The 50,561-nt window shown below is 44.9% G+C and overlaps 1 protein-coding gene across 1 annotated transcript; it reads right to left on the minus strand.

Moving 5' to 3' along the window:
• Positions 1-7,302: 7,302 nt before the first annotated feature.
• LOC143935863 (all-trans-retinol 13,14-reductase-like) lies at positions 7,303-33,719 on the minus strand. Its single transcript, XM_077460008.1, has 11 exons — positions 33,338-33,719; positions 31,500-31,682; positions 28,780-29,009; positions 26,630-26,825; positions 20,450-20,644; positions 18,088-18,207; positions 17,862-18,000; positions 15,627-15,736; positions 11,502-11,668; positions 9,306-9,465; positions 7,303-7,913 (listed from the first exon to the last, which is right to left on the minus strand). Exons 1-11 carry the CDS (start codon positions 33,501-33,503, stop codon positions 7,768-7,770), a joined length of 1,812 nt encoding a protein of 603 aa, XP_077316134.1. The 5' UTR covers positions 33,504-33,719; the 3' UTR covers positions 7,303-7,767.
• Positions 33,720-50,561: the final 16,842 nt, after the last annotated feature.

Below are 50,561 nucleotides of genomic sequence, written 5' to 3' on the forward strand. Positions count from 1 at the left end.
AATTCCCAAGCCAAACAAGGACCACGGTGATTGCACAAATTATCGGCCCATTTCTCTAATCAACGTGGACCTTAAATTAATGACCAAGATAATGGCTACACGTTTGAATGGGTTCCTAGCACACTATATTCACCCGGACCAGTCTGGGTTTGCCCCTACTAGACAAGCCCCAGATCAGACCAGACGCGTCATTGATCTTATCTCTGCATTGAACTCAGTTTGGGATGGAGTGGGACAGAGAGGAGCACTACTGGTCTCTCTTGACCTGCATAAAGCATTCGATTCTTTGTCCTGGAATTATTTATTCTTTATTTTGGGTAAATATGGATTCGGACCAAGTTTCTTGACCACGCTTAAAATGATTTATGACACCCCCACGGCGAATCTAATGATCAAAGGTTACCAGTCACCGAACATTCACATACGCAGGGGGACCCGCCAAGGGTGCCCCCTGTCCCCCCTATTGTTTATATTAGCTTTGGAGCCACTGGCTATTAAAATCCGTGAACATCCAGACATACTGGGTGTTACAAGCGGCGGACGGGAACATAAATGCGCTTTGTTCGCAGACGATATCTTACTGCTCCTCTCCTCCCCAGTCACCTCTTTACCTAATTTGCACGGGGTATTGCAACATTTTACAACATTCACAGGGTTAAAGGTAAACCACTCCAAATCTCAGGCACTTAATGTATCCCTACAACCACATATACAGTGGTGTGAAAAAAGATTTTTTTAAACAGTGGGGGAAAATTATGTTTATACAATGACGTAAGAGTAGGGGTCAGTGTGATACCTAAGTATGGTAAGGCCTTGTCTTGCCATTGGAAGGGAAAAGAGCTCCGTAATGCTCGGACTACAGTGGTGTGAAAAAGTGTTTCCTCATTTCCTGTTCCTTTGCATGTTTGTCACACTTAAGTGTTTCGGAACATCAAACCAATTTAAACAATAGTCAAGGACAACACAAGTAAACACAAAATGCAATTTGTAAATGAAGGTGTTTATTATTAAAGGTGAAAAAAAATCCAAACCATCATGGCCCTGTGTGAAAAAGTGATTGCCCCCCTTGTTAAAACATACTATAACTGTGGTTGTCCACACCTGAGTTCAATTTCTCTAGCCACACCCAGGCCTGATTATTGCCACACCTGTTCACAATCAAGGCATCACTTAAATAGGAGCTGCTTGACACAGTAAGGTCCACCAGAAGATCCTTAAAAGCTACACATCATGCCGAGACCCAAAGAAATTCAGGAACAATTGAGAAAGAAAGTAATTGAGATCTATCAGTCTGGAAAGGGTTATAAAGCCATTTCCAAAGCTTTGGGAATCCAGCGAACCACAGTGAGAGCCATTATCCACAAATGGCGAAGACATGGAACAGTGGTGAACCTTCCCAGGAGTGGCCGGCCGCCCAAAATTACCCCATTACCTCTGCAGATCTTAAACGATGGTCGAATAACCCTCCGTCATGGTTTGGCAGGTTGTGTTCAATCAAGATGACAGTTTTACCTAAAGTACTCTACCTATTTAGGACCCTACCGATCTCTATTGATAGGCGAGATCTCCAGAGGTTCCCCGCGGTGTTTTAGGGGCTGTAATGCGGATGGTACCATGTATCACATATGGTGGTCGTGCCCGAAGGTGCGACGGTTTTGGATACGCACGTACAATTTTATATATTCTTTGACCCGAGTGAACCTCCGCAAATCGCCCCTGCATGCGCTGCTGGGACGCCCCGTAGAAGGGGCTTCAAAGCCAATGAGCAAGCTTATAGCTTTCATCTTTGTGGCAGCGAGGATCTCCATAGCCAAATCGTGGAGATCACCAATTGTCCCGTTTTACTTACTTAAAACAAAATTGTCCTGGATAATGGTGAATGAACGTTTATCGGCAATACTTGCTGATAGAATGGCTTGGTTCAACAGAGTGTGGGAACCTTGGATTAGAGATCTCGTAACTGGGTAAAGGTTTTTTTTTTTTCTGGTGTAGGGCTGGGGGGCGGTCCCCGGGGACTGGAGTGCATCACCCTTCTTCTTCTTCTTCTCCTTCTTTTTCTATACCTTTTATTCCTTATTTCTTTACCCTTTCTTACTATAGTTACTTTGCTTCTTTTCCTTCTTTAATTGAGTACACCTGAAAACACATGTGCCAGCACCGTTTCAATTATCATTTATTTAGGTTTTACTATGGCACTGAAGTAAAAAAGGGAGGGTTGGATAATAAGGGCTCAGATGTTTGTCTCTTGACCCCTAAAAGAAGCAAGATACCGGACGACTACCTGGAGGGGGTGGGCCTGTAACTCTTTGAAGTACCCTCGCAACTTCACACATGTACAACCATTTTTTTCCTCCTTCTTCTCTCTACTTGAATTGTTTCATATTGTTTTCTTGTGCTTTTATGTATCGACATGGTCAGATACTGAAATTGTAACTTCTCTTGTTGAAAATTTGAATAAAAATATTGAAAAAAAAAAAAAAAAAAACGTTGCAACTTCCCAGTGATGGAGGGGGAGTTGCACTCCCACATCCATTTAACTATTTCCTAGCGGCCCAGATACAGCATCTGGTGGGAGAGGACCTAGAGGATGGAGGATGGAAAAAGAAAACCCCTCTTGAACAACGTCTAGGCAGACCATTGGTAGCGACACTAGAGTCAGGGATTCACCTGCGAGATATCCCTACTCTGGGTTTGATGATAAAGGTGTGGGAGGCAACCAAAAAAACGTTGGGATATAGGGGATTCACGGAGTACTCCCCCCTTTGGGATAATAACAATCTAGATGAGATACAGAAAATAGGACAAATAAGGGAATGGGAAAGGTGTGGTATAAAATTCATTCATCAGATTTACCAGAATGGTAATTTGAAACAATTTCAAGAGTTAAGGGATCAGTTTGCAATTCCGAGGAAGTCTTTTTTTAGATATTTACAGGTCAGGCATGCGCTGGGAAAACAGTTTGGGGAAGAGGCAATAAAATGGTGTGAGATGCCAGTAATTAAGGACATATTACGAGCAAAATCAGGATAAGGGCTAATATCTAAAGTCTATGTAAATTTGTGTAGGGAGACCCAGGTAGGAAGGCAGGAGCAAACGAATAGGAAAAAATGGGAAGCTGATGTGGGAAACATCTCGGAAGATCAGTGGGAGAGGATCCTCGAGTTGGTACCCTGGGTGTCTATCTCCCCCCCTCAAAAGCTTTCTCATTTGTTCCTGTTGTATAGAGCATACTACACCCCCAAGAAGCTCTTTTTGTTTGGTAGAAGATGTGATGCGGCTTGCCCTAGGTGCGGAAGGACAGAGGCAGATATGATACACATGTTTTGGAGATGCCCCAAGTTACACCGGTATTGGAGAGAGGTAGTGACGATAATTAACCGAGTGTTTGAGATAGTAGTAGAAATAGAACCAATGGGGTGTGTACTGGGGTGGACTGCGGGGGGTGGCGACCCCAAGGATAGTAAACTGGCGAAAATAAGGTCCCTCTTCCAAGCTAGGAAATTGATAGCTCAGAAATGGCAGTCTTCAATACCCCCTACCAGTGGAGAGTGGGTGCAGAATATGAATAGGGTTATCCTTAAGGAAAGGGTCGCTTATATAAGACAGGGTGGTATTAAAAAATTTGATAGGATTTGGAAGTTGTGGTATGAGAAAATGAATAAAGGGGTTTATATTTAAAAGGGGAAGAGTTGTTGGTCGAGAAATAACGGGAGAAGTGTGTTTGAGTGAGCGGGGGGGGGGCTGTCAGTAAAAAAATAGTATAAGGAGTGGGTTTGAGTGAGTGTGGGAATAAGATGAATGTGGGGAATGGTAGGGTGTAAAAGGGTTATATGCAATTCATATGATGTTTTGGTTTTATATGATAATGTGGTATGTCATGTTTATATATTGGGAAAGAAAAATTAATAAAGAGATAAAGTAAAAAAAAAAAAAAGTATAGTTCAGAGAGAGGTTTCCTAATTGAATCCTGAGCTAATAGGTCCTCGAGTGCGTCCAGTTCGAGAAATGGTGGTTCCCGAAACTGTGCTCTAAAGGCATGCCGCAGCTGCCAATACCGAAAGAGCATGCTACCAGGCACAGCATGCCTCCCAACCAACTCCTGGAAAGGGACAAGAGTCCCATTGGAAATGACATCCCCCAGGGTCCTAATACCATACGTGATCCACAGCTGCGGGTCCGGGATGGTTCTGAAGTAGGGAAGTAATGGGTTTCCCCACAAGGGGCAATGGGGGGACCACCTATTAGGGCCAGCGAAGCGCTTCACAGCGGCCTCCCAGATCTGTATCACGGATCTGGTGGTGCCCGCCAGAGTAGGGCGATGTGTGGATCCAGATTGTACCACACTGTTCAGCTCCACTAGGGGACCAACCATAGCTGCCTCCAGGCAAACTGCAGCATTCCCCCTGTGCCCAACAAGCCACCACCGTATCGTGACTAGCACCGCCGCCCAGTGGCGTAACTAGAACCATCAGGGCCCCGATGCAAGAAACCATGAAGGGCCCCCCTGAACCCCAGCCAGGGCCCTTCCCTCCGAGTCCGGTGGTGGAACTCCAGGGCGTGGTCACAGGTATGACCTTTGTGAGCCCTGTAGTTCCACCACTGGTATAAGTAGTTTTTATTTATTTATTTTTTACATTTTTAGGTGCCCCATTGGGGGACTGTCCCTAGGCAGGATGGGGTCCCCGTTCCCAGAAGAGATGAGGTCCTTTTCTCCAGGGCAGATGAAGTTACTGCCCCCAGGTGAGAAGGGGTCCCTGTCGCCAGGGGAGGTGGGGGTCCCTGTCCCCATGTGAGAAGGGGTCCCTGTCCCCAGGGGGATATGGAGGGGGTATGTAATAGTGTGTGCTTGCTGACTATGCTGCTGCCGGCCATATGTAGAGGGGGCTGCATGGGCCCCCTGCATCACAGGGCCCAGTTGCGGTCGCGACTGCTGCACCCCCTATAGTTACGCCCCTGCCGCCGCCCAGTAATACAGCAACAGGTTAGGCATTGCCAGCCCTCCCCCGCTGACCGGCAGCTGTAGAGTAGCCCTAGCCAATCTAGGGGGGGAGCCCTGCCATAGAAAACTTCCCAATGTAATGGAAATTTGTAGGTTCTGTATATAATTGTATTCTATTTTATGTGTATTGCACAATGCCCTCACTGTGCACACGGCACTAATAACATGTTTTGCATTCTTTCGAGTTCTGATTAGAATAAGCCTGCCTATGTAACGCCCCTTGTTACCATAAATGTACAATTGTAATATTAATGTGATACCTACGTAATCATGTGTATAAAAGCCTTCAAATGCGTCATAATAAAGGAGAACGGTTATTTGGAAAGATAAATATCCATTTCAGGTGGCGAAGCCAGCCCAGCAGGGGTTATCAGGTGACCCTGAGTGTGTTACTCACTTTCTTACATTTTGTCTCAGCAGCTGAAGTCCTCCATTCGGATCTCACAGAGAATGTTGCTGATCTTTTAAGTTTTTTGACAAACTCATTTATGTGTTTTCTCCCCAATTCCAGATCCTAAAAGTTTGGAAGGATCTAAAACTAAAGCCAGTTGACTAGTGGATTGTTAAGAGACATTTATATATAAGGAGATGTTTGGAGACTCAATACAGCATCTATTTCATGTACAGTTTTGCAAAACTTGAAGGAAAAGTGACCTGGATCTACACCAGACACTGCAAAAATGACTAAATGAAAGATATCTCTGTGTTTGATTTGTTTCCTTCTTGCGATCACAGTCTAGGGCAATTTTTGATTCAATTACTTTAATTGTAAGGGATATATATATTTGAAAAGTAGTTTAGCCATGTTGAAGTCATATTTGTCTTTTGTACCTCCATTTTATGTAGAATCATCTGTGTTTACATGTGCTGATAAGTCAGCATACCAGCAATTAAGCTTGAAGGCCATTCTGGCCACAGGAGTGTACAGCCAGTACTCTGTAAATATGTCTTATCAATCATTTGTTTTTCACAGTGAAAAGTCGTTTTGTAATGAAAAAAGCTGCTCAGCTATTATTTTCTCCACAATGGAGTTTTTGCCTCTTTGGCCAGGACTACCTCCACCTAAGTGTGTGGAGGTTCCAGGTTAAAGGTGATAGCAGGTATGGTTAGTGATCAAAATATTGATCAAAAGAGAGGAGACTGTAATGGAAATTTGTAGGTTCTGTATATAATTGTATTCTATTTTATGTGTATTGCACAATGCCCTCACTGTGCACACGGCACTAATAACATGTTTTGCATTCTTTCGAGTTCTGATTAGAATAAGCCTGCCTATGTAACGCCCCTTGTTACCATAAATGTACAATTGTAATATTAATGTGATACCTACGTAATCATGTGTATAAAAGCCTTCAAATGCGTCATAATAAAGGAGAACGGTTATTTGGAAAGATAAATATCCATTTCACCAAGTATCCCTCCAGTTCTCTGAAAAGAGTCTGGGGTAACCGCACTGGGCAGTTGCGAAAGAAATAAAGAAATTTAGGCAGATAGACCATTTTAATAATGCTAATACGTCCCAATAAATTCAAAGAGAGAGAGGTCCATTTGGCACAATGATCCTTCATTTGCTGTATAAGGGGGCGGACATTCAGATGTTGGTATGACTGGAGGTCCCTTGTTACTTTAATGCCCAGGTAAGTAAACTCCTCAACCCACCGCAACGACAGCCGAGGCGCCAGACCCGCCGCCCGTTCATCCAATGGGAAGAGCACCGACTTTGACCAGTTAATCCGTATACCCGAAAACCTCCGCATCCTGCAAATATAGTAGGGCATCGTCCGCGTATAGGGAGATTTTCTCCTCCAGAGGGCCCACCTTAAGTCCAACTATCCGTTCGGACTGCCTGACCAGAGCCGCCAGCGGCTCCAGAGCTAAGGCAAAAAGGCTAGGAGACAGTGGGCATCCCTGTCGGGTGCCCCTCTGAAGGAGAAAGGATCCCGTGAGGGAGTCATTCACTCTAATTCTCGCCCTCGGGGCTCTGTACAACAGCTGTAGCCACTGAAGGAACCTAGGACCTAGCCCAAACTTATGCAATACCTGCCAGAGGAACCTCCACTCTACTGAGTCGAAAGCCTTCTCTGCGTCCAGAGAGGCTATGACTCTCTTACCCCCATTCATGTGACGGGCAGACAGATTCAAAAAAAGCCGGCGGATGTTAACATCGGTGCCCTTACCCGGCATAAACCCGATTTGGTCCGTATGTATCAAATCCTCAATGACCCCCCGCAAGCGAAGGGCCAGAATTTTGGCCAGCAGTTTAGCGTCTGCGTTGATCAAGGAGATAGGCCAATACGACGCACGGGATTCAAATATTTTTATTGCAAATTTTTAACACCATGCAGGACACGATTTAGAAGTTTATTAATTCTGGACTGATATTGCATATTTGACCTGGACATCAGTAGCTAAAATCACGGGCTGGCCTCTTACATATCTTGACAATGTGGGATTTCCATTAATACTTTGTGTCTCGCCTCCTTCCACAGGGCTATAGAAATGTGCCACTCTTGCAGCTGGCTTACCTTACTATTTGTTTATCGCTCATTACAGAAAATCATTTTGGGGAACATTCTAAATTGACTTTGTCAGTAGCAAAGCAGGGAAACTGGGAATTCTGGTGAAGATCCTGAACGTAACGAAAGCCAGAATGTGACGCCACTTGTCAAGAACCATACAAAACTGGTAAAATATGAGTTCTGGGTGGAGCTGTCTGTGAACACGTACTAAGAAAAGTTGTAATCTTTCTGGCAATGTTTCTGTCTCTATTAGCAGCACCTCAGTTGCTTGCGACGTTTAATGCGCTTTTTCAGCATCATTAAGTCGATGTACAAGATACGGTTCAGAACGGCACAGGCGCAGATCAATCCTCCATGTACAGCACCCGCCACTCCACTGCTAAACACGTCTTGCCCTGAAAAAAAATAGTGACGTGTTAAAACATTCCAGAGAGCTTTGGAATTTCTAATTTCCAGTCATACAGCAGTCAAGAAATAGTCCTTGTACTTGGATGGGGTAGGGGACATATGGGATGCCCAGTGTATCAATAGGAATTCATTAGGGACACAACTACATACATCCTGCATATGTACACCTTTTCCTCTTCTCTCTCCGGCACAGACTTGCTTGTAGAATTACAACTCCCAGGACCAGCTAGCACTGAATTGCAGGCCTAACACTGGTTCAGCCAGGCCCAAAGCAAAAATGCCCTTTGCAAGCAAGGACCACGGGCCCCTATGGTGTAGCAAAATGTGGTAGTCCTAGTACTAGCTGTCCCATGTGGCTACTGATCCCAGTACCACCTCTTCAGGCCCTGCCAGCCCTCCTGGCTCCAGCTGCCTCTTTTCACTGCCTGTGCCACCACAGTCCTCCTTACTGACTCTGCACTAATCCCTGACTGCTTGCACCCAGTCCTCTCAGGCTTGCCTCCCAGTCCTCACCAGCCCTCTTGGCTGCAACTTGTTCTTCCTCCTGGAGACTTGCCTGGCAGTGTTCTCCTGCTGTCCTCTCCTTGCTCCCGTGTTTTCTGTCCAGTACACCTTTGTTGGTTGTAAGAAGGTCCCGTCCACACCAGCCCTCTCCATTCCCGTCCACACCCGAGCCCACACCCAATGTCACATCCCCCCCTCCCCCCAGACTGGGGAGCTCCATCAAAGGCCACGACAGCCCAACACTCCATCTCCAGCTTCCACCTGAACAACTCCTCCCCAGCTGGGCTGATCCAGAGTATTTGCCAACCCAAGTTGGGGATTGGTCAGGGCCCTCAGCATATGCCAGGCAGCTCCACCTTACCCCTCCTCCCCCTTTCCAGAAAGTTCTAGTGCATTCTGGAAAGAGATGGGAGGTCTCAGTGATGCTGCCTGTGAGTCATCCAACTCTCCCTGGATTTCTGACCAACCCAGGAAACAAAAACCAACAGGCTTGGCTACCAGCCAAGCCTGCATAAATTTACCTGTGTTAAAAAAACAAACAAATAAAAAACAATTTCTACTTTTAGCACTAGAGGGTACTTCAAGTTAAAGACAAACGATTTTTTCCTAATTTGATGCAATTCTCTGTCCATGCAGCAGGTGCTGCACTAGGCTTATTTTAAGGTGTAAAGCATTGTATCACTCTCAGCTGTGAGTCATTACAGCAGTGACTTACCCCTTATTATCGGATGGCTGAGACTGAAGTTTCAATCAGATAAAGGGAGCTGCAAAAGCAAGCAGCTTCTGCTGTGCTGTCTACTTAGTTAGGCAGTCCCTCTCAGCACAATGACCTGATTATGGATACAGTGTGATGAACACATGTGTGTCTAGCTTACCTGTTAAGTACAGTCCTGGTACTGAGGTCTGTGCCCTCGTCCGGCTGATAATGTCACATTGGTACCGGCTACAATTCTGTTCAGCTCCATACATTGACCCTAGAGGTGCCCGTAGGTAATACTCATTACTTACTGGGGTTGCAGCTTCCATGTATTCAATCTGTGTATGGAAAAATTGCAGTCACCAGTCACAATCCATTTCTGCCATGACAGTACTTACATTTGGTATTCACGTCAACACAATAAAAAGGTACAATACCTGCCTATTCTTATTGTGAATGCCTGAGGCTTGAGTGACACCACAACTTAGGAAAGAACCTATTAGCACAGGATCATAGGCCATTGATGACTTGTTTTTAAAGGTACAGGCTCCGAGGCTGTCATCTTTGTTCTTGCTTTACTACTTAGTGGGTCACTGGCCTGGAACTAATGCATCGGTTGCCTCAACCCCTGAAAAAGACATTGTTCCCGGCTTTTGATCCACTAACTAGAGAAGATAAGGGTGACAGTCAGTACCAGGACAAGGTCATCTGGAGCCCAGGGCAAAAGATGCCAAACTACGCCCCCCCCCCCCCCAAGATGTATGAACATTATGTGTCAGCATGCTTACCCCTAAGCATAAATCGCCCCCTCCTCCCAGAACAAATCCACCCCCCTGCTGAAATCCCCCCTCCCAGCACAAATATTTGTCTGCCCTATCCCCTCCTCTCAGCTCAACTCCTCTCTATCTTAAAATCTCTCCCAGCACAAATCCACCCCCCCCCCCCCCAAAAGAAAATCACTCCTGCCAGCACAATTCCTCTACCCCTCAAGTTTCCCCTCTGAGTACACATCCTCTCCTCCCACTCCAAATCCCCCCTCTAAACACAAATCCCCCCACCCCCCTTTTTCCCCTCCCAACACTAATACGTCGTGATCATCCCTACTAGCATAAGTCCCCCCCAAAAAAAAAATCACTCCTGCCAGCACAATTCCTCTACCCCTCAAGTTTCCCCTCTGAGTAACCATCCTCTCCTCCCACTCCAAATCCCCCCTCTCAGCACAAATTCCATCCCCCCCTACGTTTCCCCTCCAAACACAAATACGTTCTGATCATCCGTAGTCCCTACTAGCATAAGTCCTCTCCCCCCCAAAAAAAACTTTCCCTCCTAGCACTATTTCCCTCCCATCTCTACCATATCCCCTCTTCTAGCACAAACACCCCACATACCCACTCCTAGCACAAATCGTCATCCCCCCTCCCAACACAAATCCCTCCAAATCACCTTTCCTAACAGCCAACCCCCCCCCCCCCCCCATGTCCCTTCCTAAAACAATTCTTACCCTCTAAATTACTCCACCCAACACATATCCCACCCCCCCCCCCTAAACTTCTCATGGTCCACCTTCATCTCATATGATACCACAGTGCCCAGGGCAGCCACCTCTCCTTCCCAACCCTTGTCCCAGCCCTGGTGACAGTCCCTAAACTTAAAAAACGCTTTCAGAAGTTCTAACCGTTTCTCACGCTACTAAACATGTGTTTTTGTGTTTTCCTATTGAGGGAATTTCTCTTGCACTTCCTGTCCATTGGATCTCAGGTGAAAACAATAAATCTAACAGAAGCTCTAACCCTTTTCCACTCCATTCCAAACTAGATATTTGGCTGGAGTTTGCCTTCAACCCATGTTGGATGTGAGAAAACGAGTCGAGAAATGTCAGGTCACCAGACTAGCAGTGCTGAGTGGCAGAGCTGTGCAAATTTTAAGACTGGATGGACTGAATTACAAATCTTTTGCCAGGTAAAGAGCTATTATTTATGTCATCTGTTTATGTTGTATTTAGTTGTTTGAGCGGATTTCAACTTTAGGGCTCATGTTGACGGACTTTCATTTCAAATGCTGCATTTGCTATTCAAATGCAAATGCATGTGTTTGAATGGCGAATGCAGCATTTGACAAGGAAAGGCTGCGCTTAATTTGCATTGCTTGCAGTAAAAACGCACATCAAAAAGATATCCAAAGGAACACAGCGCAATGCAGTTCAAACAGGACTTCTGAACTGTCATGTGTACAACTCAGTTAAAGTCAATGGGAGTTTGTTGACCTGCGATTAACAGGTGGCAAACACAAGTCAAATGTATGAAAACAATTCCCATCATCGTGAGATTTTTTAGCATGCTGAAACAGATATCCAACCCCTGCTTGTGCTCTGTACCTTGCCCTCAAGCTGCGGGAATTCTTGTATGGCTCTCTCAACCATGTGTTGTGCCAGCTTCATCTTCCTGCTGTGATACTCATCCCCGCGGTGCCGTGGTGTCTGTCCACTCCACTCGGAAAACCACTTATAAGGAGCCATGGTCAGTAGAGTCATACAGGAGCGGCCTGTGATAAAAAAAGGTACATTGTTACAATACAAACAATGTTGCATAACAGAGTTAAATTGAACCAATCCCAGCCTAGAAAATAACAGTGGTTGAAAAGTTTTGAACTTGGGTGGGTAGGGCCTGATGTGGATTCAGAGATACGAGTTCCCCACCAGGTCTGCTCCCCTTGCGACTGACAGCTGGCAGTGGGCAGTTTCCTTAGCCAATAGACAGCCTGCTATCTATAAAAATAAATCTGATGGGGAATTAGTCCTTCAACTTCCCAATCAGGCTCCTCCTACTCTCAGCGTCACTGGTTGCTAGGGCCCTGTCGGTTGTGAAGCTGTTCTTGACAACCAGTGACAGGTGGGGAAGGCAGAGGAGGAAGTTAACAGCAGTAAACGTGCCACTCTGCTGCTAAGTGTACAGAGATAGGCACTCTGCTGGTCTCTGTATGCCAAGTTTGAGTTGGCCCTAATTACTTCTGGGTTCCTTATCTACGAACTAAATTTAGCAGCCATTGTGCCACTTTGTAAATTTGAGTAAATTAAGACCTACCTAAATCCACTGCAGGTGTTGGTAAAGTTACCAAAACTGGCAGCAGATACTTTTTAATCTGGCACAGGCCATTTTCAAGGGTCCATACAGCCAAATAAGTTTCATGAGTTTCATGAGTTCTACTGGATTATTGTTCCTGTCTTCTTTCAAAGTCGAGATTACACCCCACCCTTCATGGTGCTAAGCCCAACCTTCTGACTTTCAACTGTCAAATGCCAGACTCTAAGCAGGCAGTAGGAGCTATGGCACTGGGCAGCTGAATGACATGTGTGGGGTATATTAACAGGAGAGGGTTGTGCTTGTGCTTAAAGTGAAACTAAACCTTCCTATCCTTTACTGCCAAGGAATCTGCCATCTTAGTCTCTGCATGATTTGCAGTTGTTATGGTGCTGCATATATGATCAGTTATGACACCAGCCATCTGATGGCTTGACAGCGTGGAGCTCCCCATAAATCAGGGGTGTCCAAACTTTTTTCAAAGAGGGCCAGATTTGATGAAGTGAACATGCTTGAGGGCCGACCATTTTGTCTGACATTCTTCAAACCATTAAAATTCGGTCTAAGTGTGTTCATCCGAGCACTAATACACGGCCCAACAAGAATTCTCTTGCCTTTGTGCTGTGTGTGGTGAATAGATGAGCTCGGGTGTGTTATTTGGATATACCGTATTTAATCTGATTATACCACGCACCTTAACTTTAAAAAGGAAGTCTCAGGGAAAAAAAATTAAAATAAATCTTACATTTTAAATAAAGACCTGTGAGGCAAAATAAGGGTCAGTACCCATCTGCAGCCTTCAGCGTATTGCCATGAATGCAGCCCCCAGCGTATTGCCATGAATGCAGCCCCCACCGTATTGCCATGAATGCAGCCCACACCGTATTGCCATGAATGCAGCCCACACCGTATTGCCATGAATGCAGCCCACACCGTATTGCCATGAATGCAGCCCACACCGTATTGCCATGAATGCAGCCTCCACCGTATTGCCATGAATGCAGCCTCCACCATATTGCCATGAATGCAGCCCCCACCACATTGCCATGAATGCAGCCCACAACACATTGCCATGAATGCAGCCCACAACACATTGCCATGAATGCAGCCCACAACACATTGCCATGAATGCAGACTCACCATTGCCACCAGTGCAGCCTGATTCATGTCCTTTGCAGCCTTGGAGGAGACAGGGAGGGGGGCGGGATGAGCGCTGACAGACATACAGGAGAAACTCCTGTTTCTATCGACGGCCTCTTTACTTGAAAGTCCCGCCTCCTGTGATGGACAAAACAGTTGTCCAATGGCAGCGCAGGAGACGGGACTTCCTTTTACACAGGACGCTGTGTAAACAGGAAATACTCCGTCCTGTATCCACAGCACTCATCCCGCCTCCTCCATGGCAGCCAGCATATCTATCTTTTGTGGCCCCCAGCGATCGGGGATTCGTTGGGGGCCACAAAAGATATATATGTCAACATTACCAGACGGCCATCCGAAACCGGAACGCGGGCCGGACTTTGGACATGCCTGCCATAAATGTTTACTGTACAAAATAAGGTCCATTGGCATGGACCATAGGGTGAGTACATGGATTAAAAATTGGCTACAAGGTCGAGTTCAGAGGATGTTGATAAATGGGGAATACTCAGAATGGTCAGGAGTGGATAGTGGGGTCCCCCAGGGTTCTGTGCTGGGACCAATTCTATTTAATTTGTTCATAATTGACCTGGAGAATGGGGTAAAATGGTTCAATCTCTGTATTTGCAGACAATACTAAGCAATGCAGGGCAATAACTTCTCCGTAGGATGTGGAAACCTTGCAAAATGATCTGAACAAATTAATGGGGTGGGAAACTACATGGATAATGAGGTTCAATGTAGAAAAATGTAAAATAATGCATTTGGGTGACAAAAATATGAATGCAATCTATACACTGGGGGGAGAACCTCTGGGGGAATTTGGGATGGAATAGGACCTGGGGATCCTAGTAGATGATAGGCTCAGCAATGCCAAGCTGCTGCTAACAAAGCAAACAGAATATCGGCATGCATTAAAAAGGGGATCAACTCCAGAGATAAAATGATAATTCTCCCGCTCTACAAGACTCTGGTCCAGCCGCACCTGGAGTATGCTGTCCAATTCTGGGCACCGGTCCTCAGGAAAGATGTACTGGAAATTGAGCGAGTACAAAGAAGGGCAACAAAGAGTTTGGAGGATATTAGTTATGAAGAAAGGTTGCGAGCACTGAACTTATTCTCTCTGGAGAAGACACACTTGAGAGGGGATATGATTTCAACTGATAGGCGACACTGATGGGCACTGATGTTCCTGCACTGATAATCAGTGTAAACAATGTACTGACAGTCTTGTCGGTTAACGGCTCTCTTTTCCTCACACAGACACATCATGCGGTGCGCACACAGCCAGGGACACAGCATCACCATCCTTCTCACTGGCTCGAAGGCTTGAATAAACAGTCTAGTACTTTTATTGCTGGATTAAATTTGGATGTGTGTAGGGGAGACATGGGATACCCCAAAATAACTGAATTTACTAAGGATACTTCTCTTCTCACTGTTCTGGCATAAACCTTCTGTAAAGTTCACTATTGGCTGGGAAAATACCCAGGCTTTTGTAGAACTGAGAACCACACACAGTCACTAGGGAACAGAATGTAGGTCAGTACTCCCAATGCTAAAGGATCATCAGTTGCCTCCTTCTGATATCCATTGGGCGCTTTTCTTTTTTTTTTTACAATTTATACTGGTCACTCTTCAGTGAGAGAGACACAGACTCAGTTTAGACTATAGCTGGAACCTCAATGAACTTCATGCAGCCATTCCAGCAGACTGCCCTAAGGGGCAGAGTAGACAGAGGACTCCTCTGAACTGGACTCAAGATCCACACACTCTGTTCCAGGCCCTCAGATTATTTTTGGGTTCTCCAGCCACCTACTGGACACACCTATCCAGGGATTGGCTATTTCTCCATAAATATTCAGCCTACTTTTCCATTCTTCTTCCCACTGTGATTCCAGAATCCTCTAGAAGCCAGGGGGAAGTAATCAGACCAGCAGCCTGTGAAACATTGAGCAGACAGAAACAATCCACCCCAGCTCCACTGATTACAGAGGAGTTAAACTAAATTTGCCTAACATCCTACACTAACTGGGAGGGTTCTACATAACCATTCCCCATATTCTCCAATACTTAAAAAAAATAGGTTGGCTGAAGTTTCATGTTTACAAGTCATTGTAATGCAGAAGATATCTTCATTGAATCTTATAGCTGAAAATGTACATGTGTGTATATATATATAGCCTGGGACAGTGTATCTACAAATATCTACAAGTATATCCCAGTAACAAAGTTAAAAGGGTAAAGCATACTTGTTTCGGCATTTAAAACATGCTCCCTACCTGGGTGTCTCTGCTGGTAAGTCGGATCTTTGCCAGATGGGAATGTGATAAACATCAGAGGTAAATCCTCGCAGATCTCCTCCCACTCCAAGGATAAGAACTTCTCCATCCTAAAAAAAACTCATATTCAAAAATAATAAAAAGGACACATTTCAAAACAAGACTTTTTTCCCTCTTTTTATAAAGTTTTGATAGTTTAACATCTGGTAGATGCTGAAGATTAGGGATGATCTGAGGTGTGCTTGAATCCTAATCTGAAACCACCTAAGCGAGCTCCCCAGGAAGCTGTTGTTGGACTGGGCCAATCATAAGTGGCCAGGGTATTCCCTGCAGCCGCATGTATGCGACCCCTCTTATACGCATGGCTGCAGGGCAGGGAATGCCCGGGCTGCAAATAATGGGCCCAGTACGGGTGACAGCTTCCTGGTGGATTCAGACTAGGATCCCAACACACCTGAGCTCATCCCTATTGAAGAATTAGCCCTGGTTCACACTGATGTGATTTTGAATGCATTCCAGAATGCATGGAATCCCATGACAAGTGAAATAACATGATGGAGGCTGTGCACATATATGCAGTCTGAATGTGATGCTATTTTGAAACAGGGTCCTGTGCAGGTTTGGTGCGGTGTGATGCAATCTAGTACTCCATATAGTGAAATTGAATTGCATGCAAAAATGCATAGCAATTCAAAGATAATGTGATTCCAGTGTGATTTGTACAAGTTTGTGGTGTTTTCTGGAGAGAGACAGAAAGAGAGAATTAATGCAATTTGGAGCTGCATCCAAATCCGATGCAAAACGCATTGGAATTGCATCTGAACCTGCATCAACTCACACTGGACGTGATCCTTGAAATCACACTAAAAAACTCACTATAAGGTTCCATGCACACTAGCATTTTTTTATAAGCTCAAAAGCAGCTTCTAGGAGCTTAAAAAAATGCTAGTCTGCATGAAGCCTTAAATCTGTAAGTGTGAACCTCTTACCTTGTCTTAGCCCTTGTACACACGGTCGGAGAATCCATCGGAATGTGTCCTATCGGACCGTGTTGTCGGATAATCTGACTGTGTGTGGTATGCATCGGACTGTTTCCGTCAGAATATCCGTCGGACCCAATTTTCCAACTTGTTAGAAATATTTTCCGACAAACTGGTCCGATAGGACATACTCCGATCATGTGTAGAGAATTTTGATCGGACAAAGTGCCACGCATGCTCAGATCAAATTCCTACACCAAAGCTATTGGCTACTAGCCTGAACGTAGTCCCGTCGTAACGAAATAACCTCATCACGTTCCGAACGATCGGATTTTCCGACAACTTGGTCCGACCGTGTGTATGCAACAGTTTCGGACACAATCCGTCGGACAAAATCCGTCGGACAAAATCCAACGAATTTGGTTGGCAGAATGTCCGACCGTGTGTACAAGGGCTTAAACCATCTGTTTCTCTTAAGGACCATGCTTGTGAGATCTGTGCACACCTGCTGTGCTCACTATGAAGGGCTTACACCATCCTTGTTTGATATTTTAATAATATAGCGGGATGTCCTTTATGTTGGGTTCTCAGCATGGGTTAACTGGCAACCTTCTCCTGCCTTTTATCCAGGGTATGTAAGCAGTGTGGAGTAGAGTGACTGGGCGTTTTGTTAGGCAGCAGAGGGACCACCTGGGTGGCACTGGCATCCATGGTTTTCTCAACAGATACAGTGGAGAAGTGAGTGTGCCTGCTAAGAGACAGGAAGTCTCAAAAAAGAAATGAGTGCAGCCATCTCATCTAAGGACTGATAAGCTGCATTATATTATATTTTCGTTCTTGAGTTTAGATCAGCCTTTCTCAACCTTTTCAACACAGAGGAACCCTTCAAATAGATCTCCGGTCTCGGGGAACCCCTGCTAAAAATTAGAAGTCTACAACTCATGATACATTAGTGTGATGGTCAATGGGAAGAATGGGCCTTACACTTGTGGTCATTGGGAAGAATTACCTCCTTACAGATAGCTAAAAAGATCAATGGGGTCAGTGGGAACTTATCTGAGAGGCAGAAATTGCCCAATGCTGAAGGAACCCCTAGCAACCTTTGAAGGAACCCTAGGGTTCCACGGAACACTGGTTGAGAATCACTGGTTTAGATATTCATTAAAAAAAATCCATGAAATGAAGTTGTTTCTGAATTCTCTGGATGACATTTGCATGCTTAGCTAAAAGGGGACACCTTTTGTGTAAGACTCACAAGCCATTGAGATCGTTCTCGGGGTAGATCCAGAGATTGGTGGATTTCAACCCAAGTTCTTCACTTGTCCCGCGAAGACCAACGAATGCTAAAAAGCAGCCCATTCCATGCTGGAGCCTGGAGAGGAGTGAGGCCACTTCTAGTGCAGGAAGACAGAGGAGACCACGGTTATGGAAAGAAGAGAGGAACATGGAATGGTTTTAGAAATGTTTTTGGCCTCCATTACCCGGTACTGCTTTTATCTCTGGTGGCAGGAGTTGATTGTAAGTGTTGAAGATGCCAGCATCTGATATGATGATTGGTGCATTAATGCATACCTCTCCCTCTTTTCTCTGTATAGCCACACCTAATGAGGAAACAAGAAAGTTGGATAATTGCTACAGCTAAAATTTCCAGCTATTATTATTTACCCTTCACAGAAACCACAGTACAAAAACTTCATCTGCTTTTCTTTCAGAAGGATGGATCCACCTTTGGCACCATCAAGGGTCACCATCTAATTCCTGGACTGAGATGGTGACTCAGGGATGATGAGGCCATGTAAAAACCTTATGCCTGTGTAGTTCTTGTCTGTGCTTACAAATGTATGACACAGATCACCCCCTCTTACATTTCAACTTGCAATAGGGTTACAATGCACAGTCTGATTGATCACTGGTATGCAGCAAACTGATAGCATCATCTCAGCCTGGGCTAAGTAACTAGACTAGCCACTTGAAGACCAGGCCTTTTCTGGCACTTTGTTTCCAAAACAGTATTTTTTACTACAAAATTAGTTAGAACCCCCAAACGTTATATATTTTTTTAAAGCAAAGGCCTTAGAGAATAAAATTTGCAATTCTTTATGTGACACTGTATTTGCGCAGCGGTTTTTCAAACTCAACTTTTTTTTGGAAAACCATATACGGTACTTTTTTGCATTTTAATGCACAAAAAACAATAGATAACCCAATTTTTTGGTAAAATATAAAAGATGACGTTTTGCCGAGTAAATAGACACCAAACATGTCACACTTTAAAAATTGTGCACGCCAGTGAAACAGCGACAAACAACATCAATTGATTTATAAGCCTTTACAAGTTACCACTTTAGATTTACACAGCAGGTCTGGTGTTAGAATTACTGCCCATGATCTGAAGTTCATGACGATACCTCACATGTGTGTAATGATCGCTGTTTGCATGCGTGCGGGACCAATGCATGTGTCCGCCTTTGCGCTTGAGCACAGGGGGCCATTTTTTTTAAAATGATTTATTTATTTACTTTTATTTTTACACTGTCACTTAAATTTTTTTTATCACTTTTATTGCTGTCACAAGGGATGTAAACATCCTTTGTGACAGCAATAGGCATGTGACAGGTACGCTTTATGGAGAGATCTGGGGTCTATAAGACCCCAAATCCCTCCTCTGCCCTAAAAGCATTAGATCTGTGTGTTTGAATCCTTTCGATTTTTGAAAATGGCGCCGTTGACATGCGGGTAAAACTGAAATGATGTCAGGTCATTGATTTGGGGTTACCATAGCCAAGAGTCAAACAAAACTGACCTGGTGTTTGGTTGGTTCTCTGATCAGCTGGCAAAAGCGCCTGCTAGTTGATCGGGACTCCCTGTGGGATGGAATATCCCAGTAAAGTCATGGAAGACAGTGGGAGGGGGACGTCCCCTCCCACTGCTTGTAAAAAGCAATCCAGCATCTAGTTAGCCAGTAGGATTGCTTTTAAAAAAGAGCTGACTGCTGGCTCGGCTCTAAAAAACAGTGCCAGGATGATGCCATCACAGGAGGCAGTTGAAGGAACCCTAACTGGAGAGGCAGCAGAGAGAGCAAGGAGAGACAGTGAGTAGATCAGCACGGTGCAGGGACAGACAAAGGGAGAGACTGCCAGCTGTAGTAGTGCTCTCTTGAAGACAGCGGTGTTCCAAGTCTTCATCTAAGCTTGCCCTGGGGAGCCTCCATGTGTCTTTCAGTCAGGACTGGGAAGAGGAAGGAGCCAGGTGGGCTGATATTTTCTGCAGGCAGTGTCTACAGAGAGGCAGAAGGTGGTGCAAGATGCTGTTCACTCCATTTGTGCTACATCACAAAGGGACTGAGAGTTCCTGCCTGTAATGGGCTGTTGCTGAGTGAGCCAGCAGTTCTGTACAAAGGGATCCAAGTTTGTGCATACAAAGGGAACCAAGTTTGTGCAGGAGAAAGTAAGAAGAGGAATCTGTAAACAGAGAGAAAGTTGTCCCTGGTTCTGTTATATGGACATTTTTAAGTTGGGCATCCCTAACCTCTTAGCCCATCCAAGTTATCATCCCCTAATAAAATAAAAACAAGCCAAATGACTGATTTATGTGTCTGGATGAAAGAAGAAAATGCTGTGTGACTGGCATCAGTGGGGAACCCTGACTTCAGTTACTCGTACAGGGGTAGTGCTACAAAAATATATACTGCAGCTGTATATTGTGACATGTTAGGAATGTTTTAATGCACAATTGTTAAGGTGCTGAAAGGTCCACTTTAATAATGTGACATTGGCAACTGTTACAAAAATGGATTCCCACCACCTGCCATTCTTTTTTATTTGGCTTTCCCATTCCATTCACCTGTAGCTCTGCCATTGGTCAGCAGGATCCGTGAGACTGAGGCCCGTACAAGCACTCTTCCTCCGGCACGCTCAATAACGGGAATCATATGAAAGGCGATTTCGCTGCTCCCTCCCCGCGGGTACCAAGCGCCTCTTTTGTAATGATGGATCAGGAGGGCATTAATCATGAAACTGGAGTCATTTGGAGGCACACCTGTAACAAAAAATGTTTTATATATGGACTGAAAGGAGAACCAGAGAATTTCTCTAGTGGTGGCACAGGCAGAAATAAAAACTTAATTCCAACCCTTCCCCACTTGATCCACTTGACTTGAAGCTAAAGCATTGACATTCAATACAAAGTGCATTGCAATATGTGTTGACATAGTCACATAGGTGAGGTTGAAAAAAGACACAAGTCCATCAAGTCCAACCTATGTGTGTGATTATATGTCAGTATTACATTGTATATCCCTGTATTTTGCAGTTGTTCAGGTGCTTATCTAATAGTTTTTGAAACTATCGATGCTCCCCACTGAGACCACCACCTTTTACAGTAAAGAACCCTCTATGTAGTTTAAGGTTAAACCTCTTTTCTTCTAATTTTAGTGAGTGGCCACGAGTCTTATTAAACTCCCTTCCGCAAAAAAGTTTTATCCCTATTGTGGGGTCACCAGTATGGTATTTGTACATTGAAATCGTATCCCCTCTCAAGCGTCTCTTCTCCAGAGAGAATAAGTTTAGTGCTCGCAACCTTTCTTTATAACTACTGTCCTCCAGACCCTTTATTGTCTTTGTTGCCCTTCTTTGTACTCGCTCCATTTCCAGTACATCCTTCCTGAGGACTGGTGCCCAGAACTGGACAGAGTTGATCCCCTTTTTAATGCATGCCAATATTCTATATTCTGTTTGCTTTGTTAGCAACAGCTTGGCATTGCATGCCATTGCTGAGCCCATCATCTACTAGGACCCCCAGGTCATTTTCCATCCTAGATTCCCCCAGAGGTTAACCCCCCCCCAGTGTATAGATTGCATTCATATTTTTGCCACCCAAATGCATTATTTTAATTTTTTTCACATCAAACCTCATTTGCCATGTAGTTACCCACCACATTAATTTGTTCAGATCTTCTTGCAAGGTTTCCACATCCTGCTTAGCTTAGAATCGTCCGCAAATACGGAACCAGGTTTGTGGGGAGAAGGCCTTGTCTTCATCAACATGCAGCAAGATCCTTTGGTGTGCACACCCTAATGCAATAGACTATTGCATTAAGGTGTGCACCCCAGAGCACAAACACACATGCGTGTATATCAACAGAGTAATGGAAGGTGTCAGTAGAGCAGAGATTGGTATCAGTAGGGCAGTGGACGATGTCAGTCATTTTTTATTTACAGTTTTGTTTTTTTAAATACATTTTTATATTTTTTTATTATTATTTGTTTAATTTTTTTTAGGAGTCCCATTGGGGGGCTTTGGTGAAATATCAAGACAGAGCTTCTCAAGTCACTTTCTCTGTAGCCTCAGCTGCACTGGACAGTGAAGGAATGGGAAGTGTTCTGTGCTGAGCAGAAGAGTTTACTATGCTTCAATTAAGAATGAACACAGGTGCAGTACATATTACTCATTGTGTTCATTCAGAAAAGGAAGGCGCTGGTACATGAAATATTTACTGGCCCCCATCACCTGCTCTCAATCCTAAAAACAACCCCTGCGGCAGCCGGAGGGAAAGGAGGGAAGCTGGTAGCACTGCAGGGAGGAGACAAGGGCACCAGGAATCAGGGGAATTGGTTCCACACAGGGTGATTAGGCACACCCGGCACACCCTGTGTGCATGCCTATGCCCTGTAGTTTGCATACTCCTGAGCTATGGGGTGGATTTACTAAAGGCAAGGAGCCTGTGCACTTTGCAAGTGCAGGTGCACTTCTTTTCCCCAAAGCTTAGTGAATGTGGAAAAGCTTCACTTTTTTGGGTACAAGAAAAATAAAAAACAGCATTTTTGCTTGCACATGATTGCATGATGGAAAATAGCAAAGTTTCACCACAATCGTCAAAATCTGGGGAAAATAAGTGCAACTGCAGAGTGCACAGCCTATTTACCTTTAGTAAATCAAACCCTATGTGTTTCATACCCCTGACACCTGCATGGTGCGTATTGCATAGTCTTAACCACAACATCCTCTATATATAACATTCTTGAGCGCTGCACTCTTTAACCTTACATACTCCTTACCCCTGCACTTTGTACATTACATATTACTGACCTCTGCACTCTGTATGTTGCATACGCTAAGCCCTTTGTCCACACGGTCGGACATTCCGACGGAAAATGTCCGATTGGACCGTGTTGTCGGATAATCCGACCATGTGTGGGCTCCATCGGACTGTTTTCGTTGGAATATCCGACGGACCAAGTTTTCCAGCTTGGCTATAAAACTTTCCGACAACATGATCCGATCGGACCTTGTCCGATCATGTGTAGAGAATTCTGATCGGACAAAGTGCCACGCATGCTCAGATCAAATTCCTAGACCAAAGCTATTGGCTACTAGCCTGAATGTAGTCCCGTCATAACGAAATAACGTCATCACGTTCTGAACGATCGGATTTTCCAAGAACTTTGTCCGACCGTGTGTATGCAACAGTTTTGGACAAAATCCGTCTGACAAAATCCGTCGGATGTTGTCCGACGGCTTTGGTTGTCGGAATGTCCGACCGTGTGTACAAGGGCTAAGACCTGAAATCTGTATGTAAAATACTGCTGACCCTTGCACTTTGTATGCTGGGCTGTATGTTAATCATTTCAAGTCTTCTGCTTGGCCCAAGGGGACTATCCTTCTGTGTTATTGTTCCAAAGGCTACAGTGCATTGTATTTGAGAAAGTACTCTTGTAAAGCGCATTTGTTCCAGACTGAATTTACTTTGGGTTTTTGTGTATCTTCAAGTAAATATCAATTTTTATTTTAGTATGGTGACATTTTGTAACATTGACTTTAGCATGCTTCCTGCATAAGTTGTTACATTGTAGATAGCACCACACCCCAAACCCCTGTACTTTGGCATGAAGGTGATGTATCTCTTTCCAGTGTGAGCATTAATTGGTTTATCAGGCAAGTAATCAGAATATCAGTAAACTGTCCCTTGGATTGAAGGAACAAAGTGTCATTTCTTATCTTCACTAATTGGTTTATCAGTCTTGTAATCTGAACATCAGTAAACTCATTATGATAAGGTAATCAACACGTAGGGCTAAAATAGCTACTCAGTTTAGGGTAAGATGGACTAGAAGGAACTGACTGGCCCTTCTTCTAAAGCACAAAGCACTGTGAATTAAGGAATATTTTCTAAAAGTGAAATTAAATTCTGCTAATTCTTTTTCATGGACCCCCAGGAGGTTTACGCCATAATGTGCTAGTAATCACCACATATTAACACAATGTGGCAGACTTACCTGTCCGATGAAGCCCTCCAGAATTGCAGTATCAGTGCTCCAGCTGGTCCCATGCACTTCCATCTTCGCCCGGTCTTCCTGCTGGGTTTGCCATGTTCAATTGGTTGAATGGCCAGGCATGCACATGGGAATACCTTACAGAGCAGTGCTGTAAATGTATTCTGAGCTGCATTGACAGGCAGGGAGAAACATTTAAGACAACAGAGACCCCTACTAGAGAATCTTCCCTCTGGCCATCCACTAGGAGGGATATTATCAATGATGCATTCAGGGGTGTAGTATAAATATTTTGTGCAAACTTTTTGAGACTCTCTTCCCCCCAGGCTTTGGCCTGGGGAGGTGTACAGACTGTAGTCTGCCCTGTTTGATCTGTAGCCTTTATGGGGCCTAGCATGTGCTTTGTACTAAGAGCTTCATTGGGGCCAGAAGTGATCTTTTAAAACTGTCCTGCCTGGTCAAAGGGGAGTCTGAACCAGGACTGAGAACCAGGAGGAGGTCCCTGGTGGAGCCAGGAGTGAGGAAGAGGCTGGTTTGTAGGGCAGGCGGGTGGTACTTACTCCATGTTCCACATTAACTCGTTGGGTGCCAAATGTGGGTCACATAGGAAGCCTACCCGAGGTGGGTTCTCTGGGCTACACCAGGCGATGAACGGGCTAATTCATCCTAGAACAGGGGTAACACCTTGCCCGAAAGCATGCTCAGCAATGCTCGGACCAAGTGAGGGCCAAATATTAAGGCAGTTCCTTTAACTCAAAGATGAGCCACTTGTGTGTGGTATTATATGTGGAGATCCTCCAAAGATGTTTTGCCTTCTCCTACACACACAGGTATACATGTTTCATTAGGAGGGACATGCAGAGTCTATGCCCACTCCACCAGTCAGCGTATGTATCTCTGTTACCTCACTCCCAGTAACAGAATGGGGTCCTGCTGAACACATAGTGCAGACTTTATGCTTTATCCACTAAACCTTTCTTGCTCCGTACCCAGTGACCAGGAAAACCCGTGAACACCAAGGAAAGGCGGCACAAGCATTAACTCCTTCCCTCCAAACCTGGGCAGCTGGGTGCTAACTATACATACAGTAGGCTACCTGCCTACAGATTTCTCACAGGAACCAAGTGACTCACTTGGCAGGATGCACAGAGGCCTAGCAGGCTGCATGGAGAAGTCTGCAAGCCAGCTGGAGTGTGGTGTTCCATGTGAAGGCCCTTTGCAAGTGTTGCATCTGTAAGTGTGGGTATTTGCAGCCCCAAACTTCTCATGTGTTCGGAGCAAACAAATATTTAAAAGGATAGTAATGTGACTGGTACCTAATGCATTTTGATCCTCTATTACTATCCATGTACTCAGGCCTGGGGTTAATGGTAGTTCACCCTGCCACTGGGGGTCACTCACATGCCCTTGGAGGGTCAATAGGTGGTACAATGGAATGAAGAATAAATCCTTTTTGTGGATTTACAGGATAGACATAGGAGCCAAAGGATGTTACCACAGCTCATGGCAGGGGTCACAGACACCGACACTCCCAGAATTATTGAATGTTGGAAAGTCTAACAGGAGGCTGCATCAATGGAGCAGAAGTATGGAACAGGGGCTGTCAAAGACATGAATATACCGTAATACCTTTAATGTAGAGAACATTCATCTGGATTTTTTAAATATTCTTTAATACCTTCAAGGCTGAATAATTGCTTCACGATTGCAATAAATGTAAAGATTGTTTGCATTGTTTGGTTTTCTTGATCATTAGGGCTGTGGAAATTAAAGATGAATTCCTCGATTAATCGATTCATTTTTTTGATCGATCAAAATTCTTTTGATCAGTACTCACCTCTCCGCCGGCTTCCGGGTCTTCAGGGAGTTCTGTCAGAGATGTCCGTGACGTCACTGGACTTCTCCCCCCTTCCCCAAGTGCCTCCGTCTGCTAACGAAGGGAAGGGGGGAGGAGTCCGGTGATGTCAAAGTTCTGATTGAACGTAACGCGTACAGGGGAGGAGCTACGCATGACGCCACCCGCTGCTCCCCTACAGAACTAACACGATTGTCGGCTTTACATGCTGTGTTTTTCTCATCTTTATGTGAGTAGTTTGTGTTTGAACACAAAAATGTAATCTTATACTTAAGCGGTGAGCACTTAGATCTTTTCTTTCTACCCATGACCTGGCGTCCTTGCTGAGATCTAAGAAGACGTGAGAGAAGTTTATGGTCCCTGTTAACCCTTTTGATACCCGCTTGCATGACCACCTGTTTGCACAGGGGTCCATGCCATAAGGTGAGAGCGATTAGTTAAACCGGAGGTGGAGGGATTGTCGCGCTACTGTGGAAAGAAAACTACTTACGTCAGTGCTACAGTTTGAATTTAAAATGCATTTGTGTGAACTGTGAAGTTAAGTCATGAATTGTGGAAACGAACTAGTGTCGGGTGATTGTATATAGTGTATACCACATTTGTTCAATTATTTTATTTATTCAAACATAGGACAGGACATACTCGAGAACATACATAGGGGAAAGACAAAAAAAAAAAGTGTATACCACATTTACCACTGACTAATGCAGAGTTACAATGCAAGGAGATCAGCTAAAAGTAGGGATCTGTATGTGCATTATAATTCATCGAAATTAGTCGATTAATCGATCAAAAAAAAAAAAAAACGATTAATTGAACACAAAAATTTTAATCAGTAACAGCCCTATTGATCATGCATGGGGTCTTACGGATAAATATATTGCCACCATCACTCACCATAGAAGAGATAGCTGAAGATAGTCTGCAGATCCTTGTTACTGGTCAGCCTGCTGATCACCTCCTGATGACTGGATTCTGCAAGCCAAAATACTGGTGAAAACCAGTGGAGGAGACCAGATTTCACCAGAAGCAAGGCAAGCCACTGAGGCATCATCTTCAACACTGCCACCAAGGGCACATGGCGAACTGCGGTCTACCAACAGAAACATGACACAATTGTTATCACTTTGGCAGTGGCTTACTGTCATCATTACACTGTCACAAAATCCTAATTTATCAGAGTCTAATACAAAAAAAATCTATTGTCACAACTCATAATCTTCACTTTTGAACCTTCATTGGGCTACCACTGTAAAGCCGCGTACACACGGGCGGACTGTATGGCCTACTTAGTCCGTCGAAACACATTTCAGCGGACAGTCCGCTCGTGTGTGGGCTTCAGCGGACTTTTTCAGCGTGCAGTCTGGCGTACTAAGTATTTCAGATTTTTCGAAATTCTGTCCGTCATACTTTGGTTTCAGCTGACAATCCGCTCGTGAGTAGGCTAGTTCTACGGACTAAGAATGGCGCATGCTCAGAAAGGATTTACACGGCGGAAGGGTGCATTGCTGTGTATAGGACTTCCTATTTCTAGTCCCGTCGTACGTGCTGTACACGTCATCGCGCAAGCTTTCGTCGGACTGTTTGGCTATCCATGTGTGGTCAAGTCCGTTCATTCGAAAGTATGACGGACTGTCCGTCGGATTGTATGACGGACTAAGTAGGCCATACAGTCCGCCCATGTGTACACGGCCTAAGACAGACAGTTCTCCTTTCGTGCACCATTTAAAAACAATCGGATTTCTGGCATGCGGATGAACACGTAAATGCATATACATTAATTGTTCTACCTACCAAATGTTTGTAATTACAGTGCCTTTAAAAAGTATTCCTACCCCTTGAAATTTTCCACATTTTGTTATGTTACAACCAAAAACGTAAATGTATTTTATTGGGATTTTATGTGATAGATCAACATAAAATGGCACATAACTGTGAAGTGGATGGAAAATAATACATGATTTTCAATTTTTTTTTTACAAATAAATATCTGAAAAGTGTGGTGTGCAGACTTGCAGCTGTAATCGTAGCAAAAGGTGTTTCTAAAAAGTATTGACTCGGGGGGCTGAATACAAATGCACACCACACTTTTCACAAATTTAAAACAAAAATTGAAAACCATTTATCATTTTCCTTCCACTTCACAATTATGTGCCACTTTGTGTTGGTCTATCACATAAAATCCCAATAAAATACATTAATGTTTTTGGTTGCAACATGCAAATCTTGGAAAATTTCCAGGCTTATGAATACTTTTTCAAGGTTTTAAGCCGCGTACACACGGGCGGACTGTCTGGCCAACTTAGTCCGCCGAAACACATTTCAGCGGACAGTCCGCTCGTGTGTGGGCTTCAGCGGACTTTTTCAGTGTGCAGTCTGGTGGACTAAGTATTTCGGAATTTCCGTAATACTGTCCGTCAGACTTTGGTTTCAGCGGACAGTCCGCTCGTCAGTAGGCTAGTTGGACGGACTAAGTATGGCGCATGCTCAGAAAGGATTTACACGGCGAAAGGTTGCATTGCTGTGTATTGGACTTCCTATTTCTAGTCCCGTCGTACGTGCTGTACATGTCATCGCGCAAACTTTCGACGGACTGTTTTGCATCCGTGTGTGGTCAAGTCCGTTCATTCAAAAGTAGGACGGACTGTCCGTCGGATTGTCTGACGGACTAAGTTGGCCAGACAGTCCGCCCGCGTGTACGCGGCTTTAAAGATAATATCCAGGTAAACAGCTAACTATACAGTTGAAACTGTTGAACCTGTCAAAAGATTTGTAAGCCATAAGATCCAGGCACCCCTGCCAACCATCACAGCCAAATCCTAAACCTACACTGCAGAAGCAATGCAGCTTGGTCAACCCCACCAATGTCGCCACCTGCTGATTGGACAAGCTGTAATACACTAACAATGTCTTCCCCATGCTCTCCCTGCTGTCCTCAAGTTCACTCTCAGGGCCCTCTCTCAGTCTGAGTATTAGCGGAAGCTGATATAAAGACATATTCTGGTTATTACATGCATAGAAGAGCTGACATTGTTCTAATCTCTTACCTTCATCGAGGCAACAAACTTCTCAATAGCTTCCTCCTCTCCAGGGAACTGCTTCTTCAGGGTGTCGGGGAATTCAGATTTTCCTGCATATAGTCGATAGACCTTATGGCCTATCTTAATAGAGTCATACTGAGGTCCTAAGAGGTTCCATTGAAGTTGTCCTTCTGTTAACTGATCCATGATCACCCGTAGCATTCCTCCTTCATGCATCTGCCCCACATAGTGCAGTCCTGGTCCAAAACAGACAATTCTAGAATTACTGTACAGCCGACTCTTATAAAGTTACACGTCTATCATATACTTTAACAAAAGTTTTGATTGTACCAAAAATCAGTACAAAAATAAATAAATAAAGCATCTCATAAGCTCATAAGGACTCACATGTCAGATACAGGAGGATGGCATCCTGGGACAAGTCCTCCAATCCCAAAGAAGGCATGGAGCTACAGGTGACCACAGTTACCCACTATTATATTAAAGCCAAACTACAGTCAAAACTTTTATTTTTAGGGATATTCAGAGTCCTGTATTCCAGTAAGAAGGGCTGACAACCCTGGTTAGTATTTCATCGTAGAACAGGCACTGTGAAACAGGACATTTTGGGCTGATTGGAATTCTGACCAGAATAAAGGGCTAAATATGGGGAAATATTTTGCCCCGACATACACATTAAGTTCCCAAAATTTGGCTAACCATTTTTCTGAAGCTCTACAATCTTACCTGCCCTCTCCAAAAATGTAATGCCCTTTCTAATATCAAAGAGAAGAAAGGGCGCCGCTCATCAATGCATTAATATGTAGATAAATGTGGCCTCAACCAGCGTCACTCCAGTCATGTCCCCCTGGCCAAGCTCACCGGGGTTGGGTCACAGACCTCTGTAGTGAACAGGTATGTTGCACTTAAATGAAATAAACAGTAAATAAATGATATAAACAAGTGAGTCCAAGAGTCACAATTGTGACACAATAGTGAAAGTTTGAATGTTGTGTCACCAACTTCCTCCAACTTGCATGACCACCACCAACAAAAATAGGATGTGCCCTTATCAAAGAGCGTTGACCACCTATTATGGGGGGGGCTTGTACGTCTGGAAAAATCCACGTCTATAAGCTACCGTTTTTATCGCTAATCAGACTTGCTCCGGAAGAAGTCTGATTAGCGACGAAACCGGTCAAGCAATAGCGTCATTTCCTGTCATTGCGTTTGGAGAATTTACCTCTAAAACCACTGTGTCCAGTACATGCTGTTTTAATTATCTTTTCATGTAAGTGCACTAGTGCAGTACCTTCATTGAATCCTGGTAAAAACGGTTTTACACTATTGTAGCGTTTGTCTCTCATTTGGGGTATATGACCTGATGTCACGGTTGGAGTAAAAGAAACCTGATGTCTTCTCCGGTGGTGGCTTGAAGTTTCTGTTGAGTGGACCTCATTCCAGACTTGGAGTTTTCCAGACATACAAGCCATATGTTGACCCCCCGTAATAGGTGGTCAATGCCCTTTGGTAGGGGCACATCCTATTTTTTTGGTGGTAGTCGCACAAGGTGTAGGAAGTTGGTGACACAATATTCAAACTTTCACTATTGTGTCACGTTTTGTGGCTTTTGGACTCACTTGCTTATATAATTTATTTATTATATATTTAATTTACGCGCCACATACCTGTTCACCTATTTAATTTGTGTGATAATATCTCACTTGATTTTTTCGATTTTTTTACAGACCTCTGTGACCCAGCCATAATGAGCAGGGGAAATTTTGTCAGGGGGACGTGGCTGGAGTGACACTGGCTGGGGCCAAATCCATCTACATTTTAATGCACTTGGTTGGTGAGCTTCGCCCTTTCTTCTCTTTGATGCTCTGAGCCCTTGTACACACGGTCGGAGATTCCGACAACCAAATCCGCCGGAGTAATTCCGACGGATTGATTCCGGAAGAGGTCCGGAAGTGATGTTGCATACACACGGTCAGACTAAGTTGTCGGAAAATCCGATTGTACATAACGTGATGATGTTATTTCGTTACGATGGGACTACGTTCAGGCTAGTAGCCAATAGCTTTGGTCTATGAATTTGATCTGAGCATGCGTGGCACTTTGTCCGTCGGAGTAGGCTACACATGATCAGAGTATGTCCGATCATTTTGTCGGAAAGTTGGTCCGTCGGATATTCTGACGGAAACAGTCCGATGCAGACCACACACAGTCGGAATATCCGACAAAACGGTCCGATAGGACACATTCTGTCGGAATCTCCGACCGTGTGTACAAGGGCTGACACCTCTGATAAGTGCACTGACGCCAGCTATCTTCATTGTAACCTGCAGGCAGATCTTTATCTCAGCTTAGAGTGGCACTGAAAGTTTCATTTGGGCCATTTCCAAAATAAGGTAACGGGCAGGTCAGCATATCTGATCAGTTGGAAAACCCAAATAAATATTCTAAGACCATACCTAGTCACCCAATCAATTGAATATGGACATTAGCACTAGACTAAAGGCCAAGCGACCTCTTCCCAGTTTGTGGAACTGTTTGTATAATTGTATCTGACCTTTTACTGGTCACATCACACACTACAGGCACCAAGCATCTAGACTGGTCAAATATCGCTATACATATACGGCATATATACTGTATGTAACTAGTACCACAACATCTTCAGCTTTTTTTTAAAAAGGACCACAGTCCACCCACCTTTATATAAGCATAGAACACACACTCACCCACATCAAACTCAAATCCATGTTCTTGGAAAGTGTGACAACTTCCTCCAGCCTGGTCATGCTGCTCCAGTACAAGAACCTTTTTACCAGCCTTAGCAAGGGCAGTAGCTGCTGTCAGGCCTCCGACTCCACTGCCGATAACCAATGCATCCAGGTTTGGGGGGATCTTGTCCCGAGAGAAACCTGCACTAGACAAGCAATCAGACCTATCAAAGGGCCAGTAGACCTACAATACAACATTCCTCGTATACAGACATTACTTATTTCAAGTGTATTAAATATAGAAATAGACTATATTTGAGAAAAATAAACACTTTAACAATAACCTTGGCTTGCTCTAAATTATGAAAATGTTGATTTGTAATGCAGAGAAATGAGATGATCAAATTTGTAAATTATACTAATAACTTACATTGTTCTGCTATGCTTCAAGGACTACTAGGTGCACCTTGAAATTGTCACTTTGATGTTGTTCGCAGCTCCACTGTACACTCTGTGCTATACATAGGGTTGCCACCTGTCTGGGATTTACCTGGACACTCCGGGTTTTGAATCATGTGTCCAGGTTTCAGTCAACCTGAAACCCAGACACATTATTCAAACAGGAATGTGGCTCGGAATAGGGCCTTATAAGAGGGTGAGGGGGTACTATGCACACCGCATTACTATTCTATTTGGAGTGCCCAAAGGTGTCCCAGATCTGTTACAATCCTATAGTGTGTAATAAAAATAAAAATAAACATTTTGCTGTGCTAAACTGTTTGGGTTTGGCTTGAAGGAAAAGTAACAACACTAGCTGTACAACATTCCACACTACACACTGTCAGGGGCGGACTGACCATTCGGGCTCTCGGGCACTGCCTGAGGGCCCCATGCCACTAAGGGGCGCCATCAGGGTTGCCAGCCTCAATAAAACCAGGGACAGTATGTCAAAATCTGTGTTTTTTTTAAAATCCCAAGATTATAGCTGCCCTGCCTCTCTAGTACCTTTTCAGTGTGTGTGTATGTGTGTATACTATGTGTGTATATTGTGTGTTGGTGTGTATACTGTATGTCTGTGTATACTGTGTGGCCCCATAATCTATTGCTTGGGGTCCCCATAATCTCCTATTGCCTGGGGGCCCCATAATCTCCTAATTACTCTACTCTACAATCTACAGTATGTACAGTAATATACTCCACACGACTACACTCTACACCAGGCTTTCTCAACATTTTAACCCTAGAGGAACCCTAAAAATAATTTTCATGTCTCAAGGAACCCTTACTAAAACCAAATCATCAGGGCTCAATAGGAACAATGCTCCCTATATAAGTGGTCAATAGGAAAAATGTCCCCCTTCAAGTGGTGCTCAGAATGCCACCCTTAAAGACAGCTAAAAAGATATTTGGTGTCATGCTGCTGGCTTTGCTAAGTGGTGCTGAACCTTGAAGTCTGTAGGCATCATCAAATAGGTGGTCCATCAGCCACACCTCAAGGAACCCCTAGGAACCTCTGGAGGAACCTCAGGGTTACACGGAACCCTGGTTGAGAATGGCTGCTCTACACACTTTGTTATATTTGATATACTCCATACCACTCCACCCTATATACCCTGCTGTATGTAATATACTCCACACCTCTCTATTGTGTGTGCTGCTCTGTATGCTACATACTCCACTTGTTTTACCATTACAGGCTCAATTCACCCAACATTATTTTGTCACTTATGGGTGAATGTTAGTGAGCTGAGCTCCTACCTCCTTGTACCTGCAATTCAGAGGTTTCAATCCACAAGAGACTGTGGAAAGACTATCATTGCATTAAATTAAATAATAAAGTGGTCACACACACATACCTTGTTTAAGTACTTTGTTTCGGCTCCTCTCGTCATGGACAAGTGGCTTGGGTGGCTGAACAAAGTCTTCCCGAAACAGACTACCCCATCCATAATAAAACCGTAGAATCAAATACAGCAGCAGCAGAGGTACACCCAGGAGTACACACATCATCCACAGTGCCATTATAGGGTGTACTTACAACAACTCCACCTACAAGCTGGGGAGGTCTAGAGTTCTTGCAGCAAAGAGGCTCTGTAGTTACACTCACCACTATGTACTCTCCTATACATTACACAGATATTAAATATGGTTATATGTAGAATACACAGACAGCAGTAGAACTCTCACAATTCCGGTACAAGCTGAACATGCCGTGTACTTGGAAACGTTTGGAATTAAAGGGAACAAAGGTTCTTTCTTATCTCAGCAAATCCAGAGACACTCCCCTATATAGAGCAGATATTAAAGAAACAATTCCAAAGATATACATTGGCCAAAAAAATAGAAACCCTATCCCACAGCTATGATATATGGTGCTTGTTAGTTCCCTTGTGATAGCAATAAAATTAAATGAAAGGAAAAAGTGTCAAAAATGTAATTATAATAAAATGAAATTAATAATAAAAAAATGAAAAGCAGTACTGTTGACATCCGCACACATGCAAATGCAAACTCATAGGGGGTGCATCATAACTCCCAACTGTCCCTGATTTCAAGGGACTGTCCAAGATTTGGAGCAATGTCCCTCTGTCCCTCTTTGCTCTTCATTCGTCCCTCATTTTGGTCTGATCTATATAGCTGTATATAAAATCCACTTTTTATCTATAAAAAAGTGTTTTCCAGCACTAAACTTTTCATCTGATTTCTAAATTGCTGCATTTGTAAATTCCAAAAGCCAATATAAAGGAATAGTAGTGGTAAAAAAAGCACTTGCGGGTTTAACCAATCTTGTTTTTTTGTACAATTCTCCTTTAAGGGGGTGTGGCAAGGGGTGTTTCCTATGCCTGCCTACATTTGCTGATAGGTGTCCCTCATTCCCATCTCAAAAAGTTGGAGGTATGGGTGCACGTTTATGTAAACATCGATTGACATTTGCAGCAATACCTGATATGCGTGGAGCGGTGTGTGAACAATAATTCTAGGGCAGTCATTCATGGTTAAAGTGATACCAAACACAAACTGTTTAATTTACATTGTCCCTTGCATTTCTGTATGTGGATGATGTTCCTGTAATTATTTTAATAAAAACCAAAACAAAAAAAAAACATCTAAGTACAGTTTTCCTAATCGATATACAACTGTCACACGATCCAGATCTTTTCCAGCCTGTCTGCAGGGAAACATAAGCAAAATAAGCTTATGATCCTCTGCTGTTGGTCACATGTTCAAAATAATTTAAAAACCTGTCTTTGGAATACAGAGTAAAAATAAATAATTAATATTAATAAACTGTTTTAAAGTGAATGTAAAAATTTGTTTTTTTTTAAATAACAAACATGTCATACTTACCTCCTCTGTGCAAGCGTTTTGCACAGAGTGGCCCCGATCCTCCTTTTCTGGGGTGCCCCCGCAGCGCTCATGGCTCCTCCTCTTCTCGAGTGCCCCCACGGAGAGCCACTCACTATGGGGACACTCATGTGGGCACGCTCCCCAGTCCTGCTGCTGCGTCCATTAAAACAGACAGCAGGACTCGGCTCCGCCCCCCGGCTCCCATGTCACTGGATTTCATTGACAACATAGAATGCATTAAGATGAAAAACCGTGAGGGTTTAAAACCCCTTCAAATTGCCATACATATATATGTATTTGAAATCAAATTTTTTTTATTTTTTGGCAATAACGTGGTGTGAGCAGATTTATGCCAGTCACAGGCTGTGTCACACCCCTCCAGTCTGTGTCTTAGAATAAGAGGGAGGTGAAGCCTCCATTAATCTACATGTAATATCCCAAAACAGTACATAGGGGAAGTGCTGTTCCTGCATATATATCCGACATAACAAAGAAGTTTGGAAGGATAAAAATATTATTGAACTAATCCCATAGAACAGCATCCATAGCCTTGCAAGGGGATGACATAAATACACTGCTAGACACATCTTGGGTAGAGGCTACAGCTGTACTTGGTGGAATGGATGTCTGCCTCCGTGTCCTGGAACTCCTGGATGCATGCGGATGGCCGATGGATGAAAGCTCCATATGGACCTTGTGGGCACTGCGCTGGGCTGATCACTGCTGTCCGGAGGGAGTCGCCAGAACGAGGATCATGCTCTGGGGCACTGTGGGGACTGCACTCAGAAGCCGATATGGAGATGCCGGGCAGAGCAGGAGCCAAGACCAGTGGCAGCAGGGCTGGGCTATGATGAGTGGATGGGAATAAGAAAGCCAGAGCTCTCTGAAGGCGGACTACATGTTTCAGGGATTAACCTCTTCTTCAGGTCACCTAGTCCACTACAAGCAATGTGTAGAAAAGCATGGAACTGCAAACGTGCTCCAATGGTGTAAATGAAGCCTTAATTAATACAGAAGTGCATGGATTGGCATCTTCTATATCTGCCTGCAGTTCAGCCTTCATTGCACCAAATTCATATAACTGTCTAGAACTTGTACATGAATTTGGCTTTACAACTTTTAGAATGCACGTGAGACACTTTAGCAAAATCTGTCTACGCCAGTTTCTCTCTTGGTATGCCAAAAGACAGTTGGTCTTAATTAGCTCCACTTTTACATTTGGCATGCACTGTAAAAGGGGCGCATTCAATGCGACACAATGTAAAAGCGGCACATTTTGGAACTATCTGAATTTGCTGCATTAGTTGCTGTCAGAACCAAAAGTGTCACAAATGCTACATGAATTTGGAGCAATACATTAACGACAGTTGTTAACATCAGATAAGTGGTGCAGCAGCGTTATTGGATTCCCCTATGAGTTTAATATATATAGTTGTCAGAGCATTAGGCATTACATGGAACGCTATACACCTTTTTTTGTGTCTTATGCTTACTAATCCTGAACACATGACAACATGCTCTGGAGATTTTCGGCTAAATTCCAGCTGAGCCAAATCCCTTGACTCACAGCAGAAAAAGGTTTTATATGTTGTGTGGGATTAGCAGGTTAACATAAATCGGGTTTTTTATTTTTGTCCTTGTGACCAGTGTCAGCTGGTGCTCCAAATTTTTGGGAGGGTGCAAACAAACTGAAAAATTCTGAAAAAAAACCCATCAATTGCAGCTTCACTGTGCCCATCAAATGCAGCCACTGTGCCATCAAACGCAGCCACTGTGCCCATCAATTGCCACCACTGTACCCATCAAATGCAGCTACTGTGCCCATAAAATGCAGCCACTGTGCTCATCAATTGCCACCACTGTGCCCATCAAAGGCAGCAACTGTGCCATCAAACACAGCCACTGTGCCCATCAAATGCTGCCACTGTGCCCATCAAACGCAGCCACTGTGCCATCCAACGCAGCCACTGTGCCCATCAAACGCTGCCACTGTGCCATCAAATGCTCCAACTGTGCCCATCAAATTCTGCTACTGGGCCAACAAAAGCTCCCACTGTGCCCTCAAATGCTGCCACTGTTCCCATCAAATGCTCCCACTGTGCCATCCGAATGCTGCTACTGTGGCCTTCGAATGAAGCCACTGTGCCCATCGAATGCTGCCACTGTGCCCATCGAATGCAGCCACTGTGACCATTGAATGCTGCCACTGTGCACCCCACCCACCCACTCGCCGTCTGCCCGGCACTTACCCTGTCTCGGTTGGGCATCGGGTGACGGCAGCAGGCGGCGAGCGGTGCCATCCATGTCCTCAATGTCTTCTTCTCCCGTCCTCTCCTCTCGTCCTCTCCTATGATTGGATGCCTGATAGGCGTCCAATCACAGCGCCTGTCGTTTCAGCCAATCCGGTGACGGGTAACAGACTCGAGCACCTGATTGGTGGAGAGGCAGTTCAGTGTTACGAAAGCAAATATTCATTCGCTTTTCTAACACACCTAGGTGAACTGCAAGCACTAATCATGGCGCTCCCAGGTCACTTTTTTTGACCCCTATTAGAGCCTATGGCTCTAATCAGGTACTACAAAAACACCCCCCACTCCTATAATTCAGGCACCTGAAAAGGGGCTGGGCGCCTGAATAGGTGGTGCCAGCGGTGGCTGTGGATAGTTTCAGTGAGAAATGCCTACCAGCCTTCAAGGCGCCTTCAAGGTGTCACCGGAAAACGAATTCCCAACGTCGAAAGAGGAAGGAAGCACAAGTCTATTTACACAAACCTGCCATTCCAAATGCTTCCATCAAACCTCCTGGCAACTTTTGTCCGCAGTGCCTGATTTGATTGAAGCAATTGAAGGAAAGTTGGAAGATATAGATATCTAGTGTATTTAAATGGAAGATTACCCTTGTGATGGATATCTGCGGATCAAGTTGTCATGTGATCCATTGAGGACTGGGAAGCCTCAGAACGTTGACACTGCCCATTGCATGTCCTTGGTTGCCAGGGTCCACGGGAAGTTTGTTAATCTTAGGGACCAACTGAGAGCTGGTATAGCGACTGTTAGACGCTGTTGTCCCCAGATGTGATCCCTTACCCTCCCTGTCAACCTGGAGGGTCAAAAGTGTCGCCATCTTCCACAGTGGATGAAGAAGGATCCATAGTAGAAGAGGAAGAAGCTGATCTGCAGGAGGCAGAAAAAAACAGGAAAAAGAGGCCAGTGAGCCTACCAAGCCTGAGCCAGTGGAACAGAGAAAACAAAGAGTTACCCACTTTCCCAAGAGACCAACCTGCGATGTAGTGGGTGAGAGCAGCGAAGAAGTTATCAACACTCCTCAAAGGACTCTTGCAGAGCCTGACTTTCTCACCACAGATTTAGTAAGGGGCAACCCTAACTCATCCTCTGTCACATCTAGCTGGGCCGTTCCAATTAAGGTGGCCTGTAGGCAGGACAACCTTCTTTCCTATGCTCATTGGTGGGAGGTTCCTCTGCCAGGATCTTATGCAGATGCAAATTGTTTGGTTTCCTATGTAAACTAACCTGTTTTTTCTTCCGAATGTAACTTAAAAGCATATACCAGGTCAAAGATTGTTACTTCCAGGGCGTGGCCTAGGTGGTCATGTGAGCGGACGTCTTTCTGAGCAGCTCCGTCTTCTCCCGCTACAATCCTGCTCCATCCTGGGTTAATCCCGCACTAATCGCCGACCGAAAGACACCGACTGCACCGGAGGACCCCCCCGCTTCCCTGGCAGGTGATATCGGCGGATGGGCAAACGCAGAAGGCAGCCGCCGGCGCGAATGTCTGCGCACACACGCTCGGGCCAAGATGGCCGCCGGACCACCACCGCGGAGCTCCGTGATTCTCCGGCCTCCACGCCGGATCTCTTTGGGGAATCCTCTCCGCCGTCCTCCCCGGGACATCCGGACCCCCCGATCCTGGAGTCGCAGATCTCGGAGGGAGAGGAGGCGGAGGGGAGCGGCCGGGATCCGACGCTTGCCGATGTGCTGCACACCATTAAGGTAAACCATGTGGCTCTAATGGGGACTGTGGCTGAAATAAGAAGTGACTTTACATTGCTGAGACAGGATGTTCAGAAAATACGCGGAAGGGTGGATGAGACTGAGAAACGTATTAGTGACTTGGAGGATGCAGTTGACCCTATCTGGCCTAAACTTAATACGGCGGGGGGTAAAATTGCCTCCCTGGAAAACAAGATGGACGACCTCGAGAACCGCCTCAGACGTAACAACCTGAGGCTGGTGGGCCTTCCTGAGCGGGTAGAGGGGTCTGACCCGGTGGCCTTTCTGGAAAGTTGGCTTGAGCAGGAATTTGGCCGTGACACCCTGTCCCCCTGCTTTGTGATAGAACGGGCTCACAGAGTCCCGGGCAGACCTCTCCCCGCGGGCAATCCGCCACGTACCATGGTAATTAGGTTGCTGAACTACAGAGACAGAGATGCTATACTGCGGGCGGCCAGAGTGAAAGGCAGCTTGAAGATCAATAATGCTGCTGTGTCACTGTATCCGGATTATTCTGTGGCGGTTCGCAACCAACGGGCGCAATTCCAGTCTGTTAAACGCAAGCTGAGAGAACACGCAGTGAAGTATTCTATGATATTCCCGGCTACCCTACGTATTGTCTATCAGGAGAAGGTTCTTTTCTTCCAGTCACCCAAGAACGTCCTTGCATGGTGGGAATCCCTGCCCCAACCCCCTCAAGATCCTGCCTGAAGGATAATGGCCTGGATGGTTATCATTCTATTTTCTTCTTTGCCGCCCCTTTTTTCTTTTTTGCAACTGCCTCGGTCAGGGAGGCGGGTCTCTGCTGCTCTTATTGAAACATGTTGGGACTAACCAGATTTATTTTTTTTATGTTGCGGGACTCTTTTTCTCCTCCATTTCTTGGATGAGTACCTGGGAGCTGCTCCAGGCAGAACGATTTTGAGCCACATTGTGGTGAGGTTATCTAGTTGTGGATAATTGCATGGCTATCAGGCCATGCGCCCCACGCATGGCCCCAGTTTTGGGTACAAGCCCGCTCCATTTCCGTGGGAGCAGGGCAGGGTTGTTGCTGCTACTTGGCAGCCCTTTATTTGTTGTCTGTTGTATGGGTGAGATGTGTGTGGTGTGTGGCTGGATGGAAGTATGTCTGTGTCACCTGTCCCCCTGGAGGTACTGTGGCTCTGGCTGTCTGGTGAGGGATGGTTTTGGGGTTCCTGGGCGGGCTACACCCGCTTGTTCACGTTCTTGTACACTATTCCCAGCCCGTACATGGCTGAGGTAAACATATGCTCCTGGAATGTTCGGGGGCTAAATTCTAAATTTAAACGTGCATTGGTGTTTGAGCAGATTAAACGACTGCACCCGCATATTCTTTGTCTGCAGGAGACTCATCTGGTGGGCTCAAAAATCCTTGCGTTAAAAAAGTGTTGGGTGGCTCACAACTTTCATTCCACTTACTCCAACTATGCTCGTGGGGTGGCCATCTTAATACGCAAGGGGTTACAGTTTGAGTGCCATCAGGTGGTCTCGGACCCCGGGGGTCAATTTTTAGTGTTACATGCCACTCCTGTCATTCTGGTCACAATTTATGTTCCTCCGCCAGCCACGGCCACGGTATTCTCCGATCTGAGTACTAAGTTGTCACTGTTACCTGTTTGCCCTACGTTTATTGTGGGTGATTTCAACTCGGTGCTACAGCCTGATCTGGATCGGTTGAAACCACATGGAAGCGAATCAAGAATGTTTAGTAAATGGTGTGAGGCCTATGGATATGTTGATATTTGGCGTTGGAAATTCCCGGGGGTAAAGGTATTCTCATGTCAATCCAAAACGTATGGCTCTTTGTCCAGACTAGACTATGCACTGGCCACCGGGAGTTTCCTGCCGGTCGTCAGGGCGATTAAATATATCTCTCAAACAGTTTCGGATCACTCACTACTGCAGGTTACCCTTTCCCTGGGGCACTGTCCTTCATTTAGGGTGTGGAAACTTAGTCCCTTGTGGGTGTCCACACCGGGGATACAAGAGGCCATTCCCTCAGATATGTACTGCGCGGATCGTACATATCCCGTATTAAGCATCATAGACGAGCGGGGAGGGCCCAACAACTGGATCTCGAACGTTCCCTTGAGGAGGCTAAACGTAGACATATACTCAACCCGACTGAGACCACTCGAGGTGACCTGACGAATGCCCACAAGCTGTTACAGTTACATCTTGTGGACACGACTAAAATACAACAACTACACCTGACAGCAAAACTACACGAACACGGGGGTAAGAATGGGAGGCTGTTAGCCTTCCTCGCTCATACGGATTATCTGGATAGTTCCATCTCTGCCATACAACTGCCCAATGGTTCTACTACTGAAGACCCAGGGGCGATAAATCAGGAATTTACCTCATACTACAGCGAACTTTATGACGATCCAGTGCCCCCATCGGAGGCTACATTTCAGGGTTTTTTCTCGTCGTTGGTGTTTCCTGGACTGGAGGAGGCCCAGCGAGACCTCCTTGAGCAGGAGATTACTCTTGAGGAGGTGGAGGCAGCGATAGGTTCCCTACCGCCTTCGAAGGCCCCCGGCCTCGACGCTATCCCTTCGGCGTGGTACCAGACCTATACTGAATTGGTAGCCCCTAAGCTACTCCTTACGTACAGAGCGTCTTTGAACATGGGATCTCTTCCTGACTCCATGAATGAAGCCCTGATAGTGGTCTTGCCCAAGCCGGGCAAGAACAAATTGCTATGTGAGTCCTACCGTCCTATCTCCCTCCTAAACCACGACGCAAAAATTTTGGCCAAGATATTGGCTCTTCGGTTGCAAAAGGTTATACTCTCATTAATCTCGCCAGATCAGGCTGGGTTTATGCCTGGACGTAGCACTTTTGACAATATACGCAGATTATAGCTACATATCCATAGAGCATGTAGGGATAAACAAAGTGGTTTGGTACTGTCCTTAGATGTGTTAAAGGCATTTGATACGGTGCGTTGGTCATTTTTGTGGGAGACAATGGCTAACATGGGCTTTGGCCCACTATTTACAAAATGGGTCCGCCTGCTATACGCTAAGCCGAGTGCGAGGGTGAGAACTAATAGAGATGTCTCATCACCATTTCGGCTGTTTAGGGGGACTAGACAAGGGTGTCCCCTGTCCCCGCTCCTGTTCGCCATAGAGCCCCTGGCCCTGGCGGTGCGGCAGGCTTCGGGGATAGGGGGCATCCGAGTAGGATTACTGGAGGAAAAGATATCTTTGTATGCAGATGATGCCTTGATTTATTTGGATGGTAAGGAAGGCTCCTTTCATGGTCTCATGCGGGTGGTTGAGGAATTTGGTGATGTGTCTGGTCTGAGGGTAGGTTGGGACAAGTCGATAGCTTTCCCCATCGGCCCGCGCTGCTCCTATGATTACTTGACCGCGTCTAAACTTCAGACGTCCCAGTCATTTAAATATCTGGGCATTCAGATACATAATGAGCTCCCCAAATATGAAGCCTTGAATATTACCCCAATCACAAAACAGATGGTTGACAGACTTCAAGCGTGGGCAACTCTCCCTCTCAACTTAATAGGTCGTATTAACATCTTTAAGATGATATTCCTCCCAAAATTTCTATACTGTTTTCGAGCTGCCCCGGTCTATCTCCCAAAAAAGGTATTTATGAACATAGAATCCAGTGTGTCCTCCTTTATCTGGCAAAACTCCCATCCGCGATTTGCCAAGACATCTTTACAATCCCCTAAATCGAAAGGAAGCCTGGCCCACCCGAACCTAGGCAAGTATTTCCTTGCCTCCCAACTGACATATATATATGATTGGTTGCATTCCAACCCCCAGCCCCCCTCCGCCATTCTCATGTCAATCCTTCATGCCCCGTTTGACTCGGTTAATGATGTACTGCACAGGGCCCTACATTCTAGATGCTCTAGATTCTCCCCTATGGAGGTGGGTCTACTGGCCTGGAGAGAGGGAGAGAAACTTCTTTCTATTTCTACCCCGGGCAGGTCACCACAAACACCGATATGGGACAATCCCAGTGTACCTGAACTACAGGGGCACCCAGACTCCCAATGGTGGGCTAGGCTGCATGTTCTGCGCCTGTCCCACATCATCAAGGGAAATGAGTTTGAATCCTTTGAAAACTTACGGGGTACCTTCTCAATAGATAATACATTTTTCTACAAGTATCTACTTCTTAGACATGCCATTAGGGCGCAGTTTGGTTCCTTGCACATAGAGCTTCAGGAGTCCCCTATGGAGGACCTAATGTCTTACCCGGATCTTACTAAACAGGTTACAACTTTTTATGATCACCTCTCCAGGGCAGGAGCAGACCCATTTTGTAATTCCTTTGTGAAGTGGAAGCGTTTGATACCTGCCCTGGTAGAGGAGGGGTGGGAGGAAACTACTGAAACCTGCTTCCAGGATATTATCAGCACTTCCGACCAATATGTTCAGTTTAAGTTTATTCATCAGCTGCACTACACACCGGCTAGACTGGCTAGAATGGGTTTGAGAACTGATGCCTTGTGTCCTAGATGTACTCACGATAATGCTGATCTATTTCATATGTTTTGGAGTTGTCCTGGACTAAATGTGTATTGGATGGACCTGTTTACATTCTTTGATGATCATCTTGCTCTCCCGGTGCCTCAAACCCCTGAGGTGGGGCTGCTGGGTATATTGAATGACTTTGTCCACAGGGCGTCAAAACGGACTCTTCTGCGTACCATTTTATTTTATGCACGTAAAGTGATCTTATTGCACTGGAAAGACAATGTTCCTCCCAAAATTCAATCACTGTATGGTATTATTAATGGTGAACTCCCTAAATTTAAAATAGTGTATAAACACAGAGCTTGCTTGAAAAAGTTCCATAAGGTGTGGCAACCATGGTTGGATGTTTCTGGTTCATTTTGGGGGACGGTCCTGTCCTCGCAGGACCCCCTGGGGGGGCTGCGGGGGTAGGGCCGGAGGTTTGGGCTTTGTGGATGGTGGTCCCGGGTATGGGGGGGGGGAACGAAACGGGGTGGTAAATTGCTACTGTATGACTTTATATGGCAGCTATTTATGTTGAAATGATACTGCATAGGGGGACGGTGACAGGTGTGAGTGTGATGGGTGTGTGTGCGCAAATGTTGGCATGTCTGTTGTCGTGGCTTTGTTTTGTTGGGGTTTCTCTGTGTTTTTGCATATAATGGTAGCAGTTTGGTTTACTCCAACGAGGCGTCTTTATTGTTGCCTCTGTATTCACCTCTGGAGGGAGACTCCTTGACTTATGTACTGTTTGCCTTATATGCTGTCTGTATGTTCAAAAATATTTTAAAATAAACACCTTTTAAAAAAAAAAGATTGTTACTTCCTTTGGAGGACCAAAGGTTCTTTGGTGGGGGGGGTGTAGCAGGTGCCCAGCATCTCCCGCGGCCTTGTTAAGCTGGCCGTCTCCAAGTACACAGGCTCTCCTGAAGGAAAAAGTACTTGTCAGTCCCTCTCCTCGCTGACACTAACTTGATAGTTAATGCAAGCGGCACTTGCAAAGGCATCCACCCGCTCTGCTCCCTCCCCTGTGTCGCTATTGGCAAAAGGAAGAAAGCCAATTACAGGAACAAGTACAGGAGCCAATCAGAAGGACTTTAACAAGCAGCAGCTGTAAAAGGTCCTTCGATGTAGTCCCTTTTACAAACAGCCCTGTTGGCTTATATGGGGGCAGGAACTACAAAGCCCAGCATGCTCTGGTACAAAAGGAACTAAAGACTCCATCTTGTTGTCTGAGGGGATTTCAGTCACCATAAGGCCGGACCTATGGGAGAGGTGTTGGGTTCCTTGGTCAGTCCACTGCTTTTCTACAGACATCCACGGACGGTCGGGGGTATCCAGCCTGAGAGAGGATCCCAGGTGCATATCCAGGTGCACCTGCACCTGGGTCTCATTGACATCCTTTCAAGCAGCCACAGCTGTGGCAGTGTGTCCATAAAGGGCGCAGGAGCACCGCCCCCTCTCCTGTCACTCGCTCTTTCACATAGATAGATTCATGCATTACATGAATTTATCTATGGTTGCCGCTGCCGCCCCCTATTCATGTGCCCGGCCCCTTGTCGGGTGCTGGGCATGTGAATTACAGTGGCGGGGTTTTTTGAAAGCACCTGATTAGAGCCATATGCTCTAATAGGCTTCTTGATTAGAGCCAGGCTTCCGAAAGGGAAAACAGCGGGCGCACCGCTGTGCATTCGCTGATTACTCATTGGTGTGTTAAGGAACCAAATACATCGCTCCCCTAACACTGACCCTGCCTCTCAGCCATCAGGTTGCTCAGGTCTGGTCACCTGTCACCTGTTTGGCTGAAACAACAGGCGCCGCTATTGGATGCCTAACTGGAGGAGAAGAAGTGCAGGAGATGCATAAAGGACCCCGCTCGTCGCCATCACCTGCTGCCCCACAAGACAGGGTAAGTGTTGGGCAGAAGGCAAGCGGGGGGGGCAAACTGTCAAACTCTCAGAATTGGACACACTGGCAGCATTGGGCACACTGGCAGAATTTGGCACACTGGCAGCATTTGGTACACTGGCAGCATTGGGCACACTGTCACACTGGCAAAATTTGGCACCCTGGCAGCATTTGGCACACTGGCAGCATTGGACACACTAGCAGCATTGGGCACACTGGCAGAATTTGGCACCCTGGCAGCATTTGGCACACTGGCAGCATTGGACACACTGGCAGCATTGGGCACACTGGCAGAATTTGGCACACTGGCAGCATTTGGTACACTGGCAGCATTGGGCACACTGTCACACTGGCAGAATTTGGCATCCTGGCAGCATTTGGAACACTGGCAGCATTGGACACACTGACAGCATTGGGCACACTGGCAGAATTTGGCACACTGGCAGCATTTGGTACACTGGCAACATTGGGCACACTGTCACACTGGCAAAATTTGGCACCCTAGCAGCATTTGGCACACTGGCAGAATTTGGCACACTGGCAGCATTGGACACACTGGCAGCATTTGGCACACTGGCAGCATTGGGCACACTGGCAGAATTTGGCACACTGGCAGCATTTGGCACACTGGTAGCATTGGGCACACTGACAGCATTGGGTACACTGTCACACTGGCAGAATTCAGCACACTGGCAGCATTGAGCACACTGGCAGCATTGGGCACACTGGCAGCATTTGGCACACTAGCAGCATTGGGCACACTGGCAGCATTTGGCACACTGGCAGCATTTTATGGGCACACTGGCAGCATTTGGCACAGTCACAGCGTTTGATAGGCACAGTCGCAGCATTTGATGGCACAGTAGCAGCGTTTGCTGGGCACAGTTGCAGCGTTTGATGGCACAGTGGCAGCTTTTAAAGGCACAGTGGCGCTTTTGATGATACAGTGGCAGCGTTTGATGGCACAGTGGCAGCATTTGATGGCACAGTGGCTGCATTTGATGGCAAAGTGGCTGCGTTTGATGAATTATTTTTAGTTTTTTTGCGCCCCCCAAATTTTTTTTTAGCACCAGCTGCCACTGAGCCACAGTGTCTGCCTTGCTATCCGGATACTGTCAGTATACCCCAGTTACACTTTATCAAGTATTATGGTATTCCAAGATAGGAAAAAGGGGGAAAAAGGGGATTTTTTTACGGTACAATATATGAAGAGACAAAAATTGTTTTTTAAGAAAAAAAAAAATCTTTCATAACTTTATTATAGAAATATTAAAAAAGCTGTATTTAAAGACAGAGAAAACACAAGTACATTCATAGTACAAAGAAGTACATAGCTATAAAAAATATAAGGGATCCTGAAATTAATAGTTGCTGGGACTGATCATGCTTCCTCCCGACATGTTTCGCATTTGTGCTTCTTCAGGGGAGTATACAACTAATAATTTAATAAAAGAGAAATTTAAGAATACAGAGTATATATGCATACTATTTATACAGATATAATGCAAATTTGTTTATAAAGTAGTTTCATATTTTGCTTAGTCCAAAGAGGAGCAATGCTTACCCAAAGATGGAAAGTCCAAGTCTCACAGCACATAAGCCAATAGATGTAAGAGTAAATGGCAAAATATTATGGGACAGGATCAAGTGATAAAAACACCCTAGCCCTATGCAGGGCATAGATGGAGGAAAACAAACGCTGAAGAGACAAGATGAAAAAATAGGAATAAAAAATAGATACTATGTTTTCAAATGTTATGAAAAATGTTATAATATAGTAAATAAGATAGAAAGAATTAATCCTACAATTATATGTAGGAATGGGGCTAAAAGAAAGTGCCTCCACATTAGAACATAATTATTCATTCATTAAGAATGCAGTAATTAATTATAAATCGGATTAGATCAAGTTTATATGTAGGTTATAAATAATTGTATAGAATATATAATTAATACACTTAAAATAAATAGAATTCTTTTTACCTGCGGTAATGGTAAAGGATGAGAAGATTCGTTCCATAGAGTAATATTAATGCAATATAAAAGCAGCAGATCCCATTGAACAAATCAGTAAGCTCAGTACAGTGTATGTTCTGAAGGAACTGCAGCGTGCAGCATTAGGCTGCTACTATAAGCTTATTGCACCTACAGACAGATAATCAAGAAAGGGTAAATGAGTATGTGTAATGACTAAAGAATGACAGCAGTGTAATTTAAGAGTGAGAAGGTATGTTTACCATAACGGAAGAAAATCCAGCGTGGCGACAGTATCTATGTCAAACCTGCAGTGTTTGATGGAATGACAGCGCCGGTTTTTAAATCCCCCATCCATCGAGCCGGCGTCTGACGTCACCGGCTCGATGAGGACAGCCATTGGGAGAGACAGTGAGCACGTGCGAGGCCCGTCGAACCGATGCCCTGAACTACCATACCCATAATGCTTCAGTGCTGACACGAGATGGTTGAGAGTGGCAGCAGATGTTAATGAAGCTGAGCTGACTCTCCGCCCAGAGGGGGCGGAAAGAGAACAGGCTATAGTGGAGGCAGACAGAACGGCGGTTATCATGGTCTCTAACCCATAAGGGATACATGCTCATGTTCATCCCGGATCGGGCGCCACCTGGAACGAAAGCCAAACGGCGCCCTTGGGTGTCCATATGCCCGTGCGTACTTGGTGCCAGGGGGGAAGAAACCAAATAAACCCGTCCCATGCCTCAAATTAATGAGGCTAAAAATTGTGGTGCGGGAAGGAAAGGTTTATTTGGTTTCTTCCCCCCATGATAACCGCCGTTCTGTCTGCCTCCACTATAGCCTGTTCTCTTTCCGCCCCCTCTGGGCGGAGAGTCAGCTCAGCTTCATTAACATCTGCTGCCACTCTCAACCATCTCGTGTCAGCACTGAAGCATTATGGGTATGGTAGTTCAGGGCATCGGTTCGACGGGCCTCGCACGTGCTCACTGTCTCTCCCAATGGCTGTCCTCATCGAGCCGGTGACGTCAGACGCCGGCTCGATGGATGGGGGATTTAAAAACCGGCGCTGTCATTCCATCAAACACTGCAGGTTTGACATAGATACTGTCGCCACGCTGGATTTTCTTCCGTTATGGTAAACATACCTTCTCACTCTTAAATTACACTGCTGTCATTCTTTAGTCATTACACATACTCATTTACCCTTTCTTGATTATCTGTCTGTAGGTGCAATAAGCTTATAGTAGCAGCCTAATGCTGCACGCTGCAGTTCCTTCAGAACATACACTGTACTGAGCTTACTGATTTGTTCAATGGGATCTGCTGCTTTTATATTGCATTAATATTACTCTATGGAACGAATCTTCTCATCCTTTACCATTACCGCAGGTAAAAAGAATTCTATTTATTTTAAGTGTATTAATTATATATTCTATACAATTATTTATAACCTACATATAAACTTGATCTAATCCGATTTATAATTAATTACTGCATTCTTAATGAATGAATAATTATGTTCTAATGTGGAGGCACTTTCTTTTAGCCCCATTCCTACATATAATTGTAGGATTAATTCTTTCTATCTTATTTACTATATTATAACATTTTTCATAACATTTGAAAACATAGTATCTATTTTTTATTCCTATTTTTTCATCTTGTCTCTTCAGCATTTGTTTTCCTCCATCTATGCCCTGCATAGGGCTAGGGTGTTTTTATCACTTGATCCTGTCCCATAATATTTTGCCATTTACTCTTACATCTATTGGCTTATGTGCTGTGAGACTTGGACTTTCCATCTTTGGGTAAGCATTGCTCCTCTTTGGACTAAGCAAAATATGAAACTACTTTATAAACAAATTTGCATTATATCTGTATAAATAGTATGCATATATACTCTGTATTCTTAAATTTCTCTTTTATTAAATTATTAGTTGTATACTCCCCTGAAGAAGCACAAATGCGAAACATGTCGGGAGGAAGCATGATCAGTCCCAGCAACTATTAATTTCAGGATCCCCTATATTTTTTATAGCTATGTACTTCTTTGTACTATGAATGTACTTGTGTTTTCTCTGTCTTTAAATACAGCTTTTTTAATATTTCTATAATAAAGTTATGAAAGATTTTTTTTTTTCTTAAAAAACAATTTTTGTCTCTTCATATATTGTACCGTAAAAAAATCCCCTTTTTCCCCCTTTTTCCTATCTTGGAATACCATAATATTAGAATTATTGGGGGATGTGGTACCTATTATACTAATGTGTCTCTGGGACAGTGTGGACCAATTTATTTCTACTATATTTACACTTTATCAAGTGTTTTTTTTTCACCAACTAAAGTGGCTAGCCAAAGATCCAAGGCCTTATTCTTCTTTCAAGGGACTGTAGTTACTAGTTCCATACGGGCACTTACACACACACACAGGGCTCTGTATTTGTAGTAGGGACGAGCTTCGTGTTCGAGTCGAACGTACGTTCGACTCGAACATTGGCTGTTCGTCCGTTCGGCGAAATCCGAACACTTGGTCCGTTCGCGTCAAAATTCGCGTGGCGCTCACGGCCCACAATGCACTGCGATGGCGCAGTGCATTGCTGGCTCATGATTGGCCAAGCATGCACTGTGACCCTGCATGCTTGGCCAATCGCAGCACCAGCAGCGAGGAGAGCCATGATTGGCCACAGGCAGGATGCCTGTGGCCAATCATAGCTCAGGCTGTGTAGTGCACGCCCCACACTATATAAGGCCGCCATTGAGGCGGCCTCGTGTAGTATGTTGGCATCTGAAGCAGTGGGTGTTCTGTGTACCTTCAACACAGTACACACCGATCGTTTTTGGCTGATTTCCTATCTTGCTGTTGTGTAGTGGTTATTGTCTGTGCCCTGACCGCAGTATACACCACTATATTCACCTCACCTATATAGCTAGTGATCTATCTTTAATAATAGAGCTTGCAGTCAGTAGTGTTAGGAGATAGTGCGTGCTGTCTGCATGCTCTGTACCCAGTACATACCGCTATAATCCACCTACATAGCTGTTCTCTATTTGAGCCCAATTGGGGTTATTTCCTGCAAATTCCTGCAATAAAACAGGGCTAATTCCTGCAATAAAACTAGAGTATATGGCAGAGGTTGCAGTGTGGTGGCACCAGCACCAGTGCCTAAGGCCCAATTTTTCTGCCCCTGTTTAACAGGGGCGTTTAAGTACAATTTTTGATGCAATGCTTTGCAGCAGGGCTAATTCCTGCAATAAAACTAGAGTATATGGAAGAGGTTGCAGTGTGGTGGCACCAGCAGCAGTGCCTAAGGCCAAATTTTTCT

Source organism: Lithobates pipiens, unplaced genomic scaffold, assembly GCF_037356315.1.
Source record: "Lithobates pipiens isolate NorthernLeopardFrog02 unplaced genomic scaffold, aLitPip1_a1.2 Scaffold_28, whole genome shotgun sequence".
Lineage (NCBI taxonomy): Eukaryota > Metazoa > Chordata > Amphibia > Anura > Ranidae > Lithobates > Lithobates pipiens.

What these genes read in the sequence shown, in the direction of transcription:
- LOC143935863 (XM_077460008.1), bottom strand. Translation starts at nt 33,503, where the DNA reads ATGGCACTGTGGATGATGTGTGTACTCCTGGGTGTACCTCTGCTGCTG. An exon ending in AAACAAAGTACTTAAACAAG is followed by an intron (nt 31,683 to 33,337) that starts GTATGTGTGTGT and finishes TGTCTAGTGCAG; the next exon opens with GTTTCTCTCGGGACAAGATC. An exon ending in TGGATTTGAGTTTGATGTGG is followed by an intron (nt 29,010 to 31,499) that starts GTGAGTGTGTGT and finishes GTTTTGGACCAG; the next exon opens with GACTGCACTATGTGGGGCAG.